The sequence below is a fragment of the Lathyrus oleraceus genome, chromosome 4, assembly GCF_024323335.1.
Source record: "Lathyrus oleraceus cultivar Zhongwan6 chromosome 4, CAAS_Psat_ZW6_1.0, whole genome shotgun sequence".
Classification (NCBI taxonomy): Eukaryota; Viridiplantae; Streptophyta; class Magnoliopsida; order Fabales; family Fabaceae; genus Lathyrus; species Lathyrus oleraceus.
Genome location: NC_066582.1, coordinates 8,028,116 through 8,100,204, shown reverse-complemented (window position 1 = coordinate 8,100,204; position 72,089 = coordinate 8,028,116). Strand labels below are relative to the sequence as shown.

At 38.8% G+C, this 72,089-nt stretch overlaps 3 protein-coding genes across 3 annotated transcripts; 2 read left to right on the top strand and 1 right to left on the bottom strand.

Moving 5' to 3' along the window:
- Positions 1–21,202: 21,202 nt before the first annotated feature.
- On the top strand, positions 21,203–22,286 carry LOC127138332 (uncharacterized). The gene has a single exon (XM_051064757.1). The coding sequence runs from the start codon at positions 21,532–21,534 to the stop codon at positions 22,165–22,167; it is 636 nt and encodes a 211-aa protein (XP_050920714.1). The 5' UTR covers positions 21,203–21,531; the 3' UTR covers positions 22,168–22,286.
- Positions 22,287–28,829: 6,543 nt separating this feature from the next.
- On the top strand, positions 28,830–29,765 carry LOC127135722 (uncharacterized). Its single transcript, XM_051062364.1, has one exon. It carries the CDS (start codon positions 28,830–28,832, stop codon positions 29,763–29,765), a length of 936 nt encoding a protein of 311 aa, XP_050918321.1.
- A 35,164-nt stretch (positions 29,766–64,929) lies between these two features.
- LOC127138331 (protein CLMP1) lies at positions 64,930–67,981 on the bottom strand. The gene has a single exon (XM_051064756.1). It carries the CDS (start codon positions 67,676–67,678, stop codon positions 65,363–65,365), a length of 2,316 nt encoding a protein of 771 aa, XP_050920713.1. The 5' UTR covers positions 67,679–67,981; the 3' UTR covers positions 64,930–65,362.
- Positions 67,982–72,089: the final 4,108 nt, after the last annotated feature.

Sequence of the window (72,089 nt, the reverse complement as noted above, 5' to 3'; positions counted from 1 at the left end):
TTCGTGTTTATGCCCTCCAGGTCCACGGAGAAGATCCAACGGACTCAATGCGAGAAAGTGGAAAGTTCTGGCGGTCGAAAAAAGAAGATTTCACAGTTCAGGAGGCCTAACACGGCCACTCGTGTCACCTGACATGGGCCGTGTCAGGAGGAAGGCCAAGAAAGAAGAAGAAATGCCTAGACAATGGTCTGACACTGTCGCCCATGTCAGCTGACACGACCCGTGTCAGCCTATCACTGCCAGTGTTAGCCTGGCACGACCAGTATCAGCCTGACATGGCCAGTGTCAGCATGACACAACCAGTGTCATCCTAAAATGCTGATTTTCCAATTTCCGGGCTTTTTCATCGGGCTTAAGCTGAAGGGATGTTTTGGAGATTTCCACCTTGTGCCAAGGGATTTCACTATATTAGGAGAGTTTCTACAAGAAATTAAGGGGGACCTTGGAACGAGGCCAACACAGAATTGTCAGACAATCAAGGATTATAGAGATCAAGGAATTTGGAGAGCGGAAGGTTTTCATGAGCGGAAGTGATTGAAGATCCAAGTCATCCAATTACTTGTAACGCGTATTTTTTATCTTGAATTTGTTTTGAACAATATGAGTAGCTAAACCCCCCAATGCTAGGGGGTGTCCCTGATTTAGAATTGTAATGACTATGAGTTTACAATTGCATTTATAATATTGTTTTTACAGCAATCTTTTGATGTGTTTAATGCTTTCTCTTTCAGACCAATAGAGATTATTATATGGTTATCAATTAGGCTGGACTGCCATTGGTAAGGTTTTTTATAAGATTACTCTATAGTAGATATCACCTAGGACTAGGGATTCCTTGTATGAATCAGAGCATTCTTGAAATAATAAAGCTTAACTTCACCCTAATTGCCTATGGACATAGAAATTAGGATAGAATGATTAAAGGTTTTCTCACAAAGGACTTGGGAGAAAATACCCTTGAGAACTGGTAGTAATTTCTATTTATTGATGCAATAGTGACTCAGAGTTGTTACAGGGATAAATCATACACTTTCCCTTGACATTGTTCCTCATACCTTGCAAACCCTTATTTTTTATTATTATTTTCATTTGCCTTTATTTTTATAATTTTGAATTTAAAAACTCTAATTATATTTTTTTTAATTAAACGATGAATTGAACTCAATATTAACTTGCAGTCCTTGAGATCGACATTCGGGGAATTTCCCCTTTATTACTATAATAGGCAAAATAGTACACTTGCTATTTTTCTGATCAAGTTTTTGACACCGCTGTCGGGGACTGGCAAAATATAGAGTTTAATTTTAAGTTCAATTAAAATTCTGTTGCTCTATAATACAATTATTTTTCTGTCATTTATATATTTTTATTCACTAATCTGTGTATGCGAGGAGAGCCCTCAGCAAAATTTCCTTTTTTTGCAGAAATCGAGAGAACCCTTCACCGGAGACGCAAAAACGCTAGATTGGATTCCAAAGAAGAAGTTCTCTCTGATCATTCAGAGTCAGAAAAAGAAACTATGGTTGAAATCCCTCCATAACATGGGAAACTATCGTCGAGCCATGTGACGTTAAACGAAGCGCTTCGTGGGAGGCAACCCACGCATTGTTATTTCTAATTATAGTTTGTATTTGTTTGTTATTTTAGGTGTACACAATGCCTTGCATAAAAGGTGAAGGTACTCACATGGAAAAAGTTTGAAAAATGAGCAGAACAGTAGTAGCCTGACACGACCCGTGTCAGACCTACGAATTTGAAATTTGTATGGAAAAGTTGAATTCCGTGTGGGCATTTCGCACTTTCTACCCCATCCCCCTCAGTAGGGCACTGTGAGTCACCCTCCTTTTATCTTGTTCTAAAACATTGAGGCCAATGTTTAGTTCAAGTGTGGGGGAGGTTTTACTATGCTGTTTGCTTTTATTTTTGTCGTGTTTGATCTTTTATTTGATTAGTTCCCAATTTTTACCATTTCACATTTGGTTTATTGTTACTGTCGGGTATCATGTGCTGCATGCATTTCAGGTTCTTGGTATTATTGTTGGATGAGGTGATGATCAATAGCGGTAGTGGATGAAATGATCACTCCACCTACTATTGCTTGTTGTGAAGGATCTTCCTAGAAAGTCGATACTGCTGAAGAAAATATCAGATGCAACTTCTAAAGCTCAACTAACATAGGTTCCTTGTGCATTCCGAGTTGAGTAAGAAGTTACACCATACTCGAAGTGTTGTGGATGCTCTCATGCTTTACCTAACATGGTAAGTGCATAAAAATCCAAACACATTTGTCATCATGAGCGATATTCAGGTATGTCTTTATCACTCTGACTTTGTGTAGGTTCTCTGGGAATTTCACTACATGTATACATACATTGAGGCACATTGTTTGATTATAGCCCCGAGCCTTTCTAGCCATCCCGTTAATGTTATCCCTTGTTAACCCCATTTGAGCATGTACCCTTTGTTTGTCTAACCACATAAATATAACTCGCGTCCCAAAACACTTCCTTACCCCGTACAGAGTCAATGTGATGTCATTAAGCTGTGTTAAATTCTGAGTTTGGGGTAAACCCCATAAGTATCAAAAACCAAGGTGAGTACAAAAAAAAAGAAATAAGAAAAACGACAAATGTAGTCGATGGTTCGAAATAAGCACTCACCGAAGGAAGATCACTCAGTTGAAAAAAAGAAGATGAGAGAATATCAAAGAAAAACTGAGCAATTGAAAAAGGAAAGAATAAAACATAGTGAAAAGAATATTAATATTGGATCTGAACCCAAAATCACTAGTTTTCCCTTTTGTTTGTATTTACCACACCATAACCCAAACCTCGTTACAACCCGAAAGACCTCAAAAAGTGTGTGTTATGTGTAGTTGATACGAAAGGAGAAACTATTCAAACTTATGAGTTGATATTGCATATTCTGAATTGGGAGTGAAAACACTTAAACCCCGAGAGATTTGGTGAGAGTGTGATGTAAGCGGACAGGTGAAGCGCTACCTCGATGAGGAAGCGCGGCAGAAAACTCATTAGGAAAAGTAGGAACTATAAAAGAGAGAGTGAAGGCGTTGGCGAAAGATCTCGGCAGTATCATGGTAAGAATAAGAATTTTGGGAAGTGACACATTGTGTCGTATAGAACATTACTTGAGGACAAGCAATGAGCTAAGTTTGGAGTTATAATCAGTCACCATTTTCACTATGTTTTCGTTGCTTATCCGATAAGAAACCAAGGATTTTGAGACAATGTGTATGCATTATGGTACCTTTAAAGTTAATTCTCATTCCCGTAAGTTATTTAAGCAATTTTATTAATTGTCAGTTTTATTTTGTGTTTTCGTGATTTTACACTTTGGTTTTCATATTTATGCCCTTCAGGTCCATAGAGAAGATCCAACAGACTCAATGCAAGAAAGTGGAAAGTTCCGGCGGTCGAAAAAAGAAGATTTCACAGTTCAAGAGGCCTGACACGGCCACCCGTGTCACCTGACACGGGTCGTGTCAGGAGGAAGGCCAAGAAAGAAGAAGAAATGCCCAGACAGTGGTCTAACGCGGCCGCCCGTGTCAGTTGACACTGCCAGTATCAGCCTGACACTGCCAGTGTCAGCCTAAAACGCTAATTTTTCAGTTTTTGGGCTTTTTCACCGGGCTTAAGCTGCAGGGTTGTTTTGGAGATTTCCACCTTCTGCCAAGGGATTTTCATTATATTAGGAGAGTTTCTATAAGAAATTAAGGGGGATCTTGGAACGAGGCGAACGTAGAATTGTTAGACGATCAAGGATTACAGAGATCAAGGAATTCAGAGAGCGGAAGGTTTTCACGAGCAGAAGCGGTTGAAGATCGAAGTCATCCAATTACTTGTAATGTGTATTTTTTATCTTAAATTTGTTTTGAACAATATGAGTAGCTAAACCCCCCAATGCTAGGGGGTGTCTCTGATTTAGAATTTTAATGACTATGAGTTTACGATTGCATTTATAATATTGTTTTTACGATAAGCTTTTGATGTGTTTAATGCTTTCTCTTTCGGGCCAATCGAGATTGTTATATGGTTATCAATTAGGTTGGACTGCCATTGGTAAGGTTTTTCATAAGATTACTCTGCAATAGATATCAGCTAGGACTAGGGATACCTTGTATGAATCAGAGCATGCTTGATATAATAAAGCTTAACTTCACCTTAATTGCCTATGGACATAGAAATTAGGGTAGAATGATTAAAGGTTTTCTCACCAAGGACTTGAGAGAAAATACCCTTGAGAACTGGTAGTAATTGATATTTGTTGATGCAATAGTGACTCAGAGTTGTTACAGGGATAAATCACACACCTTCCTTAACATTGTTCCTCATACCTTATAAACCCTTATTTTTTATTATTATTTTCATTTGCCTTTATTTTTATAATTTTGAATTAAAAAACCCCAATTATATTTTTTGTTTAATTGAACGATAAATTAAACTCAATATTAACTTGCAGTCATTGAGATCGACATTCGGGGAATTTCCCTTTTATTACTATAACAGGCCAAATAGTACACTTGCTATTTTTCTGATCATGGATCTCGTTTATGGAAAATCAAGACATAATACTTGTAACACTTCTCCATTTCTTGACTTGGTGACAAGGAAGATAAAATGTGTTACTAAAGAGGTTAATGTTTAGTGTTCTTTTAATTGGTAAAAGTGTATTACTTGTTGCTAATGTTCTCTATCCAAGATGTGTCTGAAAAGGTATTGTTGTTAATGATGTAGGTTATCTTCGACAAGAAATACTCAAAGTTTATCAAATTAAGGATTAATCAACCTAAGATGAGAAAATGTGAGGGAGGAGCAAGATTACTATCATGATTGAACATGATTAATAGTCCAAGTATTTGGACAGTCATCAAGTCAATGATACGCTTGGGTACATTATTAATAGCATTTTCAAATAATTGTACAAAGAGAAAAATGGTAAAGGTGTTTTGGTTTTGTTTGTGTTTGTGGCACTTGTTGTGTTCATTTCAACTTTCATTCAAAAGTTTCTCGTGGAATGCTTGTGCATCCTCCGTCTTTCGTACGGTGAGGTAATATCCTTTCAATCTTTTTTCTTATTTAGTAGGTAAGTATTGCTTTTACCTGTTTATTTTCAAAGTTATATGATGTGATATATGTATGATATGTGTAATATTTGTTCACTTCCAAAAATCTCAATGCATCCATTGTGTGTTTCATTTCATATGTCTATAGTCACTTTATACTAAATATCATCATATGTGATCTGTATCTTTTGCCATATCATGCTTGCTCTTGTGTTTGCATGTTAATTTCTTTAAAATCATCAAACCATTGCATATGCATAGGTCTCTTATTCATTAGTCATGCATAAGTAAATTTGAATCATCAAAAATCACTTTATTAGTCATAAATGTGATATTTGTCAAGTTTTTGTCCATAATGCATCGAAACATGGTCATATAGGTCGACGCATAAATTTAAGCTTTGTATTTGTCAAAAATTCGTTAGAATGTGTCAACACATTCGTGGATAGGTCGATCTGTTGAATTAATTTTTCAATTGTGGTTTAAATTCTTCAGTATGTGCCAACACATAACCTTAATAGGTCGGTACTGTAAGACCCCAAATTTGAACCTAAGATCCTTCATGCTACCTCATCATTTGCATTGACTTTGGGATCACACCTTAGTATTCTCCTTATCCCCTCATTCATTGGGTTTGTATTGGGAGAGATCACCAAGCATACTTTTGATTGTCTCATACTTTATTTTCCTTTGTTTACTAACTAAAATTCCAAAAATATGTCTAGTATAGTTTCATATCTTTTGTAGGTAGTGTGTGCATCCATCTGTGCCTTATAAACCTCACATCCAGGGTTTGAGACCCTCAATGCAAGAGATAAATCAAGGAAAGGTTAACATTGGTTCTAATCATCATATATGAATCCCCATGTTCTTTATTTGTCAATTTGATCAAGAATTTATCAAGAGTTTGAAGCTTTTTTGTCTTGGAAAACCTAATTCATCTGGGTATTTTGTGTGACTTCCTCGGTGTAGCGGTAAATTCATGACCATTAAGTTATAGATAAACTTAACGTCAATAAAACCAGAGTCGCCACCGCGCTTTTATTGTTTCCAAGGGAAAAGGGAAAAGTACGAACAAAACCCAAAGATAAGAAGTTTTCAAGTCAAACTAATAAAATGCCAGAGATTACAGGTAAGAGGGTTGGTTACACAAAGGGCAGGTGTTAGCACCCAAAGTGTCGTAGGTACTCCTAGGGAGCCCTTTTTGTGTGTACATGTGTTTTGGTATAAAAGATGTTTGCAATAAATAGACTATGGGGATGAGAAAAGAATTCATTAATTATATTTTTGTGTTTTACAAGACCTTCGGACTTGTGCCTACGTACCAACATAAAATGAGGGATCAAAACATCGTAATTCGTGGTAACAATTTCAAAGCGAGTGCATTGCTTTTAACAAAAGTTTAAGTTTAAGAAAAGGCAAAAAAATCCTAAAAGAGTTTGAATGGATGTTGGTTCTTTTTCTCTTTTTGAAATTTTAAGTCAATATGGTTAGATTTATTTACAAGTTTGATTAAGAAAAGAGTTTGAAAATGCAATGGCATAAGGCCAAAGTTTCTAATTTGCAATAAAGTCTAAGCTTAGAAATCACAAGCAAAGAAGATTTTTTTTAAAGAAGGGAGAAATTTGAAATTAAAGAAGTGGGAGGAGATGAAGAGACTAATCCTAAGCAAAAATTAAAAGTTAAGAGTTGAAAAGATCTGACCAATGGGATGCAATCCAACAGACAAGAATATCATATAGAAACCCAAATTTTCCTTGGACTTTAGAATCAAGCAATATCAATACACAAATAGCAAGATGAAGAGCAAGGAATCAAATAAAGATAGCCACATCCAAGCTTAACAACTTCATGATCTTCTTCATAATTTCCCATGTAACAGATAACATAATCCTTAAATGGCTCAGAGATAGACATTAGACACAGGTTCAAAGTAACAGCTTCAATAAGACCATGTAGCAGATGAACTCAAATGGGATCTCAATACTTGCATCAGATGAAAGTTCACTTCACAAGCACTTGGTTTCAGAAAAGTTGGCATTGGCCAAGTCCTTTTGCATAGGGAGTGTTGCCTATGGACATAGTAATTAGGTTGAATGATTAAATGTTTTCCCACTAATGACTTAGGAGTAAACATCCTTAAGAACAGGTAATCAATTATCTAAAATACATTGTTGCACTGTGAGTTCGGAATTGTTACATGATTGAATCATACACCTTTCTTAGCATACTACTGATATTTGTCATCATTGAGTAAGTAGCCAATAGCTAGCAGTTCTTCACCTTGAGTTTTTAGTGGTCCAATTTTCCGATCGGAGCCTGCCATATTGTGTTTGCGTTCAGGTCATCTTTGGTCTGCTTAACTAGACAACATGTTTCGGGTTTGCCGATTTGTGTTGGTAGTTGTTTTGAGGAAGGTGCGACGAATTTTCTAAAGTTGTCTAGGAGTTTTAATCTGGATGTTTTTCTCCTTTTGTATATTCTCTTGTGTTTCTTTTTGGAGTTCTGGTGCTTTTTACTTATGTTGCTCTCGTAGACTGTCATCGGATGGTCAATCCCATCAAGCTTTCGTTCTTGAACATCAGTTCTCGAGATTTCAAATTTGTTGTTAGTGGCTGCACCGAGGAAGGTTCGAGTGTGTTGGTTGATCATGAAATGCATAATAACTATCTAACTAAGTTTGAATTAATACACAACATTTTATCATAAATAACCTGGTTTTTTTCTTCATTATTACTAAAAATTACAAATTTAGTGAGAGTGCGACGACGGTTGTGGATGGGAGTGATTCAGTGTGCTGTGTGTGCATGGGAAGGAAGAAAGGTGCAACGTTCATACCATGTGGACACACTTTTTGTAGAGTGTTTTCAAGGGAACTGTGGTTGAATAGAGGGAACTGTCCCCTTTGTAATCGTTCTATTATCGAGATTCTAGACATTTTCTGAAACTCATTATTACCCACTTTCCCCATTCTCTAATTTTCTGTTTTTTAAGAGGTGATATTTCATTTAAGGTAATAATAGTGCATGATTTTTTTCTTTTCTTTTTATGAGTAGTTAAATCTATCATTGATAGGGGGTGTCCCTAATTCAGATTTGTAATAATTTTGAATTACTTTGTTCAATAACAATAATTTTTATTATAATTGATTTGTTCTCATGACTGTTCTTATTGCTTTCTCTGTCAAACAAACGGAGTTTGATGTATGTGAAACAATTTGGCTGGAAAACCATTGTTCATGATCTTCTTGAAAATATATCAGAGTAGATATCACTTAGGACTAGGGATATCCTATAATAACCAGATTATTCTTGATATAATAATGCTTAATTTCATCTGTGATTTTCTATGGACATAGTAATTAGGTTGAATGATTAAATGTTTTCCCACTAAGGACTTTGTGAAATTCTGGTGTAGTCAGAATTCAGATGTTCTACTCCAAGTCATGACATCTGATCTAACATTGTACCTAATACAGCAAGACAGTTATTAACCACTGTACTAATATGCACACGTTCACAGATGTCACGACATCTCATTTTATGTCACCCTAGAATGGATGAACACCTGGTTATGTGCATCAGGAAGAAAGACTCAACAGAGATCAATCCTAGCAATCACTTCTGTTGTTTTCTTACACAGTTATCAGCATGATGTCTTACTGTTGATTTTGGACATCATCTGTTACATTGTTCCAGTGTGTTTGTCTTTTACTTGTATTTCCTGAATTAAAGGTTGAACACGTTAATCTAATTTCCACTTATTAGATTGCTAACAGCTAGGCTATTTGCTAGGTTCATTAATTGTAGGTTAGTAGTTGGTTTCCTGGATTTTAGTTCAGCTATTGAATCCCTGAAGAATAGCCTGAGAAAAATACCGAAACAGAAAAACCAATCATCCTACACTTTAGCACATGCTGTTGGGAATGAATGTCACAACATTCAGTTCGACAGTCAGAACATATGTTGATTCTGTTATGTTCCTGGAAACAGGCTGTGCTAAGTTTGCAGTACTGTAAAAGACCAACTAGTCTCTACTTCAGTATCAGCCTTCAGTATCAACTGTCAAAACATCCAGTTTAACAGTTTCACAATGATCCTTCGGCCAGGTCTGTTATCCTTGAAGAGAACAGACTTAAATAAATACTGAACTGAACCTAACCTGCTTATTGTTCAGTATACGCTGTCACTGATGAATGTTACAACATTCTGATTGACATTCAAACAGAAGGCTATATACCAGGTCTGTTATCATCTTGATAAGCTGACTGGAATACCAGCTGAGTTATGACAGTAACAAAAACACATGCAGAAGGAAAACAAACACAGGAAATTGTTAACCCAGTTCAGTCCAACATGACCTACATCTGGGGGCTACCAAGCCAGGAAGAAGATCCACTATCAACAGTATTAATTCAGAGTTAAACTCCCCCGTTTACAACTCTTCACTTAATCCCTACCTAATGCAATCTATACCTAGGAACTCCTAGATAGAAACCTCCAGTTTCCATTCCTATCACTACAAATACAATGTAATGTTAACACACCTTGAACTTGCTTCACAGCTTCATTCAAGAACAAAATCACTCTTGCCTACAGGCTTTGAGTTACAAATACTCTCAGCTTTTACTGTAACACCCTTCTAAAATACCCCAAATGTTTAATTAAAATAACAAATATGTATCAATCAGAGTAATTATGCAGTCAAGGGTGTCACACAATATTTCACACCATTCAACATAATAACTGTCATGCTCTTTTATTAATCCAAAACATAAACATTTGCATAAACCGCAGCGGATAGAAATCTCATCAATCATGTAAAACATGTAACATATTACATGTAAAATTATTCAACAACATAAAAACACAATTAAAATGTTCCCTCCCGATGTTACATCTATCAGAGCATGACCCACTAAGGAGACTACACTAGACTCCAAGTATTAGCTTCTACTCAACTCATTGCTCGTTACCTGAAAAATAGTTGTAAGGGTGAGTTCCTCAATCGATATAATAAGCATTATAAAATATCATGTAATGCTAAGTAAATAACACATTTCATCACCCAAATCAGATTACACATTCAGTAACAGCAATATCAACTCAATCATACTCAACATCAACACAACACACAACACACAACACACGTATAATACTGGAATACATCCATTCATATTATACGTCATACATCAATTATGCAATGAGACTCCATGCATGCGGTACCGACTATTTGTGAACATATAGTTCACCTCACCGTCCAAATCCAGGCACGGCTACCAAGCCCACTAGTCCCACTCATTTGAGACCTAGTGACTCACTCACTAATTCCTCACCATGGGAATTAGCTACCACCCCAAATGGGCCATGCTATGCACGCTAATCACCTAGCATGCAAACATCAACAACAGTCCAAAATGACTAACTCACTAATTCCTCACCATGGGAATTAGCTACCACCATAACGGCCACAATATGCATGCTAATCATCTAGCAATGCAACATCAACAACAAAATCCACAATGGACACATGCTCACACTCTAAGCCATACAACAGTCCATTCACAATTGCATACATAACATGTACATTCACAACATTATGCATACCATCAAACATCATCAACACATGTATCAAAACATCATATCATGTCATATAATCAACCACAGTATTAGCACACTCTACTAATACCTATACTGCTCAAAACAGCGGGAAATAATCCCTACCATATCACACTCTGATATAGGCAACCACCAATTAGGCACACAACATTTAAATTAACAATTTTTCCACACTGCAACAGTGTTAACCGGTTAACGCCCTGGGTTAACCGGTTAACGCAGGCAAAACACGCTTACTGCCCAAAACTTATCAGTGTTAACCGGTTAACGCCCTGGGTTAACCGGTTAACGCAGGAAAAACAACACTAATTCTCAATTCGTAACAGTGTTAACCGGTTAACACCCTGGGTTAACCGGTTAACGCAGACAAAACAACAGTTCCTGCGCTAACACAAAGCAGAATGCAGAATTCTCCGCATTTTCCGCCGTTAGAGGACTTCCGGACCTCCGATTCCAATTCCGTAAAAAGCTATACGTTCAGGAAAACACGACTCACACAATTACGGATTCAATTTCAGTTTCAACACAACTTATCCAACACAATTATTCAGCATTCAACAAATCCCAATTAGGGTCAATTCAACGGTTTATCACTACCCATTACATGCTAACCCATAATACCCATTAAACGACGATAAACCCCCCTTACCTGATTAATCCGACAATTCTTTGAGCTCCAAGCTCTTCTCTTCTCCAACCTTTGCTCTCTGGTTCTTCCTCTTGCTCTGCCTCTTTCAGCCGCTTCTCTGAGTTTCACGTGAAAACCTTATTTTCCAAAATGAACTCTTTTTACTTGTTCCATCTTATATATTTTTTTCAAATAATTATTATTCCAAAATAATAACAATAATAATCCAATAATATTTCCAATTAATTAATTAAATTAATAAATATTATATTAATTTAAATTAAATAATTAGCCTTATTTCATCGGGGTGTTACATTTACCACTGAGAAACACATGGTAACCTTCCCACAGGTGGGGAGGTTTACCTCACACACACCCCTAAATTTTCATTCTAAGAGGCTTACAAAAACTAGGTTACAATATGCTATTTATAACCTAATCACCCAACTGGATTTGGGCCTTTAGAAATCGCAGCAGACTTGTTCTTTGCTGTTACAACTTCAGCAGAAAAATTCTGCTACAAACAAGGTCTTCAATCCTAAAATCTCTCCATATATATCTCCATATTTAGAGCCTATATATATTCTGATTAAGTCTTTAAGACCTCCACATGGGAGTTAGGATATTCACCAAATATCCTTACTAATCCCAGAATATATACTGAATTAATTAATTCAGTTTTCTACACATGTGCGATGTCACAGACATGATGTTGTGACATCGTACATGACATGTTGGTCCAGATGTTGAACTTCTTCAACCCAACATATTAAAACAACAGAGATGATTACATTATTTGTTTTAAAAAATTAATGCCAATCCTAAGGTACTAACAATCTCCCCCTTTGGCAAATTTTAGCTAAAACAAATAAACATTACACTGGACAAAACATCCCAATATGGGTATGCTCTTCATCTCTGTCATTGACTCCACCACCACAAACACCAAAGTTGGTGTACATGAGGAAGTAGAGGTACACGGATCAGTTGTACCAGAACCCTTCCCCTCAACAGGAGAGCTTCCGGAAGAATATGTAATGCTGAGTACATAGATAATGTAACTCAGATCACAAGACACAACTGTCCTCTTAACTCAGATCACAAGACACAAGTGATATACCCAGTTGGTGGATTTTGTGTCTGACACCAACTTCTGTTTGCTACCACAGTTAGCTTGCTTCTGGTACATTCTCAACCCCAGGACTGTATTTCTCTCCCCCTTTTTAGCTAAACATTTGTAAAGGCACCCCTCACAAAACCAGATCCAGGCGCAGCTTGCCCAAACCTTAACAAACCCCATGATTCTGAGGGAATGGAGTGTTTCTCTTGTGAAAAGAAGAGGGCTATTACATCCTTTAAATAGTCCAGCCCGTGCTTAGGAATTAACGGTAGGAATAAATGCTTGGTCAAGATTCATTAATTTTTGCTGAGAAACAGTCAGAGAATCACCAACAAAATCTCAGACTATCTTTGAATACCTTTTATAGCTCTTGACTGTTTCTTTTCCAAAACAGCAGTTCCAGTGCATGGAGACTATTCCATATATGCAGTCAGACACGTTGCACGCGATGTCTTAACATTCCACGCGGCTTTTTCCTGCATTCTGCCAGTATTCAACATTTCCCAAGACCCCTGTCATACCTCCAGTCGAGACTTGACATCTGGCACTGCTACAGCCAAATTCCCACACTTCGGCAGATGGTTACTCCCCCTGTACCACACAGCTGTAGCCATCAGGCTTATTCTGATTTATCAGAATTGGACACATCACCCTTATAATTCCTAATGACTTTAAGATTCAGAAGGAACTAACAGCATTGTCCAGGGCAATGTCATGACATCCGGTCAGACATTCTTCTGCTCACTCAGCCTTGACATACATAGTTATCTGAGAATACGTAGACCACAAGCTTGATGAAAAAACTCCCCCTGTCATGGACAACCTGCTCTCCTCTTGAAACTTGGAGGTCACACATGAGCATATCCAACACCCCAAGGTTGGACCTTCACATACTACCTGATTCAAAGAGAGTCCAGACAACTTGATGAATGGAAAACATAAGACGCATCTTCATGTCTTCAAGAGTACCCCCTCTGTTCAACCCTCTTGGCTGAACACATTCACACTCTGTGTCACTCTCTCTTCTGACCAGAACAGAAGACCCCTTCACAAGATGTTCTAACATCAGCTGGGACATCCTTCACACGGAACACCATCTGATAGTCTTCAGATATCACTGAGTCACCAGCTTGATCAAGAAGAACCCAGACATAACTTGGGACATATACATTTTCATCCCATTACAAGAGATAATCTTCCATAGATAGCTCAGAACTCCTACCACAAGCTCCAAGAGATGAATAGAAAACACCTCCTTTTATCTTCAACTTACTACTTTTCTGCTCAAAAGTAATTTGTCTCAGACTTTCCTCAAGAATAATCAGCTGCCATATGTGGATTATCTTGATTCTTCGAACTCACTTCTGAGATAGACCAAATGCCATTGATTGATTACCTCCTTCATGAATCCTCATATGAAAAAGTCAAATTCCATTCTTTGACCTCTCCACGTTTATCAGACCTCTCCCAACGATATTCTGACCTTCCAAGTGAGACTTGAACTTCAAGCTACATGTTGAACAAAACTTAGATTTTCTAAGACATGAACATGTAGCATCCTTTCTATCCAGCAACTCCAAAGAACTGCAACGAGAACGACCTTTTTGAAGTATCCAATCTACAACCCTGTAGACCCTTCTATCTCAAGTTGATGTGTCACTTCACCAACTAAGAATCTGATGTTGAACCAAATGTCACAACATTGTGTTTTGACATCTAGTTGTTGAATTCAGCTCCTTCTTCTGCCACTTGAAAGAACTTCCTCCCTTTACAGAACAAGAGTTCAATGTTCTCATAGACTTGATTGTGGAACCAAGTTTGAGTAAACAGCCTCCATCCTGCAGGTTTGCAGTTAAGTCATCCAAGCTCACACCTTGATGAATCCCTGCTTCTTCTCCAAAGACATCAGACACTCTGATGCATGAGTCTTCAGAAGGACCAGTTGGAAACTAACCCTTCAGCTCTACCAAGGATTCCACATCCTAAAGCAAGGTTGTTTCCATGATGTCAAGACTGCTGCCACTTGTTCTTGACTCCACAGTGTGCATAAGCTAATGCACTTCCTTACCTAGACCAGAAATAAACTGATCCAAGTAACCACCATCAAGACTATGATGTCTTCTTCTTCTTGTACATACCAAGGCTGGATCATGTTTCTTGCCAGGAAACCTTTTCAGAGATCATATGCTTTTGCTGCCACCAAAGAGATAGATCATAAACCCATGTACTATCGTTCCTGTGATTCTGCACAGGGTCTTGAAGAAGAGATGTTCCAACATCTTTAAGAACATCAGTTATCTTGAGCTCCAAGGATAATCAATTACATACTTGTACTTGGCACAAGTTGACATTGATCTTAAATCCTTTCCCAGTATTCCTTTCAGATACTTCCACCATAAGACTACTTTGAAAATATTCTTCTAGTGTCAACATCTTCTGCTTGCAAGCACTTCAACAGTGTTGAAAATCTTCTCAGATTAAATTCACCCTTAGGAATGAGAGAGATGAATTCTTCCTTGCACATGTGTCACACCACCACCAGAACCCATGTGACACAGGTCAACAGCCAACCAGACCCTAGGCTAACCAAATGTGAGGAGGTTAACCAAAACTCCCCCTCAAATTAACAATCATGGAAACTTCACACCAATATCCATGCATTGTACAGACATGTCTCAACATGACATACACCATCCCTACCAGTGGCACCTAACTCTATGAGGTATACCTGGACATACTCCAATCACACCAATCAGACTTCAGCTGACCATAAGTATTAGTGAAAGACAACAACACCAGTCCATAGTAGATATGCATTGCTAGAGCATACTACCTCAACCAACCTCTGAATCTTCATATTCCCACTCCTTGAAAGAACTGCCACTTCTGATCGTGGTGTTTGAATAGCAAGATTCATGGTCCCAATCCTCTTAGATGGAATAGCAGTCAGGTTACCCCATTATTGACTTCTATCATCCAGGGGACTTGTCTTCCAGTACACCTTAGTACTTCAGGGAACAACTATCCAACCCTGATCAGTCTACAGGAATAAGGCACACAGCAGGGATTGCACAATGTCACATCTCAACCAGCTCCACTTCTAGAGATCAGACTTCTAAAAGTGACCTTCTTGAGCATACACGCAGTTGACCCTACCCTAGTCAACTTAGCTCACACAGATGTCTCCTCTTCCAGGTCAGGAGTAGGTTCCAAACAAAAGTATTCCTTTGTTTGACGCCTAAAAACATCTGCTCTTCAACCAGTAGGTGCATACTTGTTGAACAGCATGTTCTAACATCACATAGAACATTAGTTCCACCATCCTGAAGAGAGAACGTCATGATGGGTGGACTTGAGGAGACTCAAGTATCTTTGACATCTTCAGTAGGTTATGATGAAATCTTGAATACAACAACCTTTCATCCACAAGAGGAGAAACTACATCAGAGTTTGAGTTTTTCCAGGTATTATGCAGCGGAAATCATAATACAACTCAACTTATGTACACACTCTTCACCAGATCAGCCTCCAAGAACGTACCAGGCTTGAATATGATTCAATACTAGCACAGCTGTTCCACACATATGTCAATTGCCAACCTCCAGAGACAGGTACACACCATTCCCGTCATGAACAGTCCATCCACCTACTTCAAGGGACCACTCAGGGAGATTACAGAACCTTTCACCGGTTCCAGCATCAGTACTAACATAACTCCTTGCAAGATACCAGAAAGTATCACCCATGGATCTCATCCAGAAACAGACAGGATGCCTGCTCTGATACCATTTGAAATTCTGGTGTAGTCAGAATTCAGATGTTCTACTCCAAGTCATGACATCTGATCTAACATTGTACCTAATACAGCAAGACAGTTATTAACCACTGTACTAATATGCACACGTTCACAGATGTCACGACATCTCATTCTATGTCACCCTAGAATGGATGAACACCTGGTTATGTGCATCAGGAAGAAAGACTCAACAAAGATCAATCCTAGCAATCACTTCTGTTGTTTTCTTACACAGTTATCAGCATGATGTCTTACTGTTGATTTTGGACATCATCTGTTACATTGTTCCAGTGTGTTTGTCTTTTACTTGTATTTCCTGAATTAAAGGTTGAACACGTTAATCTAATTTCCACTTATTAGATTGCTAACAGCTAGGCTATTTGCTAGGTTCATTAATTGTAGGTTAGTAGTTGGTTTCCTGGATTTTAGTTCAGCTATTGAATCCCTGAAGAATAGCCTGAGAAAAATACCGAAACAGAAAAACCAATCATCCTACACTTTAGCACATGCTGTTGGGAATGAATGTCACAACATTCAGTTCGACAGTCAGAACATATGTTGATTCTGTTATGTTCCTGGAAACAGGTTGTGCTAAGTTTGCAGTACTGTAAAAGACCAACTAGTATCTACTTCAGTATCAGCCTTCAGTATCAACTGTCAAAACATCCAGTTTAACAGTTTCACAATGATCCTTCGGCCAGGTCTGTTATCCTTGAAGAGAACAGACTTAAATAAATACTGAACTGAACCTAACCTGCTTATTGTTCAGTATACGCTGTCACTGATGAATGTTACAACATTCTGATTGACATTCAAACAGAAGGCTATATACCAGGTCTGTTATCATCTTGATAAGCTGACTGGTATACCAGCTGAGTTATGACAGTAACAAAAACACTTGCAGAAGGAAAACAAACACAGGAAATTGTTAACCCAGTTCAGTCCAACATGACCTACATCTGGGGGCTACCAAGCCAGGAAGAAGATCCACTATCAGCAGTATTAATTCAGAGTTAAACTCCCCCGTTTACAACTCTTCACTTAATCCCTACCCAATGCAATCTATACCTAGGAACTCCTAGATAGAAACCTCCAGTTTCCATTCCTATCACTACAAATACAATGTAATGTTAACACACCTTGAACTTGCTTCACAGCTTCATTCAAGAACAAAATCACTCTTGCCTACAGGCTTTGAGTTACAAATACTCTCAGCTTTTACCATTGAGAAACACATGGTAACCTTCCCACAGGTTGGGAGGTTTACCTCACAGACACCCCTAAATTTTTATTCTAAGAGGCTTACAAAAACTAGGTTACAATATGCTATTTATAACCTAATCACCCAACTGGATTTGGGCCTTCAGAAATCGCAGTAGACTTGTTCTTTGTTGTTACAACTTCAGCAGAAAAATTCTGCTACAAACAAGGTCTTCAATCCTAAAATCTCTCCATATATATCTCCATATTTAGAGCCTATATATATTCTGATTAAGTCTTTAAGACCTCCACATGGGAGTTAGGATATTCACCAAATATCCTTACTAATCCCAGAATATATACTGAATTAATTAATTCAGTTTTCTACGCATGTGCGATGTCACAGACATGATGTTGTGACATCGTACATGACATGTTGGTCCAGATGTTGAACTTCTTCAACCCAACATATTAAAACAACAGAGATGATTACATTATTTGTTTTACAAAATTAATGCCAATCCTAAGGTATTAACAATTTGGAGCAAACACCCTTAAGAACCAGTAATCAATTATCTAAAATGCAATGTTGCACTATGAGTTCAAAATCGTTACATGATTGAATCATACACCTTCCCTAGCATATTACTCATATATGTCTTAACCGTTAAAGTACTTTATTTACTTTATTCGCTATTGGTTTTCTAATTTCACCAAAACAATCCCAAAACACTCAAACTTTTGTTTAATTGAAATTAATCCAGAACTCTGAATCATCAAGCAGTCTTTGGATAAGCTGAATCTCATAATGCCTCAGTTTGTCATGTATTTAGGTTCTTGTATATGGAATCCCTACGAATGAATTTAAGAAGTCGCGTGGCCTAAGGCAAAGAGATCCATTACCACCATTTCTATTTTTAATAGTGGCAGAAGGTTTCAACATGTTGACGAAAGAAGCTATCTAGGCAGGGTTGTTTCATGGATTCAAATTCGAAAATGGAGAAGAACGCTTCACTCACTTCCAATATTCGGATGACACATTGATCATAGGTGAAAAAAGGTGGTCTACTATCAGGATAATCAAAGCAAATATGCTATTGTTCAAAGTTATGTCGGGATTAAAGGTGAACTATCATAAAAGTGTTTTAGTGAGGGTCAATACACCGTATAGGTGGTTGGAAGAGGCTGCAAATATTCTTCAACGAAAATAGGAAGAATTTCCTTTAATTATCTTGGTCTTCCGATCAGCGTAAGTCCAAATAGAATTGAAACATCGCAGCCAGTAGTAGAAGCGATGAGATCAAGGTTTTCAAGATGGAAGAGGAAACATATATCGACCGGGGGACGAGTGGTGATTATCAAATCAGTCTTGTAAGCTCTTCCAGTATATTATCTCTCCTTTTTTAAGGCTCTAATGGGTATTATTTATAATTTTAAATCTCTCTTTAAACAATTTCTTTAAGGTGGGAGTGAGGGTGAGATAAAAATAAATTGGATTCATTAGGATAAAGTACGTAGGCCACTTGATAAGGGGGTTTAGGTATTAGAAAGTTGAGGGATTTTAATTTGGCTCTATTAGGAAAATGGGAGTGGAAATTATCTTGGAGTATTAGAAATTTGAGGGATTTTAATTTGGCTCTATTAGGAAAATGGGAGTGGAAATTTAGCTTGGAGAGGAGAGGTTTATGGTAGAAGGCCTTAGTGAATCGTTATGATATGAGGTAGAGATTGTTCTAACCGGTGGAAATGCATTTTGAATCTCAATTTAGGTGAGTGGTTCCAAGAGTCATATTATTCGGTTAAGGAAATGTATAAGGGGATGTTGTCTCAAGCTGATAATCCGACGAATCCGAACTGCGTCAAAGCATGGCATAAAGTTGTTCCAGCGAAAGTTTTGTGCCTTGTTTAGAGAATCTTTCAAAACATTGTTGCAACTAGAGATAATTTAATTAGAGTGTGGTAAAGATGAGTCGATGTCTCATTTTTTTTAGTGTCCGGTTTTTGCGGGTGTATGGTATGCTGTTTGCCGCTGGTTAAACATATCTTCAGCGATGCATAACAATAACTTTATGCATTTGAAGCAATTTGAATGGTTGATAGATGGTAACAGAAAAATCTGTAAAAAGGTCCAAGTAATTTGGTTTGCGTGTATATGGAATATTTGGAAAGCGAGAAACAAAAAATCATTTCAAACAAGAATGTTGAGCTTGAAAACTTGGTAGAGAAGGTAAAAATGCATGCTTGGAAATGGATGAAAGTAAAAGCAACAAAATTGAAGCTTAACATAACATGGTGGTGTTTGAATCCAAGGGCAACTCCAGGTTTCACAGATGAATAACTGCTTGGTTTTAGTCTGTTTGCTTGTGGAGTTGGTGAAAGTTTATTATCTGTCAGAATATGGAAATCGTATTTCTCGAGTTTTGTTGGTGTCAGATCAGTATTGTAGAAGGGATCCTCTGGTTTTTCGGCTCATACCCTCGATTTTGCATTCCTTGGAACAACCATGGCAAATTGTAAAGTATGGTTGAGGTGGGGTCTGTGCCGTGCTGTTCAGGTAGATTGGTGGTGATTGGAATTTCTGATTTATGATTATATTAGTCTTGAGTTCCTTGGTTTTCTGATTTTTAGTTTGGTCTGGTGTTGTTAGATGGTAGTGGTAACATGTTGAACATTAGTAGGAGACTTGTTTCTCTTATTTATATTCAATTCAGCAGGAATCAATCTTTAACTCTGGCAGACCTAGTTATATTGTGTTGGAGGATTTATTTGTTTTCTTTCTAATGCCAACATTTTAGGAGGTTTTCAAATATTGGATAGTCTTTAATGTATTTCCTAGTTTATCTATTGGCGGTGAATGCATCAGAATCAAGAAAGAATCGGTCTAGGATTCTTTTAGTTGGCGTGCAGTTTGAATCTTTATTGTTTTGTGCAGATTGAAGCCTAATTGATTTTAGTAGAATCAGTGTGTGTTTATTGGTCAAGAATTATTCGCCTGCCGAAATTTTTGAAGGAATTAGCGGTTGTGGTGTATACCCGAAGATTTTCCGGTGTGTTTCATTAGTTAGACAGTGATCATTGAGTAAATAGCCAATATCTAGCAGTTCTTCACCTTGAGCTTTTAGTGGTCCAATTTTCCGATCGGAGCCTGCCATATTGTGTTTGCGTTCAGGTCATCTTTGGTCTGCTTAACTGGACAACATGTTTTGGGTTTGCCTATTTGTGTTGGTAGTTGTTTTGTGGAAGGTGCCACGAATTTTCTAAAATTGTCTAAGAGTTTTATTCTGGATGTTTTTCTGCTTTTGGATATTTTCTTGTGCTTCTTTTTTGGAGTTCCGGTGCTTTTCGGCCGCACTAGTGCATGTTGTTGGTTTTTACTTATGTTACTCTCGTAGACTATCATCGAATGGTCAGTCCCATCAAGCTTTCGTTCCTGAACATTGATTCTCAAAATTTCAAATTTGTTGTTGGTGGTTGCATCAAGGAAGGTTTGGGTGTGGTGGTTGATCATGAAATGCATAATAATTATTTAACTAAGTTTGAATTAATACACAATATTTTTAGTCATAAATAGCATAATTTTTTTCTTCATTATTACTAAAATTACAAATTTATCGTACAAGGTACAAAAACGAAATAATGGAAAGTAATTAATGAGGGAAGGGGCCCAAATGCAAATATAGTAAAGTGGTCAAGACTATGCAGAGTCTGTACGTAACGTAATTTTCGTTATAACCTGAATTCGGAAATTTTGGGTATACAACTCAAACAACAAATAACCTCAATTCATTAATTTATCACAACCGTTTCCTCATCTCTCTCTCTCTCTTAAGTCTCAATCTCTCTATTTTGTCCATCTCTAAAATTTCACTTCTCTTCCCATCATTTGAGTTTTTTCTTTTATCTTATCTCTCTCACACAAACTTCCAAACAACTTTCTAATTTGAACAAAAGAATCTCCAAATCAAACTATTTTAAACCTTGCATTTCTTTGGACACTTCTATTCAACTCTACCGTACACCGCATCTCACCGGATCTCGCTCCGTTTTTTTATTTTTAATTTTGCAGTTTCTATCTACCGAGCTAGTATGAGTCAACTCGGTCTCATATTACATGAATCGCTCCGTCCTCAAAGAGAAGCAAGAACCTTACTCGGTTTATTAACGGAACAAATGGACGCTGCAGATTCATCAACAACGAGGAGACGTAGTCTTAAAGAACGGTTCAGATTCACCGGTATCGGTGGTTGCTGTGGTGCCACTTGGGTTTTCCGTCCAATTATCAGACACGAACATCACCACCAACAACAACAACGACAACGAGAGGGAGCAAGAGAAGGAGAAACTAATGTAGAGCAAGAAGAACTACAGGTTCAAGATCCGAATCCGGATCCGTCTAGTTCCGGTATGAATCTTGCGGCGGCATTGGCGGCGGAGCGTCAGATGAGAGGATCGGAGGAAAGTAGCGGCGGCGAAAGAGGGACGCCGTGGAGAGTTTCGTTAATGAAACTGTTGGAGGAAACGGAAGTGGAAAGTGAGAGTACGACGACGGTTATGGAGGGGAGTGATTCAGTGTGCTGCGTGTGCATGGGAAGGAAGAAAGGTGCAGCGTTCATACCGTGTGGACACACTTTTTGTAGAGTGTGTTCAAGGGAACTGTGGTTGAATCGAGGGAACTGTCCCCTTTGTAATCGTTCTATTCTCGAGATTCTAGACATTTTCTGAAACTCATTATTACCCACTTTCCTTATTCTCTAATTTTCTTTTTTTTAAGAGGTGATACTGTATTTCATTTAAGGTAATAATAGTGCATGATTGTTTTCATTTTATGAATTGGCCATCCATTGAAATTTGTGATTTTAGGAAATTTAATTATTTAGACTAATGTATTTGATTTAAGGGTGACAAACTCGCTCTGCCGTCCAAAATATTTGTTTTGTTCCTTTTTTTTTTTTTTATAGATGGATTAAAGTTTTAAATCCGCAATCTTTAATATATATATTTTGGATTTTTTAGAGTAGTGGAACTATTATAATAAATTTTATGATTTTTAGATTAAAAGGGTGTAATGTATGTGAGATTGTTCCGCCTCATGGGTGGGACCGGGTTTTTAATTTGCGCCTCAAAATTCTAGTTTTGCACTTTTGCTTTTGGGACGGAAATATTCAAATATACGAGGCGCGGTTGTCTTTAATGAGGTCATGGGATAATTTTGAAAAAGGCTGTGTACTTGTGATGGATTTTATGATAATGAATATTGTGTTTATAAATCTTGAATCAACTGTGAAATAGAAAACTCATTTTGGACTTAGGAAAAGTGCCCAATGAAGAGAAATATACAGTGGTTCCAAACGTGTTTTAACAGAAAAATAAGAAAGTGTAGTAATAATCTACACTGATTTGTTTAAAGTTTCATGTTACATCCTGACAATCATTCTTTTATGAGCTGTGCTAAGTCATATGAAAATTAGGACCGAGAGAGAATATGAGACATAAAATTAAACCGATTAAGCATTGTTAAAATGATAATTTTCTTTTTGGAAAAACTATGGTAAGATACATTAATCTTTTTAGAAATAAAATTAAATCGATTAAGTTTGTTAAAATGATAAAAAAAAAATCTTTGAAAAATGATGGAAAGATACATTAATTTTATTTAGAAATATGCCGTAAAGATAAAGTCGTGCATCGGAAATGACTTATATAAATTATGTAAGTTTGATGTTTCATGTCAGAATAACTATTATTATACCTTTTTAGACAGGGAATCGGCTCATGAGTCCAATTCACTACTTTGCTGCGATTGTTATCTCAGGTTTTCGACCCAAAGCATTAATTATAAAGATGTGATAAGTTTCATGTGATAATGAGTTTATTGTCAAAAAAATAGAAATTGTTAGATACGACCATTAAGATCTCGACAAATTTGATTTGTCGAGAAGTAGTATCAACTTTGGTCGAATTATAATCCGTCGGAGACTAAGGGTTTATTGGTTTTGGGACTTAGTGAGATTCAGAGTATCCAAAATATTTATTTTTCAAGCAGTCGAATAAGGTGTAAGTGTTGTTTCGTCAACAATCTCTAGCCTTCCTATAAGAGGGTTACTTGCAGGACCGACTACAAAGTTCTGAACTTAGTGTTTGAGCGTATGGCTTTTTGGTAAACAATATTTTTGAAAGGTTTAAAACGGTGTAAACGTAACTCTTGATGAGTTAGGAACGTGATAAATGTAAGGCAAAAAGGGAACGTATAAACGATAAAGCAAGAAAGACAAAAGGTAAATTTGGTAAGATTAAATGACTTGTAAATATAAAATGCAGGCAAAGTACATTTTTGTGAGGAGATTGACAAACGCTTTGATACTTCAAGCTTTACCCCTACTACAAATGTTCAAAATGTTAACACTGGCTTAAATACTAGTTGAAAATAACCGTCTGGAGATTACAAAACCATCTCATGATGTCACTCGTCAGTCCACTTCCCCCATTTTGATAAATAACTACATCACTATTACATGCGCCATAATCAGCAAGTTATCATGGACCAGTTAGAGCAAAACTAAGTTGCCATTCATGAAGAAGTATCCCTAGTGCGAGCGTAGATGTGACAGTTAATGGAGACTATACAAGTCGTAGCCCGTGGGCAAGAGATATAGGCCAAGATGCAAGAAGAAATGAATCAAAGTGCCCATGTTGCCACTCCTATTCCTGCTGTCAATCTTCCTGTTGCGGAAAATCATGTGACTCCCCATGGCAACATTCCAGTCCAAATTCCTGTGGGAGTATCCGGTGGTGTTCCTCCACCTGTTCTTAACCCTTCCGTCATAGAAATCGATGATCAGCAAGACGCCTTCTTCAATCTGAGACTTGCCTCGGTGTATGACGTCTTTAGTCCTGTTATCAACGAAATGGAAAATAAGGTCAAAGCTATTGAAGAGAAGTTAAAAGTAATGGAAGGCTCGAATGCTTTGGGCTTTGGCGTTGCTGAAATGTGTCTTGTCCCGGGTGTGGTCATCCCTGCCAAGTTCAAAGTCCTAGACTTTAAAAAGTATAAAGGAGCCAGCGACCCTATGAAACATATCAGAGCTTATTTTCGAAAGATGGTCGCTTATTTCGAGGATGCACTTCTTCCAAGATTCTTTGGGTGGAGCGTCCTTAGAGTGGTACATGCAACTTGAAGGGACTCACATACGAACATGGAGAGAAATGGATGAGGCCTTCCTTAAACACTACCAATACAACACCGACATTGCGCCTAATCGTACGCAGTTGCAAAATCCTACTCAAAAGTTTGAGAAGACTTTTAAAGAGTATGCACAATGATGGAGGGAGATTTCCGTGAGGGTACAACCTCCATTGTTGGAACGTGAATTGGTAGACATGTTTATTGGTAATCTTCAAGTCCCTTACTTGGACCGAATGGTGGGAAGCACATCTTCTGGTTTCTCTGATCTAGTCCTAGTCGGTGAAAGGATAGAGAATATGATTAAGATGGGTAAGATTCAAAATTCCACAAGCACAATCGGCGTAGTAAATAAGCCATATGTAGCATATGGCAAGAAGAGAGAAGGAGAAGCAAATGAAATTGAAATGGTTAGATCAAAAGCACCAACATATCGTATCCCATATCAATAAGCTTCCAAAGTGGCGCCAATTCAAAATAAACAACTGTTTAATATCCCAGTTTAACAACATCAACATTAACAACCACGACAACCATATCAGCAACAACAACAAAATTAGCAACGTTATCAACAACAATAACAAAATTAGCAACGTTATCAACAACAACAACAACAACGACGTCCCGAAAGAAGATTTGATCCAGTACCCATGTCGTACAGACATACTTTGACTTACTTATTACGTGGTTCATTGGTGCAGTTAAGAGAGTTAGGACCACCACCAATGGTCCTTCCTCCTGGTTACGATGTCAACGTTCGGCGCGAGTTCCATTCAGGCGCTCCTAGTCATTCCATTGAAAACTGCAAAGCCTTAAAATATAAAGTGCAAGATTTTATATATTCTAAGGCAATCACATTTACGCCCAACGGACTGGATGTGAACAATAACCTGATGCCACCCCATAACAAGTCGGCTTTGAATATGGTAGAAGTTTAAGAGAAGAAGAGATTGGTGTCCCAAGTGGACAGATTAAAAACTCCCCTCATTGATATCAAGAATGTTTTGATGAAGAATAATGTATTTCCCGTCTGTAGTGCTAACTATGAGCGTTGTGCAATCAACCCTAAAAATGTGAAGCTTTGAAGATTGTTATTCAAGGATTAATGGACCAAGTAATCTTGGTGGTGGAGTGTATGTCCTCTAGTGAAGATGTGTCGACTTTGGAGATCCCTTATGATCAAGACCAACCTCTACAAAGCCCACATGATCTGTCTCAAATGACTATTTCTACAAAACCTATTATTCCTTTGGTGATAATTGTACCTGCCATGTTCCATTTCAAAGACACAAAGGTTGTTCCTTGGATATATGACTCAACTGTTTATATTCATGGACAAAAAGTACAAGAAAATCATATGGCATCTGATGAGCCAATGGTGAATATAGCTGGAACCGATGGAGTCACCCGAAGTGGAAGTATTTTTGCACCTGTACCTCCCGTAATTGACAATGATGGTACCTCTAATTAAGAAAAAGGCAATCAGATCTAAGATAATCAACAGAGGTGAGATTCCCCACCAATCAGTAAAGTGGAGGAGTTCTTGCACATCATTAAAAAATGACTATAAGGTGGTTGACCAACTCAACCAAACCCCGTCAAAAATATCAATGATGTCTTTGCTTATATGCTTTGAGGCACATAGAGACGCTTTAGTGAAATTCTTGAGGTTCGCCCACGTACCACAAGAAATTTATGTTTGTCAATTCGAGGGAGTAGTTAACAATATAGCTGTCAGCATGAGTTTGGGATTCAATGAGGAAGAGGTTCCATCTGAAGGGAGAAACCACAACAAGGCCCTACACATTTCCATCGAATGTGTAGACACCATCCTGTCTAGGGTCTTAGTGGATACCGGTTCATCTCTTAATGTGTTTCCAAAGAGTTCTCTATCCAAACTAACCATTGAAAGGCTTGTCATGAAACCCAGTGAATTGGTCGTTAGAGTGTTTGATGGATCGAGGAGAACTGTGATTGGTAAAATGGACTTACCCATCAAGATTGGACCTCACACCTTCTTTATAACATTCTATGTCATGTACATATACCCAACTTATAGTTGTCAACTCGAACAACCTTGGATCCATTCGATCAGTGCTGTCACATCGATGCTCCATCAAAGGTTGAAATTCTTGGTTAACAATAAGTTAGTGGTTGTAGAGGGTGAGGAGAATATTATGGTCAATCACTTAGCATCTTTCCGCTATATCGAAGGAGGAGGAGAGGTACAAGAACCCCGTTCCAATCATTCAAAGTTATTAATGTTGAGATGGTTGTCCCCGTGGGGGAAGTGAAGACTGTTGAATTTCTAATGGCCTCTTTGAAGGATGCTCAAACTGTCATCGAGAATGGACACCCTGAAGGTTAGGGGAGGATACTAGAGTTTCCTGTCAACAAGGATCGTTTCGGCTTGGGATATCACTCCTAAAATCTGAAGAAATTAATGTCTATTATTATGGAGGGACAAGTGCTCCCGTTGTCAGATTTCTTTGCAAGTGTCAGACACCTCGTAGAATGACAGGTTTATGTTTTGGAAGAGGATGGTGTTGCCAATGAAGAAGGATTGGTGTACAAGAAGAAGGAAGATCAAGAGCTAACAAAGTGGACATCCATTGAGATCCTAGAAGTTACTTGTTGGAAGAGTAATTCCCTATTTGTTTTCCCCTTTTAAGAAAAAGAGAACCCACGATATGCCCAAGGCATGGGGGAACCATTTGTAGGCCCCCCTAATTTTTCAATCAAAGATTAATCAATGAAAATCATCACACTTTGCATTCAAATTTGTGCTCCTCATCTTTCATTTATCTTTGTCTTTTCACTTAATCAAAAAAATGGCAATGTTTTTCTTATTTTCTTTTAAGTTTTCAATCATTCTTTACTTTAATAAAAATAAAATCATGAACCCTAAATCGTGAAGATTACCCTTGATTACCACCAATAACGACTCTGATATAGTCCCGTATGACTTCGACAATCAAATCAATCACACTGACGAAGACTGTGAGGAAGATTGTGAACTCTCTAATGAGTTAGCTCGATTTCTAAAGCAAGAGTCAAAGGTCATACAACCGCATGAAGAATCAGTAGAAGTGGTCAATCTTGGAGCCGGTGAAGAAGCTAAAGAGGTCAGAATAGGATCAACCCTACAAGACGACGTGAAGGAAAAAATAGTCAAACTTCTACGAGAGTACATGTATGTGTTTGCATGGTCCTACCAAGACATGCTCGGTCTTGATACCGGCATCGTGATCCATCGTCTAACCCTCAAAGAAGATTGCCCTCCTATAAAGCAAAGGCTAAGAATGACTCGTCCTGATATGGAAGTGAAGATTAAGGGGGGAGTGCAAAAGCAGCTTGAAGCGGGATTTCTGGCTGTAGCCAACTACCCTCATTAGATAGTCAACATCGTGCCCGTACCCAAGAAGTATGGAAAGATAAGGATGTGCCTTGACTACCGAGACTTGAATAGACCTAGTATGAAAGACGATTTACCACTGCCTCACATTGATGTGCTAGTGGATAATACATCTTCTTCCTCCATCTTCTCATCCATGGATAGTTTCTCCGACTACAACCAAATTAGAAAGGCTCCAGAAGACATGGAGAAAACAACCTCTATTACCCCATAGGGAACTTTCTGCTACAAGGTTATTCCCTTCAGACTAAATAATATCGGTGCAACCTACCGATGTGCCATGGTGGCGCTCTTTCATGACATGATTCATAAAGAGATCGAGGTCTATGTTGATGACATGACTGCCAAATAAAAAATCGAAGAAGAGGATCTTGTCAATTTCGAGAATCTCTTTGCAAGGCTAAGAAAATTCAAGTTGAAGCTTAATCCCAGTAAATGCATATTTGGGTGAGATTTTGCAAACTGCTAGATTTTATCGTCAGCAAACATGGTAATGAAGTGGATCCTGAAAAGGTAAAGGCCATACAAGATATGCTTGCACCTAAAACTGTAAAGGAAGTCTAAGGATTTCTAAGTATATTGAACTATATAGCTAGGTTCATATCTCATCTTACGACTACCTATGAGCCAATCTTCAAAATACTTCACAAGGATCAGGCTATCATATGGAACGACAAATGTCAAAATGACTTTGAGAAGATCAAGGATTACTTACAAGAACCTCTGATTCGGATGCCTTATGTGCCTGGAAGATCGTTGATCATGTGCCTAACAGTCCTTGAGGGATCTATGGGATGTGTCCTCGGCCAACATGACGAGACTAGAAGAAAAGAGCACGTCATATACTACTTGAGCAACAAGTTTAACGATTACGAGAGTAGGTATTCAATGCTAGAAAAGACTTGTTATGTACTTGCCTGGCTTACCAAACGCCTAAGGAAATACATGCTCACTCATACAACACTCTTAATATCCAAGATGGATCCAGTCAAGTACATCTTCGAGAAGTATGCTCTAACTGATAGAGTAGCCAGTTGGCAAATGGCCCTGACTAAGTATGATATTCAATATGTCACCCAGAAAGAGGTCAAATGGAGTGTGCTATATGACTATCTTGATCACCAACCCTTGGAGGATTACCATTCTATATGTTTTGAATCACTTTATAAGGACATCATGTTGATAAGGGATTGCAACATCCCCATCCCCAAAGAAGGACCAGAACTTGGATCTCGATGGACACTTGCATTTAATGGAGCTTCTAACGCTCATGGAAATGGCATTGGGGCAGTCATCACCTCCCCAACTGGTTTTTACTTACCTTTCACTGTGAGGTTATGCTTTGAATGTACCAATAATATGGAGGAGTACGAGGCGTGTATCTTCGGTATTGAGGCTGTCATTGTGCTTAGGATCAAAATTCTTGAAGTTTGTGGAAACGCATCCTTGGTCATCAGCCTAATCAAAGGAGATTGGGAAGCCCGAGATCACAAGTTGATCTTTTACAAAGAGCATGTCCTAAAGTTGATCTTGTACTTCGACGAGATTACTTTCCATCACATCCCTCGAGAGGAGAACCGGTTGGCCAACGCCTTAGCAACTTTTTCATCCATGTTTAAGGTCAAGTGGAAAAATGAAGCACCAACTTTCCACCTTGACTACTTGGACGAGCCAACTTACTATTTGGCAGCCGAAGATGAAGATCATGGCCATCCTTGGTTCTAGGACATCCTGAAGTTCTTTGAAAGCCAAGAGTACCCTGAGAACACATTCATCACCAATAAGAAGTACCTTCGGAAACTATCATCCAAGTTCTTCTTAAGCGTAGGGGTACTATACAAGAGGAATTATGATTCGGTCTTGCTTAGATGTGTAGACAAAAGTGAAGCAAACTGGATTATAATGGAAATCCATGAAGGTTCCTTTGGGACACATGCTAGTGGACATACGATGGTAAAGAAAATCCTGAGAGCAGGCTATTATTGAATGACCGTGGAGGTTGACTGTTACCGAGTGTGATACGGTGAACTAACTTTGTGTTTTTGCTTTGAAAAGCAATGTTGCGGATAGCAAGAGTCGCCACCGACTTTTCTTTTATCCAATAAGGAAAGGCGGAAAAGAACAGGAAAGACCTTGATTAGATTTTGAGTTCGGGAGGTACATTATACAAAGGGAAGGTGTTAGCACCCTTTGTATCCATGGTTATCCATGGGCTCTTAATTGCTTAACTCACTTATGTTTTCCTTGTTTGAGAAAGTGTTTCAGAAATGTGGCGTGTTTAGAAAATATTTTGAAATGAGAGTTTAACTTTGTAATGATTCTTGTACGAATGTATACAAAGTGTTTATCTCGTTTGATTTTGAAAGATGTTTAGAAAAATATAACTCTGCAATGATTCTGGTGCGAATGTATATCAAGTGGTGATTTTCTAAAAGATGTTTTGAAAAGTGTGAGGTGTGAAAAGTATTTTAAGTTGTGAGCAAGCATTTAAGAGTTATACCTAACCAATGTCTTTATAGGTATTTCCTATCCTTAGGAGGGTAAAATTGTCCTTACTATTGAGAAATAAGTAGTCTTATCCTTTGGATGTAAAGGGACATCGTGGGGTCGTCGATTGGTCATTGAAGGCAACATTTGTAAGGATACCTTAGCATTTGAAGGGAAGATCATCATTTAATCGTAGGCTACAACGAAGGGTCATCGAGGGACAAAGTCATATATTCGAAGGCAACGTTCGAGGGACAAGGTCATATATTCGAAGGCAACGTTCGAGGGACTATGATTTATCTTGTAGGGACATTGACCTTTTGATCGAAGGGATTATGACTTATCTGTTTAGGGATGATGATGATTTAATCAAAAGGGTCTTTGCTAAGGGTATCCCCACATTCGCGGGACATGACCGTAATATCGTAAGGCAACAAAGAGAGGGATAAGATCACGTATTCAAAGGCAATGTAATTAGCCCAGTAATCAGAATAAATCTCCACGATGATATCCCACAAATAAAGTGGAATGCCAAGCTATCTCTTCAAGAGTCATGGGAGCCCTTACAAAAACTCAGCAAACATGTTAGAATAACGGGATGGGGTGCAATCAAGAGTTGCACCGAACAAAAGAATCATAGCAATAATAGTGTCAGGCAAACATCGTGCAAAAGCAATAGAAAACATGTCAAACAAGTACAGAACAGATCAGAATACAAACAGAAAAAAAATCAACTACTGTCATGTTCGCTACTGCCTCGCCTAGCGAAGGCCTGGCGAACCCTCGCTACAGGTTCGCTTAGCGAGGTGCTAGCGAACGGCTGCGGGTTCTGGTTTCTTCTTTGATACTAGTAGGATTTCGGAAACCCCAAACCTTATGGCGTCCATTACAGAAATTACATGATCGAATATTCGAAGTATTGATTTACACATTTATGCACATCTAAACCCACATGCAAAACCTAACGATATTCGCCCTTCCAAATTCAACCATAATGCCTCATACATTTAGAAATTTCGAATTGGGAGCATAGAGTAGTGGGAAGAGGGCAAACCTGATTGGAGGGATCGAACGAGATTGAGTTGCGCCGTTGGGTTTGCAGAGCAATCTTAGGGTTTATGCCTGATAGGGTTGGTGAAGGTAACCCTTGTGCAGATGAGTTCCCTTCAGTGTATATGGAGGCTGCTCTGAATTAGCTTCTAGGGTTTACTCCGTTGTTTTTCTGATCTCCCCTTTTTTCAAATGAAGTTTTGGAATTTATAGCTGATTTTTTTGTGTCTTGGTGGGCTCAAAATGGAGGCAATTCGGGCCCAAAATATTCTGGTATATCCGTAGGCTCGCTAGGCGAGTGAAGCAGTGAAGGGTTCACTAGGCGAGCACTCAGCGAGGCTCTAGCGAACACTCCTAGACTTGGATAAAAGCATAGCTAGTACTTACTCGCTAGGCGAGCAGCTAGCGAGCAGGTAGCGAGCATTCCAGTAGCAAAATCAACAAGGTTCGCTGGAGCGAAGGAGGAAGCGTGAGCTTCGCCTAGCGAAGGTTTTGCTCGCCTAGAGAGCATGACAGTTCAGGTCATCTTCTGGATTTGGTAACCTGTGCGCTGGATCTTTGTTCCTTTGAGATTAATGCTTTGAAAAATGAATAGACCCCATTTGAACCTGTTGAAAGTATCATAAAAATTAACAGGCAAATTTTGGGGTATGACACCGAGGAATGTGTCTAATATTCACCATTTCAAACTTTCGTAATAGTTTATTTGCTATTACAAGTAATTTGAGCCAAGTCATTGGCCTCCTGGTTCTTAGGTCGAGGAATGTGTCTAATATTCACCATTTCAAACTTTCGTAATAGTTGATTTTCTATTACAAAGTACATTATTAGATTCTCTTTGACATATTTATATTCCCATGTCATCTGTTTTACAACCAACTAAGAGTCACCAATCATCTCGACTTTAGTTCCCCTAATTCCAACATCATTTCAAGGCCATCTATCAGAGCTTCGTATTCAGCCTCATTGTTTGAGCAAGGACCTTTGATCCTATACTTGAATTTTGTTGGAATTTTATTAGGAGAGATAAGCAATATTCCAATACTCGTTCCATCTTTATGACTAGAACCATCTAAATATAATTTCCAAGGCTCAAGCTCTAAATAAGTTTGGGAATTATTTACTATGGAATGGTCGACTATAAAGTCTGCGACCACTTGCCCCTTAATGGCCTTTAAAGGCATATAAGTTATGGAGTATTCGGTTAAGGCAAGTGCCCACTTTCCAATTTGACTTTGTAGGATTGGCTTAGATAACATATACTTAATAACATCAAAATGAGACGAAACATACACATCAACCGGCTTTATATAATGTTTTAACTTGGTACAAGAAAAGTACAGACACAGACACAATTTCTCAACCATGATATATATAGTTTCTACATCATTGAGGACTCGGGTAAGATAATAAATGTATCTTTCGATGCCATTTTCATCCTCTTGAGCAAGCATGCTCCCTATAGTTACATCAGACGCAAAAATATATAATCTCATACTCTTGCTTCTACAAGGAGGCACTAGAATTTGAGGACGAATAAGACAATCTTTGATTGTGTCGAAAGCTTCATGTGGTGTCTACCCCCATTTGAAACCTTCCTTCTTCAACCTAAGTAGAGGAGAAAAGGCATGAGTCTTGCCACTTAGGTTTGATATAAACCTCCTCAAGAAGTTAATCTTTCCCAACAAAGATTGCATCTCCTTCTTTGATGATGGCGTTTTCGCCTCTATAATGGCCTTGCTCTTATTTTGATTGATTTTGATCCTCTTTTTGTGGACCACAAAGCCTAAAAAATCCCCTGCCTGCACACAGAACACACATTTGAGAGGATTCATCTTCAGAGCATGCTTCCTCATCCTTTCGAATGACTGTCGAAGATGACCTATATGATTTTTCCCTGATATAGGCTTGACAATTATATCATCAATATAATGTTGCATAAAATGTTTCAATAAAATCATGAAAAATGGAATTCCTCGCTCTTTGGTAGGTTGTCCCAACATTTTTAAACCAAAAGGCATCACCACCCATTCGTAGGTGCCTAAGGCTCCAGGACATCGAAATTCCGTTTTCAGCACATCTTCCTCGGCAATAAAAATTTGATTGTATCCGTCGAGTATACTAAGATACTCATAGCCTGCGGTGGAATCGACAAGCATTTCTGCCACAAGAATTGGATACTCATCCTTTGGGGTCACAACATTCAGATCTCTGAAGTCAATTCAGATCCTCAAAGTTCCATTCTTTTTAATGACAGGAACTATATTAACAATCCATTCGACATACCTTGTGGTGCGGATAAACTTACACTTGAGGAGCTTTTCGAATTCTTCCTTGATCTTTGACAAGATTTTCGGTGCAAACCGCCTTGGAGTCTGTTTAATTGGCTTCCTTCCAGGGTTGATAGGTAACTTCAGTTCTACCAGTCCTCTACTCAATCCATGCATCTCGTCATAGTCCCAAGAGAAGTAGTCTTTTTACTCTTTTAAAAGTTGGATCACTTCGACTTTAAGTTTTGGGCCAAGGTTGGCGCTTATATACGTTGGCTTTTGATTGTTCCTTCCCCAAAGTCGATTTCCTCTAGGGATCTTGTGCTAGCATTTTTATGTTGGGTGCCAGCAGGTCCCTTTCAAATCCCAAAGGCTCATCATCATAGATGGCATCGAGCCTCTGGCTTGGCACCTTGATTTGAATTTTATCGGGTGACTCTGGTTCGAAATCTACCACAGAACCTTCAAGGTGCACTTCAGTTTCATTGGCTTCGACAACCATATACTTAACTTCGGCCTTTAAGGCCACCTTTAGTCTATTTTCGGCTATATAAGCCGAAATCTTTTCAAATATCTTAGACTCAGACATAGTCATTCTCTTCATCTCCCTAGCCAGTTGGTTGGACGCCTGACGTCCCTCCGAATTCAAGGTCTTCTCCCACGAACTCTCTTTCCCATTGGAAACCATGGGTTGGATATAGATAAAAGGAATAAAGTGTTGTATCAGTAGGTGCAAATACAAACCCAGCAGGACTGCATGGAGCAATATTCGCCAGGTTCTTGTCGAAATGACGCTTATCCACGTGATTAAACTCGACCATAAAGTAACCTTGGCCAGCCTCGATATTTTCTATTGTACAACCATTCCTCTATATAGAGATTCTTTGATGGAGCAAGGAGGGTATTGTCCCAAATCCGTGTATTCATTCACGATCCAAAAGCGTGTTGCAATTAGCCTTCAACGCAATAACCATAAACATGGTTGGCCTAGTGATTGTACCAATTGTTAGGTCTACCTAGATCACTCCCAAGGTGTGCCCAAATTTTCCTTCATAATTTGACAACACCATGTTATGTGGTTTGAGATCTGTGTCAAATTTTCCAATTTTCTTCAACATAAAGTGTGGCATCAGGTTTACCGTCGCACTACCATATACCAAAATTTTGTTGATCTCTACATTCTCCACTTTTCCCCTGATGAAAAGGGGTTCCAGATGGTTCTTCATTGCCTCGTCAGGTCTTTCAAAGAAAGCATTCTATTCTTCAACACAGTCGTTGTTCATTATGTAGTAACATATTGGCTTATGCTTTGTCATTTCTTCCTCATTAGTTTCCTCGTATTCCTCGATCTCCTTGACTTGGTCATATTCTACTGGCAGTACATAGCCACGTTATAGTTGATATCTAAAGAGGGTTTTGACCCTGTGTCGAAGTTATTTGTCAACATATCGTCATCTGTCATTGGTCATTTCGGCTTGTCTTCAGAATCTTCCTTTCGAGCAGGAAAAAGCTTCCTCCCTACTGACTTTTTCTCTTTTCCTATATCCTTTTTTGGATGTTGATTGGTGCTAGATTCCGCCATCGCTTTCTCGTTAGTTTCTCTTTCTGCTTTCCTTCTCCTCTATTGCCTTTGCCAATGAGACCTCGACATGGGATTCTCTCCCTTGTAATTCTCAGATCCATAGGTTTGTTGCCTTGACACTTGGAATTCCTTACAATCGGCTATTGAGGAGCCTTGACCCACTTCGAAACTCTTCCATTTCTCTTGGCCTCGCTCTTTCTTCTCATCAGGCATTGGTTTGAAGGTAGATGGCATGTTAGCCTGGAGGCTTGAACCTCCTTGTTGTTGCCTTTGAGGGACTCCCCTTTTTTTGAAGGTGTAGTGATTACGGGTATCTTTCCAGTTTCTTCTGTGACCAGTCACTCGAACTCTCTCTATGTTCTCCGCGGGCTTTTTGTCAAAGGCAGAACTGCACCTAGGGCACAACATCACTTCAGACTTCTTTCGTTGGCAACGATGGAGGAACTCCATTAAGCTTTCGTCATTCTTTGGGTAAGTCGTGTTTACTTGCTCTTTGCTTCGCTGGGTGTTTTCCTCACCAGTCTCCACCTTAGTCTCTTTTCTCACCTCGACCATGTTAACTTCCATGGAGGTGTCATCAGTGATTTTCAACTTTTGCAGTTTGACTCTAAGGCCCTCAGTAGCCTTAGTTATGTTGGTTTCTTGATTGAAACCCTCAGTGGTTTTGATCACAGTGGTATTTTAATTCTCTTCAAGTTTTATCACTTATGAACATTTCGACAATGTACTTTTCGTTGAAAATAATGTTGACGGTTTGTAAAGAAACGCAGAAATGTAAATGGCAATGTAAATAACTTCAAAGTAAATTTACAAAGAAAGCAAATAATAGAATTATAATGATTTGATACAAAAGTATAAAAATGGGGATCACACGTACATTGCACTCAAGAACTCATTTCTCAATAACACAAATACTTTGAGTAATACATGAGTTTGTGTACCAAATGGAACACATCAATCCTAATCATTAAGATTTCTATTTATAATAAATCAAAAATAACGGTAACGAACGACCTCTTCTCCAAAAGATGACACGTTATCGCTTGCATGGACTTTGCTACTCACTACTTTCCACGCGTCTTCTCAAGAAACAGATAACGCCAAAAAACGATTATGAGCCTTAATTTGAATCACGTTCGTCGAACGCAACTCCAAACGGACACCTCCGTCGAAAAGTGAATCTGAATCTAAGAATATTTCTAAGTCGCAGACCAAACCTTCTTCGACAATAAGTCTTCTTCGACTAAGCCTTCTCAACTTCTTCGTCGAAAATAACATATTCTTCTCCAACGTCGAAATTCCAGCTAACACATGGCTTGTAGCGCCTGTTTCATTATGGTGTCGTTATGACCTTCCATTTTTCGAGATCGTTTCCAGATGGTGACCCTTCGTCTGACTATTATCTCAACTTATTTGGGTTCCATACCCGACGACACGAGGCTCTCCACCTCGGCCCATCGGGACCCTCAACCCGGCAATACAATGACTTTGTTAGATCGAGCTATATCTCATGTATCTCGTGGGCGAATATGTGTTCTAACTCTGACTACTACTCGACTTCCACTCGAACCATCCCTACTTCATCACAGACTTCTTCTGATTTCACACATCGACTGGTCAAAATAATTTCCAGAATGTATAACTACTTCTCTAATCTCTTGGTCTATCTTGTTCCACATATCATTTACATTTCCTCGTGATTGTTCAAACTCTCCCTTCATGATCCAATATCATATGTTGGAAACTTGAAGTTTCACCCTTCAAATACCACCACATGATGTGTGGGACTCCCATGTGACTTCTTCACTTAGCTTTCCTCTTGATTCTTACATATATAATCAATAGTTTATGTTGGATAGTCTAGCTATCTCCCAAAATATCTTTGCAATTCAAGTAAATCTTCCTATCAAACTTCTGAATAAGAAAAAAATGTATCTAAAAACATGTCACCTCACTCTTATATGTAATAAAATGTTCATCTCTTTTTTTCTAAATCAAATATTAGTTATAATAAGATCAAAATCCGACGAAAACTCCAAATTAAATTTATCTTCCGCATTTACCTCCCCAAGACCATATCCCACCTGCATGCCTTCAAAACCTCTTGCTACACACCCTATTGTCGCACCTCAAAAAAATGAGTGATAATGCGATCCCTCGCGATAGGACGCGGAAAAAAATGTTCGAAACAGAGTCGCCACCGAACTTTATTTATTCCAATGAAGGAATGGGAAAATATCGAGAAAACCTTTAAAAAATAAGAACAATGGTCGTCGCAACCATATTCGGGTTCGGGAGTCGATTACGCAAGGGGAAGGTATTAGCACCCCTTACGTCCGTTGTACTCAACGAGAACCTTTTAGTCTGATTTTGCTATTTGACTGTTAATTGACTGTTTATTTGCTTGCTTCGAGTGATTAGAATTGATGATAGATATGGGTGAAGACCTCAGGAGGGGGAAATGGGAGGTTTTTTATTAGTGTGCTCGCGAAGATACAGCAATCTCCTGCCTACGTATCCTTATGGTGCAATAAGGAAATCAGAGCATTCGTAGTTCGGGCTACTACGAATATTTGGTGGGTTTTGTTTTGATGAACGACTGTGTAGGTCGGCGTTCTAACGGCTAAACGCTGGCATGTCTACTCTCGGGGGAGGCTCTAGCACTGGTTTGTTGTGCGCATTAGAAAGGATTGACAGTGTTCTTTTGAAAGGGTTTTGGTCACGCGGGGGTGACAGGTTGAATTGATGTGTTTGGGTTTGATTGGTTTCGATCGCACGGGGGCGAGAAGTTGGATTGATTTGTTAAGGTGTTTTTGAAGAACGACGAAAGGTTGAGCAATATGGTGTTCACCAATCGTCCAATTCTTTCGAGGAGTAATAAGGCGTCCGCCTTCTAGTCCCTTTTCGTTCGAATTATTTTGAAAGTTTGTTTGTGGATGTTGAATATGCACGGTAGTGAGGCGTACGCCTCCTACTTGCTTATTCAAGGAATAACGAGGCGTACGCCACCTATTCCCTTATCCAAGTTTATTTAACGTGTTTTAGTCGGAAGTCGATAATTTGTGCAATATGGCGTACGCCAATTATCCAAATAATCGAGAGATGGTGAGGCGTACGCCTCCTCTCTTTTATCATCCGAGGTTTAAATTGTAAAAGATATGTTTAGATGTTTGTATTTGATTTGTGAAGATAGTTTGTATTTGGATTGGTAGGTTTGGGTTTGTCGATGATTTGAGCTTACTCGATTGTGGTTTTGAATTGATGACGAAGATTCGAGCAATGTGGCGTACGCCAATTATTCGAATAATCGAGAGATAATGAAGCGGATGCTCACTATTCTCCTTTTCATCTGAAATATGGAATTAAAAGGATTTTGAATTTGTAGAAATGATTTGAAATTGTATGATTATGGTTTTGATTTGATGACGAAGATTCGAGCAATGTGGCGTTCGCCAATTATTCGAATAATCGAAAGATAGGGAGGCGTACGCCTCCTATCCTCTTTTCATCTGAAATATGGAATTAAAAGGATTTAAGATTTGTAGAAATGTTTTGAAATATTATGATTTGAAGTTTAATCGGGTGACAAGAACTCACGCAATATGGCGTACGCCAATTGTTCAAGTGCTTGAGAAATAGTGAAGCGTACGCTTCCTATCTCCTTTTCATCCCAAATTTATGTTTAAGAGAAAGATGATTTTGAAATTGAATAGTTTGAAAAAGTGGTTTGAATAATTTGAATTTGAAAAGTGATTTGAAATTGTGATTTAAGTTTTAATTGGGTGACAAGAACTCGCGCAATATGGCGTACGCCAATTGTTCAAGTGCTTGAGAAATAGTGAAGCGTACGCTTCCTATCTCCTTTTCAACCCAAGTTTATCATTAAAATAGAAAATGGTTTTGAAATTGAGTTATTTGAAGAAAATGACTTGTGTTTATTTTGAAAAAAAAGTTGGCTTGTGTTGGATGATGAAATCGAAATAAGATTGAAAATGATTTATGAAGTGATGAAATAGTTTTTTTTGAAATTGGTTTGTGTTGTATGAATTGAAATTGAAATTAATTGAAAAAGGTTTATGAAATGATGATGGAAAAGAAAGTCCTTAAATTACTAATTCATCAAAACTTGTTTAAGTTTGGTTAATTGAATTAATTAAGATTAATTACCAAAATTATTTAATTATCTAAATAACTAAGTTAATTAAAATTAATTAATTAAAAAGAACTAACCAAACAAAAATTAAATTAATTGTTACTTTTTGAGAAAACTAAATAATGATAATGTTGATTTGCAAAAATTGAATCGGAACCGAATTTATTTAACCACTAGTTCTAACAACTATACAAACTATAACGACTTAATCCTAATAGTTAATATTGGAACATCTAAAGAACTATTATTAAATGAAACCGAATTAGATTGTGATGCTCTACTATAAGTAATATTTTAACAAGGATAAACCGCAGCATACTCAATTGGTAGCTATGCACAAAGCTCAGTATTTTGATTTTCAAGAACCATACACAACAGCAGTAAGAAAAAAAAACCGACTCAAATTTACAAGTCCAACAAGGATTAAGTCGAACAAATACTCGATCCAGACCCACAACTTCAACAGATATACAACCGAAATTGAAATAATCACACAAACATAATTATTGTACTAGTTTCCACGACATAAAATTTCATCAAAAATTATAAATGAAATGAGCATGTAGTCATCATAACAGCACAAACCGACAATGCTTGCATATCATCATGTAAATTTCACAGCGAATCTAGGATCATAAATTAACAATAATACTGCAGTGGCAAATACACAGCAAGTGTCTAAAGTCATAAAATGTAAACCCACATTCAACCCAGAATCAGAACAGTAAGCGTCAAAATTACAAAATCTAAACTCAAATTTGGTCAAAAATCAAAACAGCAATCAGCATTCAATCAAATGAAAACAAAATATATCCAACATGACCATATCAAAAATACAGCAGAGTAATCCTAAACATTAAACCGAATCAAAAGATGAAATTTAAACAGAAAATCCAACCGTTTCTGCGGCGTCGACCCGGGCTTTCTCAGGAACTAATGACTCCGAATCGTATTTGGAGTCTGGCTTTGTGCTCAAATCCGTTCCAACGTTAATCTGAACCAAAAGATCACGTCGATTGCGGTCATCGGTCACCATAGTATTTCCGAATCATCCTATGAGTCTGAATCGCATATGGAAATATACTTTAACCTGCATCAAACAAACAAACACCCCGAACAAAATACAAAAACACAGAAATCTCGCCACTTTTCAATTGGTAAGAATCTAATAGAAATGGGAGTGCGAGCTTGAGCGATGGTTGTGGGGTTTTGAAAAAGGTGCCGGAAGCGATTGAAGCGGCGAGGGTTTGTTGAACATTGATTTAAGGTGAGCGATGATGATGAGAGAGGATGGAGGCGGAGGGTGAAGGGTTGTGAGCTCGTTGGCGGCGATGGCGGCGGTGAATGGTGGAGGATTTTCGGATGGTGGTGTTGGCGTTTAGGGTTTGGTGGCTGAAAGGGTTTTGAAAGGTTAGCGGCGAACTGAGGGTTGAGGTTGTGGCGAGAGGGTTCGACGGAGGTGTGAACGAAGTTATGGTGATGAATGAGGGTCGCGCTCTAGGTGGTTTGATGGAGGTCGCGATTCGTCGGCGGTTTTGGGAGGAAGACGGAGAAGAGGGTATTTGGTGAGGGAGAGAATGAGAGAAGGGTTTTGATTGATGGTTTGAGGGACGGCGAGGCTATGGTTTCGTGGGGGGTTTAAGGTGATCGAAGGTGGAGGATTGAAGGGTGACGGTGCGAGGTGATGGAGGCGGCGGTAGTGGGTTGAGTGAAGAAGGATGATTTAGGGTTTTTTTAGTGAAAGTGAAGAGAGAGGAATTGTCTGAGAGTGAGGTGAGTGAATTTGATGAAGAGTGAATAGTGAGTGTCTGAAAGGTCTCCCCCGAGAGAGAGAGGCAGGTGAGGTGTCTTTATGGGAGAATCCGTTTGTACAGAATTGAGAGAGCTTGTGAGGTAGTGGAGCAGGGTCTGTTAGGAGTGGAGCAGGGACAATGGAGAGAGACGTTGGGAGATTTTGTGTGAGAGAGATCAGATTTCTCTTTTTTTGTCTTTTCTGTGAGGGGAATCCAATGTAGATATATACATATATTTATTTTCCCTAATTATTATTTACTTTAAATAATAAATCCTAAAAAAAAAGACTAATAAATATTAAAGAAAACTAACTAATATTCAATTAAAAACTAATAAAAAAACTAACTACAATTTTAGAAAATCTAATTAATATTTAAAAACTAACTAATAAGAGACCAACTAATATTTATTTAAATAACTACTATTTAAAAAACTAATTAATATAAAAAAAAACTAATATTAAAAATCAAAAAAAATATTGACCAATTAAAAAAGAAATCGAGTACCACTTTTTATTCAGAAAAATTAAACCTGTCACACTAAACTTGTCAGGACAAAATATACCTATTAAAAATACAGTATTTTCCTCAAATTTGACGATTCAACCGATTTTTCTGTATCTTCAAGGAAGTCCAATCTGATTGACATTTTAGGTGTTTTATTCATGATGCAATGTATGTAATGGTATGTATATGATGCAAAAAAATGAAACTGAAATTAATTTTGAAAATATTAAAAATGCCCGGACAAAATTGGGGTACGACAGCTGCCCCTATTTAATTATCTTGAATCAGAAGGTAAGAATGACAAAGGTCATCTTACATTCGTGGTGGAAGGTAATTAAATACTAAAGGATCCAAATTTTGTCCTTTGGAATGCAATGGAGAGATGCAGATGAAGATGCAATGGATGTCAAGGTAGTAGGGGTAGGATGTCACATCAATGTCAACCCTCGAGCCAACATTCAAATCTTGCACAGGTTGTTTCTGATGTGAAGACAAAGGTGGGATCGGTTTTCTGACACCAAAAGGATGACAGAGATTCACCATGATTTTGAGGATTGTCATCACCAAAAGGATAATTGTTACAGTGGGTATAACAAAGATCGCCATCACCAAAAGGATGATGGTAAGATCAACGACAAATCTCGCTATCACCAAAAGGATGAAAGTTAGACACAATTCACAGATTTCTATCACCAAAAGGATGATGGTCATTCTGGTAAATTTTTCCATTACTGAGAGTATAGGATCAAGGCTATCACCAAAAAGATGATAGTTGACTCATCACCTTCAAAGATCACCGTCACCAAAAGGATGAAGGTAAGATCCAACAACAAAACTTGTTATCACCAAAAGGATGATAATAAGTCAACACACAGTTGATCACCGTCACCAAAAGGATGAAGGTAAGATCAAGACAAACTGGTTATCACCAAAAGGATGATAATCACCATCACCAAAAGGATGAAGGTATAATTAAAAGATAAAACTTGTTACCACCAAAAGGATGATAATCACCATCACCAAAAGGATGAAGGTATAATCAGGACACAAACTTGTTATCACCAAAAGGATGATAATAAGAACACAACACAATTGATCACCATCACCAAAAGGATGAAGGTAGGATCAAGACACAAACTTGTTATCACCAAAAGGATGATAATCACCATCACCAAAAGGATGAAGGTATAATCAAAAGATAAAACTTGTTACCACCAAAAGGATGATAAGAAGCACGCACGCAATTGATCACCATCACCAAAAGGATGAAGGTATGATCAAGACACAAACTTGTTATCACAAAAAGGATGATAACCACCATCACCAAAAGGATGAAGGTATAGTCAAGACACAAACTTGTTATCACCAAAAGGATGATAACCACCATCACCAAAAGGATGAAGGTATAATCAAAAGATAAAACTTGTTACCACCAAAAGTATGATAAGAAGCACACACGCAAATGATCACCATCACCAAAAGGATGAAGGTAAGATCAAAACACAAACTTGTTATCACCAAAAGGATGATAAGAAGTCAACAATCACCATCACCAAAAGGATGAAGGTATTTGTCAAACGACAAAACTTGGTTACCACCAAAAGGATGATAATAAGTCAATAGTCACCATCACCAAAAGGATGAATGCACTACAACACAACAGGACTCGTTATCACCAAAAGGATGATAATGAATCAAACAATTGCCATCACCAAAAGGATGAAGGTGAGATCATAACTTCAAAACTTGTTACCACCAAAAGGATGATAATAAGTTATAATAACATCAAATATCACTGACACCAAAAGGATGACAGTGGGATTGGACTTTTCCAAATGTCACCATCACCAAAAGGATGATAGCTTAAACTGAACTCCATAGTCTCTATCACCAAAAGGATGATTTTAGATTGAACTGGACGTCATCACCAAAAGGATGATGATTGAACCAAAATGACAAGGATTGCTTATCACCATAAGGATTGCCGACACCAAAAGGATGACAGTAAGATCACAAATGTCAAGGATTTACCATTACCAAAAGGATAACGGTGATCGTAAACAGGGTGACGATTAATATTATTCCTCGATGAACTTCCACCAAAAGGATGATAGTGAGAACAATATTGGAAAACAAGGCTACTGTCAAGGTTCGGTAAACCTGATTTGCTGGGTAGTGTTGGAACATTGCTGGGTAAGATTTGCTTGGGGTATCGACAACAAAAGGTTGCAAAACCAATATTCTCTGGGGAGATGTAATTTCTGTCAACAAAAGGTTACAGGAAACGACTCGTTGATGGATGCTCACCGTGAAACAAGGTAAGTGTTTAAAGAAACAATGTTTTGACTTGGCTGAGGATAACATCCTATCAACAAAAGGTTGAAAGATGTAGCTCGATGGGGAACGCCCAACAATACAAGGTAGGGACTCACTCAAAGGAAGTGACAATGACTCGACTGAGGATTGGCCTGGATGCCCACAACTAAACCTAGGATTTTGATTTGTGTTATGTACATGAGTGATATGTATGTATTATGTATGAGGTGATGCATGTGATGCATGTGATGCATGTTTGAATGCAAAGGATGATTGGTTTGATAAGGGTTGGGCCCCCCCTTTCAAAGGCAATGCGTTTTCCGGAAACTAGTGTTGGTTGTATTCGTCTTATGTGGATGCCAACAAGGTGGGCTTTGGTTTTTGTTTTTTTTTTTGGTAATTATCGTTGTGGGTTGATTGTTGGTTGGTGAAAGGATCTGACTTCCCGACACTCGGTAGTTGATGATGTGATGAACACGCAATAGATGCAGATACTCTTGGTGCCCCAAGTTTGATCTCTTGCTGATATATTGTGTATTTGTCTTTGAGAAGATCTCGATTTCTTCTGAAGTGTTTGGCCAGCCTGTGACTGAGCATAGCGACGTGATCAACGCATGATGATTGTGCTTTTGACGTGCTGCAAGGTTTCTTGTCAAGATGTGATGTTGTACTGGTATGAACTTTTGACGTTTTGGTTGTGAATTCAAGCAGTCACTGGTGTCTGATGCACTCTGCTTGACTGACTTGAAGATATGAAGGGAATTTGCCCCTTGCAACTTGTCTTGCCCCAGTATGTAGGGTGTTCGAAGGAATTCTCCCTACAAGGAAACCTTAGGAATGATTATCCCATGACGTGGTCTGAGTCTGTTTTTCCTCAGCTCTTGAATCTTGCAATGGTCTGCCCCTGATTAGCCTTTGAGGGACTTGCCCCAGATGTGCTGAGTATTGAAGTGTTCTTCCTCCCTGATCAACCGATGCTTGGAGATTTGCCTTATACTGACTACTTCTTCAGTCAACATAATCAGAAAGACGTCATGCCCCTGATTCACAGGATGTTCTTGATTCGCGTCAGCACCAACGATCAAGTGCCTCTTGAATTGCCCCTTGTTTGACAATTAAGAATTGTTATCCAAGAAATGGTGATTTTAATGCAACAGTTATGCAAGTTTTGAAGAACAATCATTCATTTGGAGTGTTGTGGTAGTGTGTGGCGAATGGATCATGAGTCCAAACGCGGTGCTTGATTTAGCTAGCGTGTGAGTGATATAGTGAGAAGAGAATATTAGCAAATCTCTAGGAGTCAGTTTACTCGACCTTGCTATAGTATGCTTTCAGAACAAACCTTACTTCAATTAGGTCTTTTGAAGGTTGTAACGTGGCTTGGTTCATGGTTTTTTTGAAACAAAAGGATATAAGGCTCAAAGTTTATTTTAACCCACCCCTTCTTCATGATGATCTCCAATCCTACGTTCAGTTAATTCACACACATTCGTCTTTTGCATGTGTAAGGATAAAGATGGTGATTCAAGGTCTCTTGGAATGGCAGCCACCTTATTTCGTTTTTGGATGTCGGTGACCCTTTGATTTTGGTATGGTGGTCACTGATTCTTGTTTTGTTTTGTTGGAGACTTTCATTGTCTCTTTCGATTTTTCTTTTTGATCCCTAACTTTTGCATGGACCGCTTTGTTTGAAGCTTTAGTCCATCGGGATTGCCCCTGTTTTTGCCTAAGTCTCCTTTTTGGGTGTTCGACTTAGCGGGCTCTTTCTTTGATTTTTTTTTTATTTTTTTTTTGAAATTGTGACTGCCAAGTCATTGGTCATTGAAGATCAACCGACATACAATTTGGATTTGTATGGTTCCTTTAACACTTTAGGATGTGTGTGAAGAATGTCATATGGTTGATCTTTGTATGAGATATTTCATCTTCGTAATTTGAATGTGTAGTCAGACTAACTGAACACTACCCTGCCCCTGGTTAAGCGTAAGGGTTTGTATATCTGAAAGAAACTCCTACTTCTAGGCTCGAAGTGGTTAACTAGGGATTAACTCCTTATCTCTCCGGTGTTTGGGGATTTGAAACAATGCCTGTACATCATCAGCAAGGTTTTATCCGAAAGCATTCGATCAACAATTATGAGTATTTTGTTTTCGTCATCCTCCTTCCAACATTTACTAACAATAGTGCGATGAAGAAAGTGAGGTGGAAAAGTATGTGTTTGTGATTTGAAAATGTGATAGATTAGTGAATATGAAAGATTGATTCAAAGCATGCATAATCATCACATTAGTAAAACCAAATACAAATAACAATGTTTAAAGCATACAGTACTTAGACAAACAAGATCAAATTACAAGAATGCAAAATGGTAAAAATGGCATAATGATTGCCTTCATTCAAAGCAACGGGCCTTCATCTTTGGATTCTTTGGTGGAATTGCTCTGCTGATCAGGTTGGTGAGGAACATTATCTTCGAGCTTCACTCGACTCTGCATGCGCTGGCATGGGATTCGTTGCAACGTTTGGCCTCACTGGCGTGAATGTAAGTGCTTTACTGTCAACCAAATCTTGAACCTTGTGCTTGAAAGCCTTACAGTTCTCTATAGTGTGCCCTGGGGCACCCATGTGATACTCACAGTGAGCATTGGCATCGTAACCTGGAGGGTAAGGCGGAGTTGCAGGTGTTATCTCCTTTAGAACAACTGATCCATCTTTTAGCAGGTAGGGGAGGATCTTGCTATATGATACTGGCAAAGGATCGAAATGTCTTTCTGGCCTCCTTGCCCTCTGTTGGTTAGGTGGACGTGGTTGAGCACGTTGCTGTTGATTCTGATGCGGCTGCTGGTAAGCCGGCTGTTGATAAGGCTGTTGATATAGTTGCTGATAGGGTTGCTGATGTGGAGGTTGATACGGTGTCGGGATGACAGCGGCAACCTGATCGTAAGGCATAGGAGCATATGGAGTTGCCCTATATCCTCCTCCTTTCATTACAGCATTGGTCTGACCTTCTGGCTTCTTTGGGAGATTAGGATAAGGTTTCTTCATCCCACTTGAAGCATTAACAGCACAAGGTAGTTTTCCCTTCTTGATTTGGCTTTCAATTCGTTCTCCCACAGAGACAACCTCAGCAAAAGTTGGGAAACTAGATCCGACCATTTTCTCCATGTATTGGGTATGCAGAGTTCCCATAAACATGTCAATTAGCTCTTTGTCAAGTAGAGGAGGTTGGACACGAGCGGCTAACTCTCTCCACCGCTGAGCGTATTCCTTGAATGACTCATTGTTTCGTTGAGTCATGTCTTGCAGTTGTGTGCGATTGGGCGTTAGATCAGTGTTGTACTGATAATGCCTGAGGAAAGCTTCAGCAAGGTCTCTCCATGACTGGACCTGGCCTCTCTCTAGTTGCATGTACCACTCCAAGGATGCCCCACTGAGACTATCTTGGAAGTAATGAATCAAGAGTTGATCATTACTGATGTGGGCGGCCATTTTGCGGCAGTAGGCTCTGAGGTGAGTTCTCGGGCAGCTGATCCCTCTGTATTTGTCAAAGTCCGGGACTTTGAATTTCTGCGGAATCACGAGACCTGGAACCAAGCACATATCAACGGCGTCCAAACCGGGAGTAGTGTGAACCTCCAAGGATTTAAACTTTTCCTCCAAAGCATGGAGTCTATCAACAGCTGGGTCTGGGAGACCTCCAACAGCAGGTTTGGCGGGTTGTGGCATGAAGAAGGCGTCATATGGATCTTCATCACCTATCATTGATCCATGTCGAGCAGATATAGCAGAATGCTCATGAGGATTCATGTTGTTCATGGGAACAGGAATGAGGATCGGTCCTCCTCTAGGCTGATTAGGGTTACCATCAAGGTTAATCACTCCAGGGATACTGAGCGATGGTGATCCAAATTGGGCAGCAATTTTCCTGGCTTCGGCGTTAGTCTCAGCATCCTTCTCCTTCTGGGCCAAGAGTAACATGGTCTCAAGCAAGCGATCCATCTTTGCCTGCATGGAGTCAATGTCGGTCCTCATCGAAACTTGGTTGGCTTCAAGCTGTTCAAGTGTCATCTTGTAATTGCGGCGTGTCTCGTACCGGTGTCGAGTAGTCAGCGTTTACTGGACAAATGGTAGAATATGGTGTAAGCTTTTGTTTCTGGAAGATGATATGCAATGCATGTTTATGATATGCAAATGCATGAAATTGTGCCATGTTCTTTGGAAAGGAATACAGACTTGAGATTATTCACATGTCGAGTACATCAGTATAACAGGAAGAAGTACGGGTCTCTTTGATTAGAAATTCCCAAAGGTAGGTTCTAACGTTATGTTTTCAAGGGAGGAACTTAGACTCACGGATCAAGTTCAAAACTTCCTCGCAATGGTGGGCTAGCCACATCGTGATGGGAGTTTGTCATACCCCAAAATTTGCCCATTAATATTTCAAGACATTTTTCAAGGCATTCCGAATCATTTTTATGACACTGATCTCAAAGGAACGAAGGCCCAGCTCACGAATGGCCCAATCCAGAAAATGGCCCAAACTGGCATGTTCGCTACACGCTCGCCTAGCGAACGTTACGTTCGCTACACGCTCGCCTAGCGAACGTTCGCTACACGCTCGCCTAGCGAACGTTCGCTACACGCTCGCCTAGCGAAGCAAACGTTCGCTACCAGCTCGCCTAGCGAGGCTGACAGACAACAAAAAATTTCGGGCTTCGTTCTGAGCCCATTAGGTCATGAAAAAGAGCATTATAAATACCAGCACTTCAGTAATGAAAGGAGGACGAAAAACAGAGGAAGACGGACGGAAACCCTGGCACGGAAACCCTGGAGGCTACTTTAGAGAGTTCCGAGTGAAGAAACCCTGAAGGCCGCTTCCCCGCCCCGAAGCTACCGCCGCCCAACTCAATCCGGCTCGCCAATTCAAGGTTGCAATTCGATTGCAAACAGGTTTGCATTACTATTATCGTGTTATTTTCTTAATTTGCATGTGATACCGCTTTATGTTCTTAACTTACATGTGATAATATAATTGAATTCATAAACATATTTGAGGTTTTGCATGTGAATTTAAGTGTGCCTGGATATTGTGAATGCTGAACCATATAATTATGTGTTGGATGCCATAAGCCATGCCGCAGGTTGAAGTCATACTGTTCTGAAATTCAAAACCCGCAGCCGCTCGCTAGCACATCGCTAAGCGAGCACGCAGCGAGTGTTCGCTAGACCTTCGCTAGGCGAAGCAGAGGCGAACAAGGGCAGCCGCCAATATTTTGTTTGTTATGTCTTATGCGTATCTGGTCGATTCTATGTTAATTATACACTGTTTTCTTGCTGCTGTTTTTCTTTTACGGTGTAATCCTCGATTGCACCCGGATTTGGTATGCTAACCCGTTTGTTGAATTTTGCAAAGGTTCATATGTCCCAGAAAAAAGATCGCCGTCTAGGTCTTCCACTTTATTTGTGGGATACCCTTGGGGAGACTCACCCTAAGTGGCCTAATTAATTTTAATGTGTTAATTTTAATGTATTAATTTTAATGTATTAATTTTAATGTATTGATTTTAGTATGGACTTAATTACTTAATTGACTTTAAAATATGACCTTTAAATAAGTGATCTTGGACCTCTCTTTGCTGCCTTACGGTATTACGGTATAACGGTCATGTCCCGCGAATGTGGGGATACCCTTAGCAATGGCCCTTCGATTAAATCATCATAAAATAAATCATAGTCCCTCGGATGTTGCCTTCGAAAATACAATTTTGTCCCTCGATGACCCTTCGGTGTAGCCTACGGTTAAATGATGATTGTCCCTGCGACTGCTAAGGTATCCTTACAACTGTTGCCTTCAATGACCTATCGATGACCCTACGATGACCCTTAAACGTCCAAAGGATAAAACTACTTACTTCTCAATAGTAAGGACAGTTTTACCCTCATAAGGATAGGAAACGTTCATAAAGACCTTAGGAAGGTATAACTCTCAATTACTGGATCACCACCTAAAATATTTTTCACACCCCACACCTTTCAAAACATCTTTTAAAAAATCACCACTTGGTATACATTCATACAAGAATCATTACCGAGTTATATTTTTCTAAACAATTGCAAAACTAAACGGGATAACCACTTTGTATACATTCATACAAGAATCATTACAAAGTTAAATTCTCTTTTCAAAACCTTTTCTAAACCGCTTTCAAAATCAAACGAGATAAATACTTTGTATACATTCATACGAGAATCATTACAAAGTTAAACTCTCTTTCAAACATTTTTTAAGCAATTCACCAACACTTTTTTCAGACAAAAATATAAGTGATCCAGTAATTAAGAGCCCATGGATAACCATGGATACAAAGGGTGCTAATACCTTCCCTTTGTATAATGTACCTCCCGAACCCAAAATCTATTGAGGTCTTTCCTGTTCTTTTCCACCTTTCCTTATTAGATAAAAGAAAAGTCGGTGGCGACTCTTGCTATCCGCGACATTGCGATAAAAAGCAAAACACCCCAAGTCAGTTCACCGTATGACAGAACTGGCGACTCTGCTGGGGAAATATAAAAAGAGAGGTTACCTTAAAAACAAGATCACTTATTCAAATTGTTTGATTTACTTTTAAGGGATTGCTTGGGTATTCTTGAGTGAAAGATCCTACACCCGGATCTAGTGTACCTTAGGTAAGTAGCAATAGATCATCGCGACTATCCGGCGTATACTGGAATGGTCAAAATGATGGCTACGGTTAATGTGACGCTTTGGATGTCCTGATGTTCCTCATGTTAGTTGAGGAAAAATTTGGCATTCGCGTGGTGTCATCAAAGCATTAACCAGACCTTTAGAACCCTAATTGACTCATCCTGGCCATTAGAAAGTAGTGAGATAACTGACTTCGGTTCCGACTGGGGTTGGTTGAGACTCGATACTACACTCTTTGAGATTGGACTTTAGGGAAGCTTCGGTCAACCACTTGGTGTTGCACTGAAGTGGACTTAAAGGAAAGTCAATGATTTGAGATCCTTCTAGAACCCAGTTACTATACTAGGACAGGTTGAACCAACTAAGCTTCAGTGGGGAGGGTACTTACCTATGGAACTCATGCAAGCCTTAAAACCTAGGAATGATGGTTGTGTGACTTGTTTGTGCTTGTTATTTATTTAACCTCATAACATCATAACATCTTAACATCATAACATCATGACATCATGGCATTGTACTAACCACTTCGAGGACTTAGGGATTTAATTTTGCTCTGTTTTGTAAAAAAAAAAAAAAAAAAAGTTTCCTTTTTTTTTAGTTTACGTAAAGTTAAATTCCAAAAGTCCTTGAAAACATTTCATACATTGCATAGCATAACATAACATCGCATAACAGGTACTCTAAAGGGATCAATGTTCTCACGGTTTTCCTCCAAACAGAAAAATGGACCTCGAACAAATTGTCAAAGATCTTCATGCTCAGAATGCTCAACTCCAGAAGATGATCTTGAACTTATCCAGGGGGCAGGAGGAACTGAAGGCTCTCTTGCTCGAAAAGAAGAAAGATAAGAAACCTGTGAGTTACATTAACCCGGGAAGAAGGCGTAAAGGACAGACTGCAGGAGTCAAGACTAGAATTCCGAAGGATCAAGAAGAGGGGACAGATTCAGAAGATGAGAATGCTGATCCTTTCAGCCAGGAGGACGAAGATGAAGACTATGAGAATGAACAGTACTCTCCAAAAGATGATAAGTACAAATTGCTAGAAGAACGTATGCTAGCTATGGAGGGTCAGAAGGCGCCCGGTCCGGATTTCGAAAGCTTGGGACTGGTCTCGGATGTGGTCATTCCTCGCAAGTTCAAGATCCCCATGTTCACTAAATACGATGGGGCATCTTGTCCTCAGATGCATCTGAGAGCTTATGTGAGAAAGATTCAGCCGCATACCACTGACAGGAAGCTATGGATCCATTTCTTCCAAGAGAGCCTGTCTGGCACACAGTTAGAATGGTACTATCAGCTCGAGAGCTCTGACATCCACACCTGGACTGACTTAGCGACAGCTTTCTACAAGCATTACCAGTATAATTCTGAATTAGCACCTACTCGGTTACAGTTGCAGAATATGACTATGGGATCTAAAGAAAGCTTTAAAGAATATGCTCAAAAATGGAGAGATTTGGCTGGCAGAGTCAAACCCCCCATGACTGATCGAGAATTAGTGGACATGTTCATGAGCACACTGACTGGCCCATTCTACAGCCATCTATTGAGAAGTTCCTCATCGGGTTTCACTGAACTTATGTTAACCGGTGAACATGTCGAAAGCGGCATTCGAAGTGGAAAGATACAGGCAACTACCTCTGATCATCCGGAGACTCCTAATGTCCTCATTGCTCCCCTGCCTAATCATGACAAGACTGTCAATGCTGTGGAAGATGCTGATGACGATTATGACTGGGATAGCTGGGTGTTCCCAACAATTGGTGACGGACTCGACAATTGGAAGGCTGAAGACACTATCCCGATTTCCTTTAGTCAGGAGTAATTGTTATTGCTATTTTAGTATTTCAAAAGCATTGTGTCTATACCCGGGGCATAATAGCTAATTTTAAGGGTTTGTCATTTTCATAAGCATATTCATATTCAATAAATCAATGGACTTTTTGCATTCAAATATTGCGCTCTTTATCTTTCCTGTCATTTTTTTCAAACAAGCTATGTTTTCTTGCACACACTCACGTAACAAATCGCGTATCCATATTCACTCTGGATCCTGTTGATAATAGTTCTGCTACTGTTCATTATGACTTTGAAAATCCGATCTACCAAGCCGAGGATGGAAGTGAGGAAGATTGTGAAGTCCCTGGAGAACTTGCCAGACTGTTACTACAAGAAGAAAAGACCATACAGCCGCAGGAGGAATCAATTGAAATTGCAATGGGTGCTGAAATAGACAAGAAAGAAGTCAGAGGTTTCTTGGGGCACTCGAATTACATTGCCCAATTCATCCCACATTTGACTGCTACCTGCAAACCCATCTTCAAATTACCAAAAAAGAAAAATCAAGAGATGGTATGGAATGATGAATAACAAAATCAGGAAATATCTCCAAGAACCTCCAATTCTATGCTACCAGTTGAAGGAAGACCTCTAACTATGTATTTGACCGTGTTAGAAAATTCAATAGGGTGTGCTGGGGCAACATGACGAGTCTGGTCGAAAAGAACATGTCATACACTGCCTTAGCAAAAGGTACCGACTGTGAAACAAGATACTCACAGCTCGAGAAAGCTTGTTGCGCTTTGGCTTGGGCTGCTCGCCGACTAAGACAGTATATGTTGAATCATACCACTTTATTGATTTCTAAGATGGATTCTATCAAATATCTACTTGAGAAACCTGCTGTCTCCTGAGAGAGTTATCACTGATAATGGTACTAAACTGAACTCTACACGCAGTTCAAAATAAAGCACCATAACTCTTCTCCGTACCGGCCAAAGACGAACGACGCCGTGGAGGTTGCTAACAATATCAAGAATATAACAGTAACATACCAAGACTGGCATGAGATGTTACCTTTTGCTCTTCATGGTTACCGCACTTCGACAGGGGCAACCCCTTTCTCTTTAGTCTATGGAATGGAAGCCGTTTTACCAGTGGAAGTTCAGATTCCCTCTCTAAGAATTGTGAAAGATGCAGGCTTAGATGAGGATGAGTGGATTCAAACTCGACTCGATCAGATAAACTTGATTGATGAGAAGAGACTTGCGGCTGTTTGTCATGGACAGATATATCAGAAGCGCATGACCCAGGCATTTAACAAAAGAGTCAAGAGACAGGTATATCAAATTGGCGACTTGGTGATCAAGCGTATCATTCTACCGCAAGGTGATCCCAGGGGCAAATGGACTCCCACATACGAAGGGCCATTTGTAGTAAGAAGGTATTCTCTAGTGGAGCCATGATGCTAGCTACAATGGATGGCGAAGACTTCCCACATCCCGTGAACGCAGACATAGTTAAAAAATACTACGCATAAAAGAGACCCGCTAGGTCGACGTACCTAGGCAAAAGTTAGGGCATCCCGGCGAACCAAAAGGGTTCGGGCAAAAGTTAGGGATAAACATAAAAAATATGCACCCGGCAAGTCGAAAACCTGAAAAGGCGGCTTGGGCAAAAAGGGGTATCCTGGTGGATTGAAAACCTGAAAAGGCGGTCCAGGCAAAAATTAGGGATTAAAGCGTATGACTATGTCCCGTTCTCTGTCAGCTCCAACCAAGTTCAAGGGACTGAACAAGCCAATCACTTCTATCCGACAATAGGTGATGAGATGCTTGAAGACATAATGACAGTAGTGGAATTAAAATCAATAGGACTTTTTCTGCATAGCTTTCTCTTTGTTTGCCTGACAATTTCCTCTTACTAGGATTTCTGTCTCCTTGCACACAAATTGCCTGTTTATAGGCCCTCTTTCAAAATCAATACGATTTTATCTCCAAAAAAGATGCTTTTGTTTTCACTTTTTCTGTTTTGATTGCATAAACGTCCATTGATTTAACTTGAATTGATTTATGCATTTGAATATGATCAATGTTTACCAAAAATACATGCCTAGAATAGTAATAGCAATTACTACAGGATTTCAGGATCGAGGAGAAGGTCTAACCAGGCTTTCCAATGAATCTGTTGCCAATTCTATTCCCCGGCTAAGCCAGTTATGCCCCAGAAGAACTTGGCATCACTAGACTGGTCATCTCTTCTACCCCAGCCAGGCTCTGTTGAATATCTCTGCCATCAGATAAAGGTCAAATACCCCTAGCTAAGGAAGGGTCATCAATACAAATATCTCCGACCAGAAGACTGAGATTTATTTCCCCAGTAGAGTCCCCTGGAAGAACGTTTCAGACACATAATGCATTCATTACATCATTTCACATCACATACCTACATACAATTTTCGTTCCGCATCATATACATTACATCATTTCATAACATATACATGTATACAATGCTCTCATTCATTCCAGACACATAATTCACTCATTACATCATTTCACAGCCTACGCATGCATACAACATTTGCATCTCATGCATCATAACATGGCATGAAGCTAACTTTATTTTTCAGGGTAATTATCCTCTTGATACAATCAACACAAAGGTCCATTCAGACGGACATCCTTATCAATTACATTCAGGATTCAACTACATCTTTCAGATACACTCCATGACAACATTCATTCTGACATCCTCCTAACGATGGCATCTATAAGCCCATCCCAGACATTTATTGCAAATTCAGCATATACAAATACTATCAGATGCTACCTAGTGTACGGTACATTTCTGAAGTGTAGTCTAGTGTACGACTACCCCCTTTTATCATCATATTTAGCCTAATGGACGGCTCATTCTGCTCAGATATGGTTTAATGTACGACCAAGTTAAACCTTCATCTTCTCAGATGCTACCTAGTGTACGGTACATTTCTGAAGTGTAGTCTAGTGTACGACTACCCCCTTTTATCATTAGATTCAGCCTAATGGACGGCTCATTCTGCTCAGATATGGTTTAATGTACGACCAAGTTAAACCTTCATCTTCTCAGATGCTACCTAGTGTACGGTACATTTCTGAAGTGTAGTCTAGTGTACGACTACCCCCTTTTATCATCAGATTCAGCCTAATGGACGGCTCATTCTGCTCAGATATGGTTTAATGTACGACCAAGTTAAACCTTCATCTTCTCAGATGCTACCTAGTGTACGGTACATTTCTGAAGTGTAGTCTAGTGTACGACTACCCCCTTTTATCATCAGATTTAGCCTAATGGACGACTCATTCTGCTCAGATATGGTTTAATGTACGACCAAGTTAAACCTTCATCTTCTCAGATGCTACCTAGTGTACGGTACATTTCTGAAGTGTAGTCTAGTGTACGACTACCCCCTTTTATCATCAGATTTAGCCTAATGGACGGCTCATTCTGCTCAGATATGGTTTAATGTACGACCAAGTTAAACCTTCATCTTCTCAGATGCTACCTAGTGTACGGTACATTTCTGAAGTGTAGTCTAGTGTACGACTACCCCCTTTTATCATCAGATTTAGCCTAATGGACGGCTCATTCTGCTCAGAGATGGTTTAATGTACGACCAAGTTAAACCTTCATCTTCTCAGATGCTACCTAGTGTACGGTACATTTCTAAAGTGTAGTCTAGTGTACGACTACCCCCTTTTATCAGCAGATTCAGCCTAATGGACGGCTCATTCTGCTCAGATACGGTTTAATGTACGACCCAATTAGACCTTCGTCTCCTCAGATGCTACCTAGTGTACGGTACATTTCTGAAGTGTAGTCTAGTGTACGACTACCCCCTTTTATCATCAGATTCAGCCTAATGGACGGCTCATCCTGCAACTCCAATACAGTCTATCATAAGACCCATTTGGATCTTCAACTCAGAGACGATCTAGCGTACGATCCATTCTGATTTTTCATCCTTGGCCAAGTCATCCGCCTAATGAATAACTCACTCTGGTATTCAGACACGGTCTAATATACGATCCATTCTGATCCCTTATCCCCAGCAGTATATAGCATACTCTGACTCCCCAGCGAAGTCAACAGCATGATGGATGACTCACTATACGGTCTAGCGTATGACCCGGTATGACATTCATGTCTTCAGACATCGTCTAACGTACGACGCAATCGGAAGCTCGTCATCGAACTACCTGGATGGCATCTTTAAGCCCATCCCCATCGAGACTAATGGACAAGCGCAAATTTTCGGGGCATTCTAGTGTTCAATAATCTTTCACCTCCAGACCGCGAAAGGCACATACCATTCTACTCTCTCGGTTCAAGAATATTGAACAGGGGCAGCTGTCATACCCCAAAATTTGCCCATTAATATTTCAAGACATTTTTCAAGGCATTCCGAATCATTTTTATGACACTGATCTCAAAGGAACGAAGGCCCAGCTCACGAATGGCCCAATCCAGAAAATGGCCCAAACTGGCATGTTCGCTACACGCTCGCCTAGCGAACGTTACGTTCGCTACACGCTCGCCTAGCGAACGTTCGCTACACGCTCGCCTAGCGAACGTTCGCTACACGCTCGCCTAGCGAAGCAAACGTTCGCTACCAGCTCGCCTAGCGAGGCTGACAGACAACAAAAAATTTCGGGCTTCGTTCTGAGCCCATTAGGTCATGAAAAAGAGCATTATAAATACCAGCACTTCAGTAATGAAAGGAGGACGAAAAACAGAGGAAGACGGACGGAAACCCTGGCACGGAAACCCTGGAGGCTACTTTAGAGAGTTCCGAGTGAAGAAACCCTGAAGGCCGCTTCCCCGCCCCGAAGCTACCGCCGCCCAACTCAATCCGGCTCGCCAATTCAAGGTTGCAATTCGATTGCAAACAGGTTTGCATTACTATTATCGTGTTATTTTCTTAATTTGCATGTGATACCGCTTTATGTTCTTAACTTGCATGTGATAATATAATTGAATTCATAAACATATTTGAGGTTTTGCATGTGAATTTAAGTGTGCCTGGATATTGTGAATGTTGAACCATATAATTATGTGTTGGATGCCATAAGCCATGCCGCAGGTTGAAGTCATACTGTTCTGAAATTCAAAACCCGCAGCCGCTCGCTAGCACATCGCTAAGCGAGCACGCAGCGAGTGTTCGCTAGACCTTCGCTAGGCGAAGCAGAGGCGAACAAGGGCAGCCGCCAATATTTTGTTTGTTATGTCTTATGCGTATCTGGTCGATTCTATGTTAATTATACACTGTTTTCTTGCTGCTGTTTTTCTTTTACGGTGTAATCCTCGATTGCACCCGGATTTGGTATGCTAACCCGTTTGTTGAATTTTGCAAAGGTTCATATGTCCCAGAAAAAAGATCGCCGTCTAGGTCTTCCACTTTATTTGTGGGATACCCTTGGGGAGACTCACCCTAAGTGGCCTAATTAATTTTAATGTGTTAATTTTAATGTATTAATTTTAATGTATTAATTTTAATGTATTGATTTTAGTATGGACTTAATTACTTAATTGACTTTAAAATATGACCTTTAAATAAGTGATCTTGGACCTCTCTTTGCTGCCTTACGGTATTACGGTATAACGGTCATGTCCCGCGAATGTGGGGATACCCTTAGCAATGGCCCTTCGATTAAATCATCATAAAATAAATCATAGTCCCTCGGATGTTGCCTTCGAAAATACAATTTTGTCCCTCGATGACCCTTCGGTGTAGCCTACGGTTAAATGATGATTGTCCCTGCGACTGCTAAGGTATCCTTACAACTGTTGCCTTCAATGACCTATCGATGACCCTACGATGACCCTTAAACGTCCAAAGGATAAAACTACTTACTTCTCAATAGTAAGGACAGTTTTACCCTCATAAGGATAGGAAACGTTCATAAAGACCTTAGGAAGGTATAACTCTCAATTACTGGATCACCACCTAAAATATTTTTCACACCCCACACCTTTCAAAACATCTTTTAAAAAATCACCACTTGGTATACATTCATACAAGAATCATTACCGAGTTATATTTTTCTAAACAATTGCAAAACTAAACGGGATAACCACTTTGTATACATTCATACAAGAATCATTACAAAGTTAAATTCTCTTTTCAAAACCTTTTCTAAACCGCTTTCAAAATCAAACGAGATAAATACTTTGTATACATTCATACGAGAATCATTACAAAGTTAAACTCTCTTTCAAACATTTTTTAAGCAATTCACCAACACTTTTTTCAGACAAAAATATAAGTGATCCAGTAATTAAGAGCCCATGGATAACCATGGATACAAAGGGTGCTAATACCTTCCCTTTGTATAATGTACCTCCCGAACCCAAAATCTATTGAGGTCTTTCCTGTTCTTTTCCACCTTTCCTTATTAGATAAAAGAAAAGTCGGTGGCGACTCTTGCTATCCGCGACATTGCGATAAAAAGCAAAACACCCCAAGTCAGTTCACCGTATGACAGAGTTCTAAAATGATCTAATCTAAGTGGGATTCTCGTATTGTACGAACAGGGTGTACACCCTTCGGTTCAATACTACATAATCACCGATTATGAAAACAAAACTTGGTTTAAGGCGAGGTCCCTAGAGTCACGGATCGTGTTTAGAACCTCCACCGCAATGATGGGCTAGCCATATTGTGATAGGAACTCCAAACAGATCTACTCTAGGTGGAGTCTTCGTATTGTCCCAATAGGCGTACGCCCCTCGGTTCAATACTACACAACTCCAGGTTCTAAGTTTTTCTCGAAGCTCGGGTATGGAGCTTATCTCACAGCAAACATCAAGCCCCACATTATAGTATCAAGATAAATACATACAATACAAGCAATCAGAAAAGAATACAGAAAAATAAGTATGGAAGAAAAGAGTATCTTCCAACAGTCATAGCAAAATCAGACTAAGTTAGGCTAGACTCTCTCTTGCTTGGAGTGGGGTCCCCAGCAGAGTCGCCAGACTGTCGCACCTCAAAAATGAGTGATAATGCGATCCCTCGCGATAGGACGCGGAAAAAAAATGTTCGAAACAGAGTCGCCACCGAACTTTATTTATTCCAATGAAGGAATGGGAAAATATCGAGAAAACCTTTAAAAAATAAGAACAATGGTCGTCGCAACCATATTCGGGTTCGGGAGTCGATTACGTAAGGGGAAGGTATTAGCACCCCTTACGTCCGTTGTACTCAACGGGAACCTTTTAGTCTGATTTTGCTATTTGACTGTTAATTGACTGTTTATTTGCTTGCTTCGAGTGATTAGAATTGATGATAGATATGGGTGAAGACCTCAGGAGGGGGAAATGGGAGGTTTTTTATTAGTGTGCTCGCGAAGATACAGCAATCTCCTGCCTACGTATCCTTATGGTGCAATAAGGAAATCAGATCATTCGTAGTTCGGGCTACTACGAATATTTGGTGAGTTTTGTTTTGATGAACGACTGTGTAGGTCGGCGTTCTAACGGCTAAACGCTGGCATGTCTACTCTCGGGGGAGGCTCTAGCACTGGTTTGTTGTGCGCATTAGAAAGGATTGACAGTGTTCTTTTGAAAGGGTTTTGGTCACGCGGGGGTGACAGGTTGAATTGATGTGTTTGGGTTTGATTGGTTTCGATCGCACGGGGGCGAGAAGTTGGATTGATTTGTTAAGGTGTTTTTGAAGAACGACGAAAGGTTGAGCAATATGGTGTTCACCAATCGTCCAATTCTTTCGAGGAGTAATAAGGCGTCCGCCTTCTAGTCCCTTTTCGTTCGAATTATTTTGAAAGTTTGTTTGTGGATGTTGAATATGCACGGTAGTGAGGCGTACGCCTCCTACTTGCTTATTCAAGGAATAACGAGGCGTACGCCACCTATTCCCTTATCCAAGTTTATTTAACGTGTTTTAGTCGGAAGTCGATAATTTGTGCAATATGGCGTACGCCAATTATCCAAATAATCGAGAGATGGTGAGGCGTACGCCTCCTCTCTTTTATCATCCGAGGTTTAAATTGTAAAAGATATGTTTAGATGTTTGTATTTGATTTGTGAAGATAGTTTGTATTTGGAGTGGTAGGTTTGGGTTTGTCGATGATTTGAGCTTACTCGATTGTGGTTTTGAATTGATGACGAAGATTCGAGCAATGTGGCGTACGCCAATTATTCGAATAATCGAGAGATAATGAAGCGGATGCTCACTATTCTCCTTTTCATCTGAAATATGGAATTAAAAGGATTTTGAATTTGTAGAAATGATTTGAAATTGTATGATTATGGTTTTGATTTGATGACGAAGATTCGAGCAATGTGGCGTTCGCCAATTATTCGAATAATCGAAAGATAGGGAGGCGTACGCCTCCTATCCTCTTTTCATCTGAAATATGGAATTAAAAGGATTTAAGATTTGTAGAAATGTTTTGAAATATTATGATTTGAAGTTTAATCGGGTGACAAGAACTCACGCAATATGGCGTACGCCAATTGTTCAAGTGCTTGAGAAATAGTGAAGCGTACGCTTCCTATCTCCTTTTCATCCCAAATTTATGTTTAAGAGAAAGATGATTTTGAAATTGAATAGTTTGAAAAAGTGGTTTGAATAATTTGAATTTGAAAAGTGATTTGAAATTGTGATTTAAGTTTTAATTGGGTGACAAGAACTCGCGCAATATGGCGTACGCCAATTGTTCAAGTGCTTGAGAAATAGTGAAGCGTACGCTTCCTATCTCCTTTTCAACCCAAGTTTATCATTAAAATAGAAAATGGTTTTGAAATTGAGTTATTTGAAGAAAATGACTTGTGTTTATTTTGAAAAAAAAGTTGGCTTGTGTTGGATGATGAAATCGAAATAAGATTGAAAATGATTTATGAAGTGATGAAATAGTTTTTTTTGAAATTGGTTTGTGTTGTATGAATTGAAATTGAAATTAATTGAAAAGGGTTTATGAAATGATGATGGAAAAGAAAGTCCTTAAATTACTAATTCATCAAAACTTGTTTAAGTTTGGTTAATTGAATTAATTAAGATTAATTACCAAAATTATTTAATTATCTAAATAACTAAGTTAATTAAAATTAATTAATTAAAAAGAACTAACCAAACAAAAATTAAATTAATTGTTACTTTTTGAGAAAACTAAATAATGATAATGTTGATTTGCAAAAATTGAATCGGAACCGAATTTATTTAACCACTAGTTCTAACAACTATACAAACTATAACGACTTAATCCTAATAGTTAATATTGGAACATCTAAAGAACTATTATTAAATGAAACCGAATTAGATTGTGATGCTCTACTATAAGTAATATTTTAACAAGGATAAACCGCAGCATACTCAATTGGTAGCTATGCACAAAGCTCAGTATTTTGATTTTCAGGAACCATACACAACAGCAGTAAGAAAAAAAAACCGACTCAAATTTACAAGTCCAACAAGGATTAAGTCGAACAAATACTCGATCCAGACCCACAACTTCAACAGATGTACAACCGAAATTGAAATAATCACACAAACATAATTATTGTACTAGTTTCCACGACATAAAATTTCATCAAAAATTATAAATGAAATGAGCATGTAGTCATCATAACAGCACAAACCGACAATGCTTGCATATCATCATGTAAATTTCACAGCGAATCTAGGATCATAAATTAACAATAATACTGCAGTGGCAAATACACAGCAAGTGTCTAAAGTCATAAAATGTAAACCCACATTCAACCCAGAATCAGAACAGTAAGCGTCAAAATTACAAAATCTAAACTCAAATTTGGTCAAAAATCAAAACAGCAATCAGCATTCAATCAAATGAAAACAAAATATATCCAACATGACCATATCAAAAATACAGCAGAGTAATCCTAAACATTAAACCGAATCAAAAGATGAAATTTAAACAGAAAATCCAACCGTTTCTGCGGCGTCGACCCGGGCTTTCTCAGGAACTAATGACTCCGAATCGTATTTGGAGTCTGGCTTTGTGCTCAAATTCGTTCCAACGCTAATCTGAACCAAAAGATCACGTCGATTGCGGTCATCGGTCACCATAGTATTTCCGAATCATCCTATGAGTCTGAATCGCATATGGAAATATACTTTAACCTGCATCAAACAAACAAACACCCCGAACAAAATACAAAAACACAGAAATCTCGCCACTTTTCAATTGGTAAGAATCTAATAGAAATGGGAGTGCGAGCTTGAGCGATGGTTGTGGGGTTTTGAAAAAGGTGCCGGAAGCGATTGAAGCGGCGAGGGTTTGTTGAACATTGATTTAAGGTGAGCGATGATGATGAGAGAGGATGGAGGCGGAGGGTGAAGGGTTGTGAGCTCGTTGGCGGCGATGGCGGCGGTGAATGGTGGAGGATTTTCGGATGGTGGTGTTGGCGTTTAGGGTTTGGTGGCTGAAAGGGTTTTGAAAGGTTAGCGGCGAACTGAGGGTTGAGGTTGTGGCGAGAGGGTTCGACGGAGGTGTGAACGAAGTTATGGTGATGAATGAGGGTCGCGCTCTAGGTGGTTTGATGGAGGTCGCGATTCGTCGGCGGTTTTGGGAGGAAGACGGAGAAGAGGGTATTTGGTGAGGGAGAGAATGAGAGAAGGGTTTTGATTGATGGTTTGAGGGACGGCGAGGCTATGGTTTCGTGGGGGGTTTAAGGTGATCGAAGGTGGAGGATTGAAGGGTGACGGTGCGAGGTGATGGAGGCGGCGGTAGTGGGTTGAGTGAAGAAGGATGATTTAGGGTTTTTTTAGTGAAAGTGAAGAGAGAGGAATTGTCTGAGAGTGAGGTGAGTGAATTTGATGAAGAGTGAATAGTGAGTGTCTGAAAGGTCTCCCCCGAGAGAGAGAGGCAGGTGAGGTGTCTTTATGGGAGAATCCGTTTGTACAGAATTGAGAGAGCTTGTGAGGTAGTGGAGCAGGGTCTGTTAGGAGTGGAGCAGGGACAATGGAGAGAGACGTTGGGAGATTTTGTGTGAGAGAGATCAGATTTCTCTTTTTTTGTCTTTTCTGTGAGGGGAATCCAATGTAGATATATACATATATTTATTTTCCCTAATTATTATTTACTTTAAATAATAAATCCTAAAAAAAAAGACTAATAAATATTAAAGAAAACTAACTAATATTCAATTAAAAACTAATAAAAAAACTAACTACAATTTTAGAAAATCTAATTAATATTTAAAAACTAACTAATAAGAGACCAACTAATATTTATTTAAATAACTACTATTTAAAAAACTAATTAATATAAAAAAAAAAAACTAATATTAAAAATCAAAAAAAATATTGACCAATTAAAAAAGAAATCGAGTACCACTTTTTATTCAGAAAAATTAAACCCGTCACACTAAACTTGTCAGGACAAAATATACCTATTAAAAATACAGTATTTTCCTCAAATTTGACGATTCAACCGATTTTTCTGTATCTTCAAGGAAGTCCAATCTGATTGACATTTTAGGTGTTTTATTCATGATGCAATGTATGTAATGGTATGTATATGATGCAAAAAAATGAAACTGAAATTAATTTTGAAAATATTAAAAATGCCCGGACAAAATTGGGGTACGACACCTATATATTCATTTAAATCTCCTTCTAGAAAGAGCTTATCTCCTTGAGATATATCTTAAAGAAATCCTTCTAAAAAATCTTATAAAAAATGTCTAATTTATATAAAGTCTCTTAAACATTGTCACAAAATTTATCTCAAAGACACAAACTCAAATAAATCAATTCAAACCCATAGAAAATGAGGGCGGGAGATTAAAAAGAATGAGTGCAGTAGACCAATCCATTAATACGACTTCATTTTATTGTATTTAATCGTTTATTAAATCCTCCGGTAACTTTACTTGTTGAGGGGTAATTAAGAATTCTCCATTTTAAAATCAAACAATTGTGTTATCGTTATCTAGTGGAGTACTTTCAGCAAAGTAGAACAACATGGTACGTAATTTAGGCTGAAACGTGGGAAACATTCACACTGACCTATCTAAGTCCATATCACCACACAATAATAATAAAATCACAGACAAGAAACTTGTCCTGTGCACTCAATGATAGAAACCATTCATCAGTGCAGAGGATCCATAGATTTTTCTTTACTTTGGATTTGGAGAGTATTTTTTTTTTTCAATTTTTAACAGACCCTTCAAACACTAACCAGTGTTTATGAAAGAAACACATTCAACAACTCATAACTTAACCATATAAAACTTGGGTTATAGTAACTTATAAAATAAAATCAGCAATACATTTAGCACACTGGTAAAGACCCAACAAGGCAAATAAAATGTCAAGAGTTGAACAGGTATACAATCCAATAAATTGCAACAGTACAAAGGATAAAACAGGGGACAAAAATGACTGAGCAACAAAAATTGATCATCAGAAATTCATACCTGCGTAAATAATGTTAAAAAACAATCTCCCCTTCATCAGATTCCAAGAACTTCAGAGAAAAAAGGGCAGAACTATCTAATTGAAGTACCCTAAATTTTCAATTTCAATTTCCGAAAAATTCAGACATTACTTTTGAGCTCTTGATGCCAAGGATATTCTTTGTCCATAATCTTTCATTGAAGAAGTGACTGAACAAAAACGAATAAGATTTCATAGCCACACATCATTTATCTCATTCTTGATTTGCCTTATTGATCTCTAGTTCACCCGTCTTGTTGGGCAGTGTACTCTGAACCTTTTTATCATCACCTTTTGCATCACCATTAGAAGAATGATTCTTTAGAACCATTGAAATATCTGCCTCTGAAGCTCCTGCAAGCTTGAACCTTTCTGTTGCAGCATCTAGGTTTTTCTTCCAACCATCCATTCCTAATTTGCATTCAACTTGGGATTTTTCGAAAAGCATATTTCCCCAAAAGAGATGAATCTGTGATCTCATGACCACTGCTTGCTCAGCGGCTTCTTCGGCAGATATCTCACTCTGACCGCCAACACCAGAAGCCTCGCCTTCGGTAGTACTGCCATGTTTCTTCCTTCTTCTCAATAATTCTTCTTTCTTGGTTGCATTTGGGTCTTTTAGCTCCTTTGCTCTCTGTTCCTCCAACTTCTCCCACATATTTGTTGCGGCTTTCATCTTCTCCTCCGCACTATTAAACAATTCAAGAGTTTCCGTTGGATCCCAGCTTGTTAAATCTATCTTCTTAGCAATTGCAAAAGACCAATGGAGTTTGGCCATTTCAAATTGTTGCTGGCCTAGAGCCAACAGCCCCTCGTAGAAATCTGGTTTGATCAAGAGTGCTTCCTCATATTTTTCTCTTGCCAAAGAATACTTTTCCTTGACCCAGTCATAAGCCACTTGAAGTTGTTCTGCCACTACCTCTTTTCCAGCAGTTTCATCTAAGGGAATCCGCTTTCTAGCAGCGCACATGTGAACATTACCCCAGTTGAAGAATGCCAATGCTGCCACCTCCTGGAATTTTGAAGCAGCCTTGTCGAATAAATCTTGAGCTTCCTCACTAGTTACTGTTTCTTCAAGTGCCTCAGAACAAAGCTCCATCCCAAGTTCGTGCAAGTCAATATGAGCATCCGGGTCAATACCAACATGTGAGCGGAAAAGCTGAGCAAATTCGAACAACCAATCATCCATCTCCACTTCTTTGCATTCATTATCTCCGGTGGCTCCCGGCTTTTCCTTGGAAGCATCCTTCTTAGCAGCTACCTTGTCAACCTCAATATCAGGAACCTCGGTAACTTCCGTAACTTCAGGGACAGATTCACCAAGGGAAGAATGAGATCCACTCTCATCTCCCTTGGCCACTTCATTCTCAACAAGTTTTTCTTCCTCTTCTTCCAACAAAGGTGGCTCCTGTTCCGGACTAACTTCAACAATATGAAGTCTCAGCACCGAAATGGAATCACTTTTATCTGATTCAGGCTCTTTCAGCAAATAGCTATCAACAAAAGACTCTGCCAATCTGAGTTCATCCGTAGACGTTATAGTAACCAAATCACCATCACAATCCTTGTACTTGATCAGAACTGAATTCGAAGAAGGAAATCTTTTGCTTACCACATCTCTCAGTACTCTGAAACTACATTTCACCGGCATCTGAGCAAGCCTGATGTCATGATCATAAACAAGCTTCAATGGTCTCCACCGAATCGCAACCTCCGACAGCTGCCCATTAATCCCCTTCTGGTTCACATTTTTCGAGTTAGGTTGCACTGCAGGACCATTACTTAAAGGCTTCAACGCAACATTCTGCTGACGCTTAGTCGTCTCCGAGCCATTTTCAGCAGTAAGTAAAACATTTTGAGACTTGTCAACCTTGTTATTCGGAGAAACAACAGCCCCAACTGCAGAACTCACCCCCTTCTTCGATCCAGGCCGTGCAGGCAGACATGGACCTAACCCCGCAATAGGGGCACCACGGACAGCCGATGCCCCAAGAGCAGCAGGAGAAGGCCGACTATGAAGATCCTGCTGGGCCTCCTGACGAGGCCCAAACACAGCCCTCAATCTCTGAGAAATATCCAAAGCATCCTTATGATTAGGATCAGAAGCCAACAACAACTGCACATCCTGCACAGCCAATTCATACTTACCAACAGCCTCAAACGCCCTAGCCCTACGGAGAAGAGCCCGAACAAACAAAGGCTGAACCTGAAGAGCCAAAGTACACTCAGAAATAACAGATTCATAATCAATAGGTTTCATTTGCATCAAACAAGCAGCCCTGTTGCTGTGAAAAACAGCTCTGTCAGGATGAATTTTGGGTGTGAGTTTAAGAGCATTCTCATAGTGTTCAAGAGCACCAGCATAATCCTTACTCTGAAATCTCCTATTCCCTTCTTCCTTCATTTCATGTGCCTTTTTCAAAAAAATTGATGAATCCAACTCAACACCACCATTCGGAGTTTGTGCAGAAACTGAATTGTCAACAACAACCGCACCACCCTTCTTCCTTCTACCCCCAGATTTCCCCATACTTTTTTCCCTCTCTCAGTTTTCACACGCAGTAAATTATATCAAAATCTAAACCTAAGCCTAAATCAAAATTAATATTAAAAATTGAATTTTGTTTCGATGAAACCTAGGTACGAGGAGGGTTTAAGGAAACTGTACTTACCGGTGAGAAGTTGAATAGGTGTGAGATGAAAGAATCTAGAAGAAGCGAGAGAGTGAAATGAAAATGGTGTTGGTGTTAGATTAATAGTGGAGAGATATGAGTAGTGATAGTGGTTGATGGGTTTTGGGAACTGTCTTTGGAAGTGAAACCCTAAAAATTTGGGTCAGTTTCATATAGTTCTTAGATGTGGTGGGTCCATCACACATTCATTGATTCTCGACCATCCGATCTGAAGAATTATCGAAACTCGGTGTTAATCTAACCGAATGAACTCTACTTTTTCAAATCACTTTGACATACTTTTTATCTTTTTCTTTTTCTTTTTTTTTTATAGTAGAAAACTCATAGATTAATTATTTATTTTTGTAGAATGTCACATGATGAATTTTATAGATGGAATTAATTTATTTTCTTTAAAGCAGGTATATTCAGCATTAATATCGTTGCATATTCAAGATTAAATTGAATCTAACTTTTTTTTTTTTGTTAAACTCAAATAGATTCTTATCATTTCATTCAAATATTTTTGAAAGATGGAATTATTTAATAATAGGATGCATGCTTTCATTCTTTTATTGACTTCTATGTGTTTGAGTGTTAATATTATAAGTCCATCATCGTAACATTGCAACGGAGATTTGCTCCGCTGCATCAAGACTTTATTCCATCATTTATTTAAGCATTTATGATTACTTAGCATAACAATGGCGTCGTTTGTGGGAATTGACTTCTGATTCCCATAAATTTCTACAATCATATTCCTTTTTATTCAAAACCATAAATCGTTTGCAGCGATGACATTCGAAAGATGAAAACGACTTCCAATCTAACCAACAAAAATATTATAGCTTCTTCAGTATTTTGATCATTTCCTACCTTCATCGTTGACTCGGTTGGTATTGAATTTTCTAGCAAGAAACGGACTTTAGAATGAAGCTCACTCAAATCGCCAGTAACAGTCAAAAGACAAAAAGAAGATATACATATTCTAGGGTTTCAAGACCACAAGATAGTCGTAATCGTTGCCATAGCCAACCATGCAGTATCGGAGATCCTCATTGATGACAGAAACTCATGCGACTTATTGTACCTTAGAGACTTCATAAGATTATGATTGTGCATGAAAGATTTCAAGTCGCGTGAAGGTGGCAATGTTTTGGTATTCAATGACTCCTTGACTCATCCATGTGGAACCATAGACTTATCGATCTCTTTCGGAGATGGTAAAAACAAGAAAAATGTGAGAGTGTGCTTCCTCGTAATCTCTTACGAAAGCGTTTAAATGACATCCTAGGAAACTCGTTTATGGGGGTGTTTGACAACGTGGCCTCCGCATTCCATTTGAAGATGAAATGTCACCAAAGTTCAGGTAAATTGGTCGTTATTGCGATCGACTTACGTGGATATTGCCTTATACATGAAACGATATTGAATAACCCCTTAGCGATCACCATTGCCTTTGAGAACGGGAAAAGGAATGTCCGTTAAACAATTAGCATGGTCGACCTCAATGCACGAGAAGACGAAATCCTATAGGATAATTAACTTATTACATTAGTGAGAATCAAGACGAAGACCTTAAGGGTGGTTGTAGACAAAAAAATGAGATCGTCAAATTTTATGATAACCTAACACGGTCGGTCCGTATAGGTGTTGATTTGTTAACCACAATGAAAAAGGGACCCGTTGAGTTTCTCATAGAAAATGCCTACCTTTTCGCAATTTTCCCGAAGAGATGTCGGGAATAGACCTCGATATAGCTTGCCATTAATTGAATATTGATCCTTCACCTGATAATATATCCAACAAAAAAGGTGGCAATTCCCAAAAAGGCTTAAACAACCATGAAGGCAGTTCAGGGTTTGCTTGTGTTAACTTTATCTCCAAAGTGAGATATACTAAATGGATCTCTAATATCATATTAATCAAAAGTGCCTCGGGAAAATGGATAATATATGTTGATTACATCGACCTCAATCGGGTGTGCCGAAAGATTCATATGCTCTTCTTAACATATATAAACTAGTAGGTAATTCAGTCGATTACAAACTCTTGCCATTCTTGGATGCGTATTCTGGATATAAGAAAATACCCATGTGTGAGTCGGGCAGAGAGAAAACAAACTTGACATTTGAGCGAGACAATTATCAATACAACATGATGCTTTTTTGCCTCAAGAGTGTTAAGGCAACATACCAGAGGATGGTGAACAAAGTCTTCAAGGAAGAAATAGGTGAAACGCTATAAGTTTATATGAATGACATGATCACCGAGTCTAGCGAGAAAGAACTACATGATAAATATCTCACTAGCGTATTCTTAAGAGTTTGGCAATACAATATGAGGCTATCCAAAAATATGTACCTGTGGGGTCAAAGCCATCAAATTTTTGGGCTTTTATTTAACAGAAATGGGAATAAAAGCAAACTCGTACAAATGCAAGGAAATTATCAAAATTGGAGCACCAATAACAAAGAAAGGGGGTAATGAACTTAAATGAGATGTTGACGAACTTAAGCAAATTTAATTCAGATTCATCTCAACACGCTTTGTCGGTCTACAAGTTATTGAGGAAAGAAACACGCTTTGAATGGACCTCATAGTCCGACCAAGCATTTGCATCCTTAAAGACGACCCTATCAATCCCAAAAGTTTTATATTGGCCAATTCTTGCAAAAGTTTTAATTTTTTATCCCTTTATGTCCTCATAAGATAGATGAATTCCGTTTAGAGTATAATGTATTTTATCTCTAAACCCTTAGTTGTAACCGAAACTTGTTACCAAATGATAGTTTCATCATCTAGCGCTTGATCCGGTAGTTTCACCATGGTCGTTTTATCAATAGGGGGCGGGAATTCTGGGTCCATTTCCTGTGGGAGTCGGACAATTGAAGTTCTTAATAATGGTTATCGATTACATCAATAAATGGGTGGAGGCAAAATCAAAGTTACAAATCACAATGGAAAGAGTACGTTGATTCTACTAGAGAAATATAATATGATGTTTTGGCCTAATCGAGGTTATTGTGCTAGACAACATCATATAGCTAGTTCATCAGTAATAGAGCTTTGCGAAGATTTAGAAATACAAAATCGATTTATTTCAGTAGGACACCCTCAAGCGAATGTTTAGGCAGAGGCGACAAACAAGGTCATTTTATCCAAGATGAAAAAGAGGTTGGACGAAGCTAAGGGGTTATGGATCGAGTACCTGCATGAATTCTTGTGGTCTTGTCATACTACACCTTATTCAACTAATCAAAAAACTCCTTTTAGGATGATTTACAAAGTCGATGTAGTGACATCGGCCGCAATCAACACTCTGACTTGGAGGTGTATTGCCTTTAATAAAAAATAACCCATACGATCTGGATAACTCTATAGATTTATTGGATAAACTTAGGGAAATAGCCCACATACGGGAGTTTACAAACAAGTAGATAATTGTCAGGGGTTTACTATCAAAGTAAGATAAAGGAGACCTAGTGGTGAATAAGGTGACCGAACCCAAGAAGAATGGCAGGTTAGCACCAAATTGGAAATGACCCTCCCTTATCCGACAGAGGTTAGACAATTGGGTTTTACAAGTTTAAAGGATGCTGAAATACCTAGGGCCTAGAACGAAACCAGTCTTAAGTTTTATTTTATCTAGACCATGTAATAAACATCATAAATAAAAATGATGGGAATGCACTATTTTCACTTGCAATGGCAAGGGTTTTTAATGAGGTACCCATGGTTAAAACAATTGTATTGTACAAAACAGGTAAAGCGGTCTTATGACATGATCCAAGATGAAGTCCAAGCTACTTGAAGCCTCTTGAATAATCAGTTGTAGCCAGACAATATTAATAAACAAAAGACTCTGCCAATCTGAGTTCATCCATAGATATTATAGTAACCAAATCACCATCACAATCCTATTACTTGATCAGAACTGAATTTGAAGAAGGAAATTTTTTGCTTACCACATCTCTTAGTACTCTGAAACTACATTTCGCTGGCATCTGAGCAAGCCTGATTTCATGATTATAAACAAGCTTCAATGGTCTCCACCGAATCTCAACCTCTGACAGTTGCCCATTAATACCCTTATGGTTCCCATTTTTCGAGTTAGGTTGCACTGCAGGACCATTACTTAAAGGCTTCAACACAACATTCTGCTAACTCTTAGTCGTCTCCGAGCCATTCTCAGGAGGCAGTAAAACATTTTGAGACTTATCAACCTTATTATTCATAGAAACAATAGTCTCAATTGCATAACTCACC

What these genes read in the sequence shown, in the direction of transcription:
- LOC127138332 (XM_051064757.1), top strand. Translation starts at nt 21,532, where the DNA reads ATGAGTCAACTCGGTCTCATATTACATGAATCGCTCCGTCCTCAAAGA.
- LOC127135722 (XM_051062364.1), top strand. Translation starts at nt 28,830, where the DNA reads ATGGGATGTGTCCTCGGCCAACATGACGAGACTAGAAGAAAAGAGCAC.
- LOC127138331 (XM_051064756.1), bottom strand. Translation starts at nt 67,678, where the DNA reads ATGGGGAAATCTGGGGGTAGAAGGAAGAAGGGTGGTGCGGTTGTTGTT.